Source organism: Lygodium microphyllum, chromosome 29 (genome assembly GCF_053477565.2).
Source record: "Lygodium microphyllum isolate KBCC chromosome 29, Lygodium_microphyllum_v1.1.10, whole genome shotgun sequence".
Taxonomy (NCBI): Eukaryota; Viridiplantae; Streptophyta; class Polypodiopsida; order Schizaeales; family Lygodiaceae; genus Lygodium; species Lygodium microphyllum.
This window is the reverse complement of record NC_141163.1, coordinates 112,988,854-113,060,942: the sequence shown is the minus strand read 5'-3', so window position 1 is coordinate 113,060,942 and position 72,089 is coordinate 112,988,854. Positions and strand designations below refer to the sequence as shown.

Below are 72,089 nucleotides of genomic sequence, written 5' to 3'. Positions count from 1 at the left end.
TCGAGTTCTGACACAAATTAGCGATAGTACTCAGACAAAAAAAACACGGCCGAAACCTGAGTGCGGCATTTTACGAAAGAGTTTGCAAAAGAGAGAGTGAAAGAAAGAGAGAAAGAGAGAAAGAGAAGGAATGAGAGCTTCTCCCTGCCACACCATGCCGCTGTTCATGAAGAAGAGGAGGAAGTGTACGAAGGGCGAAGAGAAGTTGTCGCGAAGAGGAGACAAAGAATCCATCCTCGAGCCTTTACGGTGAGTACATTTCTCCCTCTTTCCTTGTTCTTGTTCTTTCTCCTTTTCTTTTGTTTTTTTTGTTGAGAATGAGGTGCATTGAGGGAGAAGAAGAAAGGAAAATAAAGAAAAAACAAGAGAGACAGAGAGAGAGGGAATAAACATGAAACATAATAAAGAAAAAGAGAAAGAGAGGGAGGGAGGGAGGGAGGGAGGAAGAGAGGAGAATGAATGAGAAAACACAAGGGGGTAGAGAAAAACAAAGAGAGACCGTAGTCATGTAAGAGGACATTTAATGGTTAAAAGCTTGGTGAAAGAAACTCCCTACACCTTGACACGTCACAAGGGCTATTACACTTGAGAAGGAGTAACCAAGTCTTCACCAATGGGAAACTCAACTCAAATCACTTATTTGGACACCTTTAGGAGTGTTTTCAAAGTGCTAGATAGAGGCAAAAGAGATTATGCCGACACTTCTGATATGCTCACTTTCAAAGTACTAAAGGCTCACTTCATACCTTAAGAAGTGAACTTGAGTAGTCAACCTAAAACTATTCTTAAGCTCACTTGCAACCATTTGGTGATAACAACTTGAGTGGAGGTAGCACTAATAGTGATAGTCAAGCCCTTGGACCTCATGCAGGTAGGTCATCAAAAGTGACTACATCTAAGAGATGACAACCCTAAGAAGTCTAGGATCTCACCTTAATTAGCCTACAAAATCACTCACAAGTTGTTGAATCATCAAAAAGACAGTTCACACATTGTGTAGTGTTGTAAAAATTGTGATTGAATGCTTGTTTGCATATGTCAAAATTGAATTGGAAGTTTGAGCACCATCATCACAAAGATACTTGCATTTATATTGAATCACATTGATTGTGGAAAACAAAAGCCTAATTGTGCATGGTGCACCTACATACACTTACAAGTTAGTAAAATTAAAAAATTTTAACAAAGAAACACAATATATATATAAAGAAATAAATAAAAAAAATAAATCACAAAATACATAAAGAAATTTGAGAAATAGAGAGACCAAATATTGACTGACTCTAGAAACCCCTACAATCATAGCTTAGACAAAGAAAATACACTGTGAAAAATAGACCTTATCATCAAAAATATTCTAAAGCTTACACACCATACAACAGAGACCACATCACTAAATGAGCTTTACTAGCCAACAATGACAAATTAGGCAACAAGCTTTTTAACACCTAGCATACAATACATCGAACATATGACAAATTTGGAGAGCAAGAGGTGTCTTCCTCAGAAGCCACCACTTCCTTGCCTAAACTAATCACTTATTAAGACCGTAGTCATGCAAGAGGGGGTAGAGAAAAACAAAGAGAGAGGGAAGGAGAGAGGAGAATGAGTGAGAAAACGTAAGGGGATGGATAGAAACAAAGAGAGGGGCAATAAAGAAAGACAAAGAGAGTAAGAAAGATAGGAAATGAGAGAGGAAGAAGAAGAAAGGAAAAGAAAGAGAGAATGAGAGAGAGAGAGAGAGAATAAACTTTAAATACAACAAAGAAATGGGAAGAGAGAGAGAGAAAGGGAGGGAGAGAGGAGAATGAAAGAGAAAACATAAGGGGGTGGAGAGAAACAAAGAGAGGGGCAACAAGGAAAGGGAGAGAGAAAGAAAGAGAAATGGAAGAGAACAGAAAACGAAGAGCACAAAGAAAGGGGGAGAATCAAAGAAATGGGGAGAAAACCAAGATGACAGTTGACATTACTTCTGTTGAGTTACAAGAGAAAAAATCCATTCTCAAATAATTTAAGAAAGAAAAATAGAATAAACAAAAACAAATTGTTTGTCGTAATGTAGACCAAATAGAAAACGATGAAGGTCATGATGTTCAAGATCGCGAGGTGTATCTTAATCAGCGTGTCCTGTGTCCTTACTCTCAATGCAAGCTAGCAAGCAATTAGATGAAAGCGTCGCTTGTCTATAGAACACATGTGACACTTCGGTAAGTTTCAATTAGGGATCATTGATCAAGTGATCTCAAACTTTGAGCAAACAGTAAGAAAAGTGTATATCAATCATGCATTATATTTAGAAACTAATTGAATATCATATACAAAAACATTGGATGTGACCGTAAAATTCATACAAGGAGGTGATGTTTCATCCCAAGGAGGAGTGCACCTATTGTGGCAAGTTAGAAGAGTTCGTGGGCATGCGATGGATGGAGTGCCTAGTTAGAAGAGTTCGGGGGCATGCGATGGATGGAGTGCCTGAGCCAATCCACCACTTGGAAGGCACTATCCAGTCCATATCATCAATACCAGAGGAGACATGTAGTCTTTTAGACTTTCCTACAATCTTAGAGCTTGAGATGGAGGCAATGATCGATGCATTGATGCCCATGGATACCGAGACATCTAATCTACTTAGAAAGGAAGCATCCATACCATTATATGATAGGTGCCAAGTATCTCGCCTGAAGACACTACTTGCACTCCTAAGTGTGCAAGCAAAATACGGGTGGAGCGATGCGAGTGTGACCGAGTTGTTCAGGTACCTTCTATGTACTCTTTATTGATTCCTTTTCGGCACCATTATAAAAATCAATTGTGCTTTTTCACAGTGTTTTATGATTTCTTTTCAAGTTGCTAAAGTATCATATATTACCACTTGAAAATACCATATTTAAGTCTCGTGATGATGCACGACATGTTTTACGAAAGGCTGGCATGGACTACAACAACATCCATGTATGTATCAACAATTGTGTGATTTTTTGAGGAGAGTACGAGACTATGAAGATATGTCCAAAGTGCGGTGCTCATAGGTATTGACAAGACTTGCAAGGACAACCATCCCTCAAAAAGTTCTTAGACACTTTTCACTTATCCTCTATGTACTTCACATGTTTCATACATCTAGCATGGCAAGTTTGAAATGTGGCATGCACAGAATAGATCCACATATGGAGTCCAACGAATTTCAACGGATTCACGCGCATGAAGCCACATTGACTCTACCTTTCTAGGCTTTGCACGAGAGCTAAGGAATCTTCGACTCGATCTTGCTATGGATAGTGTGAACCCATTCGGTCTTTGCTCAACATCTTATAGTATGTGGCATGTAGTCCTTGTTAACTACAACATCTCACCATGGCTTTCTACGAAGAAAGGACACTTGATCCTTAGCTTGCTTGTTCTTGGCCGCTATAAAGTTAAGAATATGGACGTCTATCTCTGTCCATTAGTCGATGAGCTTAAGATTTTGTAGGAGGAGAAGGTTGCCGTGGAAGATATGAGCAAGCGCGATGGTCAACGGACCGCCAATATACAAGCCATTCTCATGTGGACCATACATGACTTTCCAAGATTCGGGGAGTGCTCAGGTAAGTAGGCTTCTGTTCTCGTTGTTCATATCTATCATAGCTCATTCAAGTTTGTATTCACAGGATAGAGGTGTTGGGACAGGTCTGGTTACCTCAAGTTATCAGGCATGTCCATTGTGTGGGCCATAGTTAAACTCTCGAAGGTCACGAACAAGAAGATGATATATCAAGGACACGCCGCTTTCTTGCCGGAGGGTCATGAACTGAGGAAAGGTTTTCTTGGATGACCTCCAACACGAATGCACGCCCAAAGGTGGTACGATTTGAAAATGTTCCACACGGAGTTGCATCCAAATGGAATGCAACGGTTCTCGATTTTCTATGAGTTTCCATATTGAACCCACTTACAGATCAGCCACTTGTTGGATCCAATGCATATTTTCAAGAATATGGGCAACTTACTATGGAACCACATCACAGGAATGAGAGACAACGCAAGGGCATGAATGGATTTGGAGATAGGCAAGATGAAGGCACTTTGGTCGCAATCGAGTGCTGATGGTCGCTTGCAACTACCTCATGCTCCTTAGCTTTTGTCCACTAAACAAGAGTGCATTGTGAAAAAATTTATCAGGTCTATCCGCACTCCAACAGGTATGATGGATTCTCTCATATCTGCATTTTCTAAAGACGACCAACTAACAAGGCTAGAATCCCATGTTGGCATAAGATATGTCAAGTTTGTACTACGAATGGATTGTAAGTGACCTGTGTATTTTGCTATTTGGAGTGTAGTCGTTATCCATAATATTTCTTCATTTGTGACAATTTGTACTACTACCGATCATGATCGCAAGATGCCTTACTCCAAAAATGCACGGGTCGATTTACAAGTTGTCAAATTTAGTGCAATGGAATTCACAGAAGGATATGAAGACATCCTCTATTGGATCCACAAGGGAGGGAGCAGTGGAGATTGTCTGTCTTTTTGAGAAGTACATGCCCACCAGCATGCTCACAATTCAGAGCCACCTCTTGGTGCATCTTGTAGAGAAGTGGAGTTTGTTAGACCTATCCATATGCGATGGATGTTCTTCTTAGAGCACTTCATGAAACCCCTGAAAGGCTTTGTGCAACAACAAGCTCGGCCAGAAGGTAGCATGGCTAAAGGTTGGTTGGTGTCTGAGGCGTTAGAGCATATTTTATAGTGGCTACCAATGGTGGATTCAGACAATAATATACTATGGTTGTTGAAGGATGATGATAGACTGATCGGAGATGTGGTGGTTGGAAATGGGGTAGAAAAAAGGATGGATGCTGCAATGGAGGAGAAAGTGAATCATTTTTTTTATGTTGCACAATGCCTCCATGGAGACGTGGCTCACTAGGTACGAGCAAGCCAGGAAAGATCGAGATGAAGCGCGATCTGAATTTTGACATAGTTTGCACCACCAACCGATTGGATATCTCGAGGGCATGGAGGAGGTGCCATGGTTTATGTTTATGCGATGGTTGCATAGAGTTTTGATTGTAGCCTCAGGGGTGGAGGTCTCTACTAAGAAGTGGGAATTCTTGAGGGGATGTAGTTCAAAGGTGACCACATGTTTTATAAGCTATCATATCTAGATTTTATATGTGACAAGTAATTAACTGTTTCAATATACATTACAAAATATACAATGCGGCGTGGTTACACGGATGACATTTCTACGTGGAGCATATCGACAAAATGCACTCCATAATAGATTCTGGTGTCATGGCAAAGTTCGAGCAAGAGAGCCGACAATGCCACGGATCCAAACATTGTTATAGAAAACATGGAGTATTTTGGAAACTTGCAAAGTATTATCAGGGTGGATTACCGTAGCTTCTCCATGATCCTATTCGATGTACAGTGGTTCAAAGTGGTACTAGAAGGAGCTAGGGCAACTGTTTGATGAGGTCCATCTGGATTTCTCGAAATAGATTGTGCGACACATTTGTATTGCCAGCCCATTGTGAACATGTGCATGAACTCATATTTTTTAAAATTTTATTATGACATGGTATATGTTACAAATGTTAAATCTCTTGTATGTGATTTTGAACAAATAATTTATATCCAAACCCTTGACAACCTCGATGGTGGTATGTTGTACCTTCACCTTCTTGAAGTGCGAGAGTATATGATGAAAGCAATGTTCCCAGCATAGATGAGCATATTATGTAGATAGAGGGGTCGATATTGCAAGGGGTGAAGGCCGCCCAAAGCTTGGAACATGTAGAGGAGGTAGAATCGGGTAACAATGATGGAAAGACAAGAGCCCAAGAATTCTTTGAGAAACAAAGTGGACTCATCCTTTTGTGGTGACCTTTCTATCAACCTTCTAGTGTATGTATAGTTGTGTTAGGAGATTGACATGGGACCATAGGCTACATCATACTTGGAGCATCCACCTACTCAATTCGTTGATGAATCGCTTATAAGGGTACTCTAGAATATGTGTTTTAAGTAAGATCATTTTTTTAGAGTTATATTACCATGCTTTACTTGAATCTTTATATTGATTATGCTAACATCAATTTTTGTCTATGCAGGTGACCTTTGTGGATATTTGGACAGCATGATGAGTCAAGGGATGAGGGACAAGGAGCTGCAAGAGATCTTCACACGTATGTCTCCAGATTAGATAGCTCAATTGAAAGATATGGGGGACCAAGAGTTGTCTCAGACATCTCAGACACCATCAAGTCGTTCTATTTGATCTACTTTAGCACGTTTTGATTCTTTGGTTTCCAGTAGATGAGGTCAATGCTCCAAACTTGTGCCGGACGGAGGGAGTAGTTCTAGGGATGTTACAGAGACGTGGATGCGGTGAGCCCACGGTCGGATCGAGATACAAGTACTACTCCTCACTCTCATGTCTCCATCTCATCGTTCTGTTGGATTTGCGTCACCTATGGGATTTGTCACACATGTGGGGACGTCTACTCTAGTCACTCCAGCAGTCCTCCGTAGATGGCACCCCTATGGGTATTACTCTGAGAGATACCACCCCCGTAGGTATACCAGATGTACAAGGGTCTCTTGGATATGCCCAAGAGTGTGATCGCAGGTGGGAGAGGACACATCGTAGACATACCCCAAAGGGGTATGGGTGCACCAGCAAGTTTTTTGACACGTCTTGGATCATTGGAAGAACATACCGAAGGGGAGCAAGGACTAAATAGTAGCATCCTTGCATAAGGAGTTTTCGGTACCCACCACAGCAGATAGGCTCTCCACAGGTTGGATGATGAAGTGCATGTGTGTGTACATGTCACACATATGATTGGACACACGCAAGGCACTTAAGAGTGGGGCCTCAAAGCTTGAGTGGCTAGACGCAAATGAATGGTTCCGACTCAGGGAGAAGGCTACAGATTCTCCAGGACGTTGGAGATAGCAGTGTGAGGCAATGAGGGCACAACTCGAGGTAGTACGACTAGAGAAGGAGTGGTTCATCATCTTGGGAGTGGCAACCACAAGACTTATCTGGAAGACTTTGTAAGTTTTTATTTTATTCTTCTCACTTATTTTTTTGCAATATCGCTTGTACTTACAATCATGTTTCTAACCGTTGTATTTTATTTTCTTTGTAACACTCCATTACAAACTGTGATCCCACCGGCTTAGAGACTTGATATGCAAAGAGACACAGTCTCACTACATTAATCAATAGATTGTATGCATGCAACGGCCTAGTAAGTCACTCATCTTTCTTGTCCATAGTTACTAATTTTAATCATTAGGAAAAATATGAACTCACAAATGGACCTTTTAGCCCCCCCTCTCTCCTGCTTAAAACAAGAAAAATAGAAGAGAAGAATAGTAAAATAATCCTCTTCTCTCTCCACTTTTGCAATCTCGTTTTGCCTTTTTTATATTATCTACAAAGATATACTTAGATTCCTTCTCTCTCCTCATTCAAGAAGTCTTTTTCAACCAAATTTTATATTAAAAAAGAAGTTAGTTACAGGAGTGTGGTGCTTTGTTTTCAATGCAAAATGATTAGTAGACTCGAAAAAGTTACTCATAAATATATGTGTATATCACGTGGGTTCAAAATAAGGTATTTTTAAAATACTATTTTTATACATTTTTTACATACAAAAAGGTATAATATAAAGGGATTATTTACAAATTGAATAGAAAAGGGTTATGCTTTATTCAGAAAAAATTCATAGATAAGGATATTTATAAATAGGCCTTCAATGCACGTGATGTAGAGGATATACATATAGTAACTTCCCCGAGTTAGTAGATATGAGGTAATCGATTTTTTAATCGAGAACAAGAAAAATGAAATTTTGAAAGTTCCTTTTAAGATATTTTAGAGATTTTTTACATTCTAGCTCTTGGTTAAAATACAAACCAACTTGTCAAATTTCGTGTTTTTTTGAGATGTTTTTGGTGGTAAAATAGAAATGTCTAAAATATGAAAAGTCTTGGATATCCCTACCCTCTAAGCTATTTTTTCCCATATCTATACTCTCATGGCTCTATTGTGACATCTTCTCTATGTTTATGCAATCTTCATTAACAAAGTGAATTACTTACATCCTCCTTTCCCTTGGCACCTTTGTGTGCCTCTCTATGCATCTCCACTCTACCTCCTATGACAACCAAGCAGGCTCCCCATTTCTATTAATAGTAAAATGAATACAGGAAAGAAGGAGCTACATATTGAGGTAGAGATTTAATATGCCCCATTATTCAAAAGAACCCAGCGTACTAGTGTCAACTCTCAAGTTTTGTACAGTTACAGGCAAATGGGATTGAAACATATGGATTTATGGGTACCCAATTGACCCCATAAACAATAGACCTCCAACTTTCTCAAGAATCACAAATTTGCTGAAGTGTATATGCGAGGGTGGAAATGGGTTACTCGGTTATACTAGACAGCTCAATGATCAGGTGTTCAAAGTATTTACAACTTGCTAAGCAACCATAAAAAATTGCTATGACGTGATCGTTGCACATCAACTTCATATACAACAGCTCATAGGACAAGTGATACAGCTAAATGACACTATAATTCAATAAACAATCAAATTATTTCAATGCAAGACATTATCCATAACATTGGTATCTCATATGAGGAGGCAAAGGCACAATTGGACGACTTGAGAAAGATCAACAACAAGCTAACACAGGAGCGCAAACGAAAAAATAAGCCAATCAATGAGTTAGTTGTGAACAGCGGTCAGTGGAAGTGACGTATCAAAGCATGTAAGGTAGCTCAGAAAAAGAACCTAGGTGAGGGTGAGGTTGGATCATGTATTAGTAGATTGCTGAAGGCAAGTACATTGGAAAACGCTTTGAGCAATCCTAAGTTTAACACTATAAAGGAAAATGTGATTGAGTGCACATTAAAAGATGTGTCAAATGAGTTCTCAGCTATGGATGCACAATGTATTTGTGACAGGGCTAGTATTAGCACAACAACTTACTCAAAGATATTCAAAGGTGTGAAGGTTGAGTTTGGTCGTGTGCTGAAGAAAAATAGAATTGTGCCTCTTCCTCAACGTTCAAAGTTAATAGAGGCTCAACAGCAACTTAACACAAAGGTTTTGGAGCTGATGGGAGATCCCATGCATGTTCAATGCATGGAAACACTAAAGGCTGGGATAAAAAATGCATATGAGGTGAATTTCACCGAACTCAACAATTACTATTTAGATTTGTACAAGGTGCAATCGGCAATGGTAATGTACTACAATATATCTATTTAGGAATGTAATGGTAAATTGCAGTTTGTTATAAAATTAGATGAAAGTGAGGTCATCAAAGAAGTAAAGCTTGAAAGAGTTAGTGTAACTCTGATGAATACAGCTTTACAATTCGACAAGAACAACCTAGGGAACTTTAGTATTCAATCTAAGCGCCATGTGTGGGTGCTTGCTGCATTTGAAGTTCCTAAGGAAACATTTGAGGTGCTGCAACTGTTCTTTATGCACACAAGCATTCCAAGCATCATCAATCATTAGAAAAATGGTGAGATGCTCTCGGTTAAAGGGTATGGTCAATGCTTGGTTGAATGGCATCTTGCAAGAGACTTGAAAACTTTAAAATGCAAGTGTGGAATCTCCAATGGTGCAAATACAAAGAATCCATGCCTATATTGCTTGAGAAAGAGGGTGGAAAGAAAGGACAGAAAGAAGAACTGGCAAAGGGTGACAAGCATTGCACCGACGCGCAATAGAGAAGATCCCACTTGGAAGCCCATCTTCAACATTCCTGTTGGGGGTAAAGGCGCCTCCACCGTGCCGCCCCGTGTATTACTACACTGACAATACCCGCTACTACACACTGCAAGTGGCGGGCGCCCGTCACGTCACTTTATTCTTTATTCTTTTAGTGACAGTTTGAATAAAGGAAGGCCCGGTCACACATTGTGACTGTTGGAGTTCCCATTTCTTGTCTCTCTCTTTCTTGCTCTTGCTCTCCCGCCATAGCTCGTGTGCAAGCTTCGATCATTCTCACCTTTCAACTGGTATCAGAGCTTGGCATTCTCTTGCTTGAGCTCGACTTGGTGCTTCCCGACCTTTGCATCGACTCGCTTCATGCATTGGGTCTCCATCCCGGCAGCCATAGCCGACCTATCGAGCTCTCGACTCTCCCCGGCTTCCCGAGCTCCATCCCGGCCTTCTTGAGCTTCATCAGGGCCTTGCCCTTGAGGTATTGCTTCAGCATTTGCAGGCATTTGAGTGTATTCTCAATTCGAAATAGGGCAGGAACAAAGGGCAGCCACTCTTCTTGAGCTCCATAGCTCATATCTTTCCTCCCCTTTGCATCGGGCCTTCATGGCTTGGTATGTGCCTACCTTGGGCCATCATTGAGCCCTCCCCAACCATCATAACTCCACGTGATTGGCAGCAGCACTCCAGGCCTCAACACGCTGAATATGGTGCCCATTTTTCGGACTTTGACCTCCACGTTTTACAGCTGAATGCTTTGTTGCTCATGGAGCACTCATCATTGGCCTATTTGGAGGGCATTTGAGCCATTTTTGGATGTCATTTTGATGCTTTGGCTTGACATTGAGGTTGGAAGCTAATCATTCTCAGTTTTGAAACTGTTATTCACTGCATAATAGTGCTGGAAACAGGGCAGCACCCCTGACACTGACATTTGTTGCTTATGCCTCATTCCATTGGAGCTATTTGATGCCCGTATGCGGTCTACTTCCTACCCGGATGTATTGGGGATGTATGCATTTGGTTTGACCATGATTTTGGCTTGAATTTGGGGCTGAAATCTACTATTTAGAACAGTAAATACATGCTGGAATAACAGTGGGCTGAAGGTACTTTACATGCTTTGGCACTTACCTACCGATACCGGATGTATGCTTTGAGCTTTGGCATGATGTCTCTGACATTTGGGGACGACTTGGAGCGATTTTGGCTTGAATACAGGGCTGAAATCTATTATTTAGAATAGTAAATACATGCTGAAATAACAGTAGGCTGAAGGTACTTTACATGCTTTGGCACTTACCTACCGATACCGGATGTATGCTTTGAGCTTTGGCATGATGTCTCTGACATTTGGGGACGACTTGGAGCATATGTATGAGATTGTGGGATGCTTTTGAGCTTCACATTAGCTATGTTTTCACTAGCATTTGGACCGACTTGGCATGCTCCTGGACCGCCTATGCCTCATGTCTCTGCTTGACAGTTAGGCTTTTGCATTACATGCTTTGGTTCGTGACATATGCTATTTGGTTCGTGTATGCCATACCGACATTTGGAGCTTGGATTTAGATGTATTTGAGCATTCCCGACTTACTTGATCATTGATCTTGGTTGCTATTTGGATGTCATTGAGTTGACCGAGAGCTTATTTGGGCTTATGTATTGCTTCATGGTTAATATGTCTGGTGCTTCATGTATGTCATGCTCTCTTGGATGCGCTTGATGCATTGACAGGGTCACTTATCACTGGTGCTTTCTCTTGGGTTGTTTGAGCTTCTGAGCTTGCTTTGTAAGCCTTTTGTGCCAGTGGGAGCATTTTACATGCTTGCTTGACCTTTGACTGTTGCATGCTATTGGAGCACTTGCATGTATTTGGAGCAGTTTATATCTTGAGCAGCTACATACGCATTGAGACTTTGGGATCATACTCCAATCTTTATGGATATGCATTGATGTATTCTTGGTTCACAGGATGCTTATGAGCTGAGTCTCATATTTGGATCTTTCTCTTTGAGCAGACACCTATTTGTGTCAGATTTTGGCAGTTACAGGAACACTTTGCCTAGAGTGTCTGGGGGTGTGCCTTTCACTGGCAGATGTTATTTTGACATGCTTCGGTGTTGAGCTCATGTTCTTTTCACTGTCATTGGCCTTGCTTATGTCCGTTTCATGCCGGCTTTGGACCTAGCATTGTTTGCTTGACATTGGATCCTATTTTGGGACAGTTTGCTCTCTAGACTACATACCTGCAATTTATTACAGCAAGCAGTTATTGGTGGATGAGGTGTACTTTTCATGCTGAAATATCCTGATTTGGTGTACCGCACCTAGTACTAAGTGGGCAGCAACTTTTGGCACACTTTGCTCGCCCTTTGGACCCCGTTTTGGTCATTTTTGGGCAGTTTCTACAGTAAAACAGCAAGCAATTTTGGACTGTTTGGGCATTTCCAGCCTGCATAATGGCGTCATCTTCACATGATAGTGCCATCTTTAACATTACAAAGTTGGATGGTACCAACTACTCTTATTGGAAGAGTCAAATTTGGCAGGTCTTGGTACAGAAATCTCAGATTAAGCCACTTCGGTTGAGTGGGGAGCAGCCTGAAACTATGGACAATGACGATTGGCTTGAAGTTGATGAGCTATGCAAGTCCACGATTGTATTGTCTCTCACTGAACAGGTACATTATAATGTATTTGAGGAAGCACAGAGTGCATGGGATCTATGGAATAAGATCGAGAATCTTTATGATAAGAAAAGTCCGGCGAGTCAGATGTATTGGTTGAAGCAGCTTATGGATCTGCGCATGAAGGATAATGCGACTATGTCTGCTCACTTGAGCTAGTTCCATGCTATACTGAAGAACTTGACTTCGTAGGATATCACCTTTGGAGAGAAAGTAACTCCTCTTTTCTTTCTTGGGACTCTGAATGAGTCATGGGATATATTCCGCACTGCTCTTTGTGCTTCTAGTGCTACTCTAAAATTGGCAGATGTTGAGAGTGCTCTTCTTCAGGAAGAGGTGAATCGCAAAAACTTGAATGCCTCTCGTGGTAGTCATGCTTTGATAGTTAGAGGCAGGAATGACAGGTATGACCATGGTAATGGCCGAGGCCGTGACTCGCAGAAGGGTCGGTCTAAATCTCATGGCAAGTCGCGTAGTAAGTCGCGTGGGCGCAATGCAAATGTCACTTGTCATCATTGTGGGAAAAAGGGCCATATTAGACCACAGTGTCATGAGTTACGCAATGAGAAGCGCAAGGATAAGGGGAAAGAGAAAGTGCAAGAGAAGTCCTCTGATCGCAGCATAGTACCTGCGAAGTCCAACGTCAAGATTGAGGAAATTACTGCCACGCAGACTGAGGAGTCCGATGGTGGTGATGAGTTTATACTTGCAGCTAGTTCTTCTGATGCTTCACACTTGACTGAGACACCTAGTATGTATGCACGGTACTGGTTATTGGATTCAGGTGCGTCCTTCCATGTGACGCCTTACCGTGAGTGGTTTCACTCTTACCGTACTGTATCTGGATCAGTCAGACTTGGAGATGACAGGTCTCTTGATATTGTGGGCTGTGGTGATATTCAGTTGCAGTTTTCCACTGGCAGTTCATTTTTGCTTAGGGATGTACGTCATGTACCTGCGCTTACGCGCAGTCTTATGTCTGCAGGACAGCTGGATGATGCAGGATTTCATGTATGTTTTGGGGATTCTGCCTGGAAGATTACTCGTGGCAAACTTGTGCTTGCTAGAGGCGCCAAGGCTAGCAGCCTCTATCCTCTTGTTATATCTGGGTCCTCAGTTGACCATGTTTTGGCAGTGGGTTCTATCCCACATGTATCACTTTGGCATGCTCGTTTAGGGCACATGTCTTTGAAGGGAATGAAAATGTTATTTGCAGTATCTTCCGCCTTTGGATTATGCATGTTTTGACTCATGTGATCATTGTCTTTATGGTAAGCAGAATAGGTCTACGCATAAGAAATCAAGTAGGTCACGCATGAGTGAGCCCTTGGCATTGGTGCATTCCGATGTTTGTGGGCCTATGCCTTGCATGTCTATGGGTGGCGCGAAGTACTTCGTTACCTTCATTGATGATTTTTCTAGGAAAGTGTGGGCTTATCCCATAAAGCAGAAGTCTGACGTCTTGGCAGTTTTTCAGAGATGGCTTGCTCTTGTTGAGAACCAGACTGGGTATAGGCTGAAATGCCTTAGGACAGATAATGGGGGAGAATATGTCTCGTATGCTTTTGAGCAGTTTTGTGATGACAGGGGTATTAAGCGTCAGTTGACCGCCCCTTACACCCCACCCCAGAATGGTTTGGCTGAGCGCATGAACAGAACTATTCAGGAGCGTGTGCGCTCTATGCTTAGCCATGCAGGCCTACCCCAGAGTTTTTGCGCTGAGGCAGTTAGTACGGCAATGCATGTCATAAACTAATCGCCTTCCAATGGATTGGATTTCCAGGTTGCAGAGGAAGTTTGGGCTGGTAAGCCACCCTCTTATGCGCATCTCCATGTCTTTGGATGTGAGGCATTCTGCCATGTCCCCAAGGACAAGAGGAGTAAATTGGATCCAAAGAGCATTAAATGCATATTCCTTGGCTATGGTGAGTCAGGAGAGATGGGCTATCGCCTATGGGATCCGCAGGCGTGGAAAATAGTACGCAGCCATGATGTCGCCTTCCATGAAGACAAGATGCACAGGCAGCCTGAGAAGGTGGTTGAGATCCGCAGAGTGATCTTTCAGGAGGAGCCTAGAGCTCCAGTACAGCCAGTAGTACAGCCTGCAGCAGTTCCTCCACCGGGCCAGGGTGTTGGACAGACAATTAGACAAGCAGCAGAGCCTGCGATGAGACGGTCTGCTAGAGACAGACGTCCACCTGACAGATTTCAGCCCTCTATGCATTATGTTTTGGTTACATATGCAAGAGAGCCTTTCACTTATGATGAGGCTATGCGCAGGGGTGACAGTCACTCCTGGGAGAGGGCTATGCAGTCTGAGATAGACTCCCTACATAAGAATGAGACTTGGGATTTGGTTGCCTTGCCTAAGGGCAAGAAAGCTTTGCCATGCAAGTGGGTGTACAAGCTGAAAAGTACCCCTAGACACCCCAAGCCGGCATACAAGGCTAGATTGGTAGCAAAGGGTTTTAAGCAGGAACATGGTGTGGACTTTGATGAGGTCTTCTCTCCTGTGGTTAAGATGACCACCCTGCGCTTAGTCTTGGCTTTGGTTGCACAGCTTGACTTAGATCTATATCAGATGGATGTCAAGATGGCTTTTCTACATGGGGACTTGCATGATGAGATCTATATGGATCAGCCTAAGGGCTTTGCAGAACCTGGCAGGAAGCACCTAGTGTGCAAGTTGAAGAAGAGCTTGTATGGCTTGAAGCACGCACCTAGGGAATGGTATCATAAGTTTGATGCCTTTATGCAGTCACAAGGCTACAGCAGGAGTGCTATGGATCCGTGTCTTTACACGAAGAAATCCCGTGATGGCAGTTTGCTTATCTTGGTACTCTATGTTGATGATATGCTGATAGCAGGGAAAGCTCATGATGAGCTAGATGCTCTTAAATCTCAGCTGAAGAAGAGCTTTGAGATGAAGGATTTGGGACATGCCTCACATATACTTGGGATGCGCATTAAGCGCGATCGGCATCAAGGGCTTTTGTATCTCTCACAGCGGGAGTACATTCATAAAGTCCTTGAGCGCTTCCGCATGCAGGACGTAAAGCCTATTGGCTGTCCATTACCTTCTTATGTGAAGGTATCACAGGCCGATTGTCCGCAAATAGATGAGCAGAGGGCCAAGATGACCAAGATCCCTTATGCTTCAGCCGTGGGCAGTTTGATGTATGCCATGATAGTCACTCATCCAGATATTGCGCATGTAGTTGGTGTTGTGGCACTCTATATGGCTACACCCGGCAGCAGACATTGGGATGCCATGAAGGGTATCATGAGGTACCTGAAGGGCACAGCAGATATGTGTATTTGCTATGGCAGCTAGGATACAGGGGTCATGAGGTACACTGACTCCGATTATGCACGACATGCAGATAGTAGGAAGTCCACTTCTGGCTATGTATTCACCTATGCTGGAGGGGCTGTCTCTTGGATGTCCAGGGTTCCGAAGTGTACGGCTTTGTCTACCACTGAGGCCGAGTATGTTGCAGCCCACTGAGGCTTACAAGGAGGCCATATGGCTAGGCCGTCTAGTTGCTGACCTTGGGATTGATGCTATACCTATACTACATTCGGATTCTATGAGTGCCATTCAGTTGGCTAAGAATCCGGTCTTCCATGCAAAGACAAAACACATTGAGGTGAGGTATCACTTCATACGTGGTGTTGTGGAGGACAAGTCTGTTGACCTTATCAAGATCTCCACTGACGCGAATCCTGCAGATCTACTCACGAAAAGCCTCACTACTGAGCCCTGTGCCTTCCTCAGGAGATTGATGGGCATTGGATGAGATGTTGCCTTTCCTCATCCCTTGTACCTATGTACATTTGTACTTTCTTTTCTTTTTCTTTTCTCTCTCACTAGGGTAGATTCGCCTTTAAGTGGGAGGTTGTTGGGGGTAAAGGCGCCTCTGCCGTGCCACCCCGTGTATTACTACACTGACAGTACCCGCCACTGCACACTGCAGGTGGCGGGCGCCCGTCACATCACTTTATTCTTTATTCTTTTAGTGACAGTTTGAATAAAGGAAGGCCCGATCACACATTGTGACTGTTGGAGTTCCCATTTCTTGTCTCTCTCTTTCTTGCTCTTGCTCTCCCGCCATAGCTCACGTGCAAGCTTCGATCATTCTCACCTTTCAATTCCATTGGATCATATTCACATTTGTCATTGTATGCTTTTGTCAGAATCATGGAGAATCTTGTATATGAATACATTTACTTTGCTTATAGGTGCAACCAGAAAAAGAATCCATTGCAACGTGTAGGAATGTGGAGCGAGTGCTATCAGAAATTGGGCTACACAAGCATCAAGTGACGATTGAAAAAGATGAGAAGAGATCATGAAAATCTACTAGCTTTCCAAAAAAACCTTGCTTTGGAGGAGCAAAGGCTAGGAAGTTTCCCTCAGCACCCATCAATGAGGAAGGGAATGTCATGGTTTGTAGGCCGCAAGACCGATGGGTGGAAAAAGATACATTTTGCAGTTCTTGATCAAAGTAATGGAGAAAAAAACAAGATTTGCCAAAGCTAAGTTTTGGATAAGTCTTAACAAATTGTCTCCCTTACTTCGCAAGATGGTGTTTAATAATGAAGATAAGTAAGAATTTATCAATGTTGTGCATAGCTTCTACGAAAACATTGTGGAAGCATGGGGCAAAAGCTCTATCACACATTACATGGTGCATACTAAGTTAATATTTTAAAATTGTATGAATTGATAAGCTTCCGCTCAGAGCCCCATATCGTGTTCAGCCCCTCTTGGAGCATCTACTAGCTTAGATGCACCCCCTTCTCAACCTAACCCACATTCCTCAAGCCGCCCTCATAAGGGTCCTCCTCAGCATCCCCACAAGAAACGCAAATGGAAGCCAAGTACAATGGCCTTGAGAGAAATTAGGAGGTATCAACACTCTTTTGATCTCATCATTCTGAAGGCAAGCTTCTCGAGACTTATTCGCGAGATTGTGCAAGACCTCTACCCCACAAAAAGCAGGAGCTGGTTTTTGGCACAAGGTTAGAATAGACCTGATCGCTTCACAAAAGAATGTCTTCATACTCTACAGTGTGCTGCAAATTCCTTTTTAAGTGACTTGATGATTGATGCTCAACATTGTGCAATACATGCAAAGCACATCACTGTAACTCCCAAGGACTTCCAACTTGTAAGAAATCTTCAAGCAATGAAGGATGCATTCATTCCAATGGAATGAATACAGTTTGTAATGTTATCTTTTTTGGCATTGTGTTATCCTCGTGCATTAGACATATGACTATGTCCCAATGCAAAACTCTTGTATGCGCCCTTAAAATATGAATTAATATTTTACACTTGTCCTTTGCTCTCAACTTTAATTGTGCATATTCACTATATTTTCAATTCTTACTTATAGTTTTTGTTAGCACTATCAATTTTAATAGGAAAAACATGTAAAATTTTGCCATTTATTATTGCAGACTTTACTCCTAATGCCTCTATATAGTCTATGTGGTGCTTTCTCCATTTTCACATCCCCAACCTTTGTCTCTTCTCCATCTTGCCCTCCTCGAGCTTGCATGGCATGCACCAAGCAAGCATGTCGCCGTTTCGGCACCGGGAAGACCTCACACCAAGGCCCGCCACTTAGAGCACAAGGTAGAGCCTTCTCTAGTGCAGCAACAGGTGCTCCCTATAGAGCACAAGGACCACCACAGAAGAAGAGGAGATGGAAACCGAACATTGTCGCCCTTCTAGAGATAAGGAGAATCCAACATAGATACAAGCTTCTCATCCCGAAAAGTTCTTTTCATAAGGTTGTTTGGGAAGTCATGCAAGACTTAGAGATGAAAGGGATGGGAAGATTTTGGGCGCGAGTGCGGGATGGCCCACCAGCAGGAAGGTGGACTGCTACAGCTATGGAGGCCCTACAAATAGTTGCAGAGGGGTTTCTCATCGACTTGTTTGATGATACATAGCTTGCGGCCATCTATGCAAAGTGTGTCACAATCACAAATAAAGACATGAACTTTATCATTCGGCTTCGACACGGCAAGGGCACTCCATCATAGGTTACTAGATTAATGATGCAAGGTTTTCTAATGAGTGTTATAGCACCATAGCATCTTGGAAGGCCAAAAAATTTTATATACTTTGTCACATTGAAATATTTATTTATATATAGATAATATCTCATGCAATGTGTACTAAATTTAAATAATTGAGTAAAGTTGTTTTGTTTTGTTTCTTGAAACGCGCGACTATTAATTTTTGTTTAACATATGAACGCATCGAAAGTAGTAATACATACGGATATGAGTTACGTTATTGCTTATGCTGCACAATGGCAAGTGCAGTACTACACATTGAATTATGTTAATGTATGCGAATGCGTCATTCATGTACCACACATTATCGTCACACTTACACAATCGCAAGTACACTACTACGCATTGAATTATGTTAACATATGCGAATGTGTCATTCACGTACCACACATTATCGTCACACTTATATGAATCATATATCTATTTAATAAATATTTATTTATAAGAACAAAGTAAAATATCTTATATTCATCAAGAAAAATACATGCGATGGTAGATACAAAAAGTCGATAGCCAACAAGAACTCTCAATTATTCCTTGGCTTTTTCATCAGTGGAGAGGAGGGGCTAGCTACCGATGAAAATATAAGTTCTTTCTTTGCTTCAAAAATGATGTGCTTCCCCTTCAGCTCTTTCTCCAGGAGAAGCGGATCTAACACTTTAGCAAGGTCACCTAATGTAGCAAGCACACACATTGCTCCACCATGCATTTGGTCAAACAAGTAAAGAAGCTTTGACTGCTTTATTAACACCACCTTCTCCAAGCTAGATGTCACATGTATCGCTCGAAAAGGTCCAAACTTGGTCAAAGCTTAAATTTTCATGATTATTTCTTACCCTCCTGGTGAGCACTTTCTTATGGAAGATCACAAGTCTACAACAAGGTTGCCAATGTACTCCTTCAGAGCTGAATCCTTCCGTCGATCCGCATGTCAAGCTCCTCCTTGCCTTGGTGTAAACTTCTCTATATACAATATGTCCTGAATGACAAAGTCAAATCAAACAATATATTTAGCGACTAATCTAGAGTTATCAAAAAGCAATGAAACTTAACGGTAGGGTGTGTTGGGTTCCCCAAAGTCCACCGGTGAAATCTTGGCAAAAAATGATGCCTACAGCTGCCATGTCCGAAGTTTGGCGTCTGGATGGCCAGACTACAAACTTCGGATCAGGGCACCACTAGATGCCAGACTTCGAACAGGGCAGCTGCAAGCATCATTTTTTGCCAAGATTTCACCGGTGGACTCCAGGGGACCCAACGCACCCTACCATCAAGTTTCATTGCATAAAAATATATGGTAGTTAGAAATCTCATCTTCTCCAAATCCTCTTATATCTCCATTTCATTGTGTGTCAGCGAGTCATCTCTTTGGGCAGAGAGATCTACAAACTCCTTGGTAGGAAGCTCGGGCCTTGGTCTAAACAAATCATGCTGTAGTGCTTCAAATTCAGCATCCGGCAAAATGTAATCTTCTTCAACCAAGGTAACATGCTCCTATGCTACTATGATGGCACTCATTGTATCTAAGCTTGTGTCATCATATCTTCCAATCTCTGCCATCATCGGATGCACATCCATGTAATCATAATCGATCAGGTCTTCCATCAAATCCCTAACTAGGATGGAAAACAACTCTTTTTCCTTCATTTCCAAGTATTACAATACATCTGATAGAAGCAAGTATTGTATACCATCTACTTCATTGGGCATCAAGGAGGCAAGGTTGGGCTTGTCAACTTGTGGATGTTCTGAAGAAGATGGCACCATGAGAGCCAGCCCTTGCTTTGCCACCACCCGATGTTCCTCTTCAACATTTATGAGCTTTCAATTCATTCTTCTCCCGTATATGTGATAGCAACAACCTATGGAGCTGTATCTTCATCGTTCTCCTCCTCTAGGGGTGTATCCAATGCAAAGAGGTAAATTGCAATGTGCAATCACACTCCATGAGATCCAAAGGTGATGTACCTGGTACACTGCCCATGGAAACAGTGCATACTCTATGCGAAGGATCCACATGGGGGCCAGACACCTATTCGTCACTTTTTGATGATTCTTCCCTGCCTGAAATACCATGAGCTAATCCAGAGGCACCCAAGTCATGTCAGATCCCTCGATGGAGTATGTGCAGGTAGCAATGGTACTCACAAAGTCTTCCAAAACCTGAAGGGGGGGATCCAGCGATGAGAGCACACTTTCAAGGCTGAAATTCTTAGAGAAAACCTGGAATATCTCGTCTCTCTGGTTGGCAAAGATAGTCTCGTGGATCCACTCATCAAAGTGTGCACGAGCATCCATCATAGCAAGTAGGACGGATGTGGTGGATATAAAGAGATGAAGAGAGAAAGTGTGAAATGAAACAATGAAACAAGAACTAAACTAGTTCTACCTTAAAAACCTTAAGTTTTGAACCATTAAGGGCTATTCACATACGATATTTAGTTATGGCTTTACTTACATCTTTGTAAAGTTTACATGCATATGTAAATGTGTTGATGTGGAAAGTGTATAACACATGGATAATTTTATATAAGTACCATAATTTTTATATATTGCAAGTTTGCAAGCGACAATATTCTATTGTCCAAAAAAATCCAAAAATTTGTAGGTGTTGGATATTACAACTTGTGGTGTTGGTATTTTTTGGGAGACTCTACAATTTCTAAAATATATGGAGCCACACACTTTCCATTAGTAACAGTATCCTCAGCTTGGCTTCAAATTTTCCTGCCATCTAGTTTAAAATAGAAGCTAATATGTGGATTCTACATTAACATTGTAATTTCTTGGCACATTATACTCAAGGGCCAATCATCCTCCATTTGCAACACTTGGGGCTCACGGCCCTCACAAATGACAATAACATCCATAGTTGCACTTTCACGCATGTCTTGATCAAGGCACAACCATTTACCCTTGAGCATCCTCCATCTACGATACTTGAACACTAGGTATATAAAGTCTGTCGTGTGACAAAGTACTTGTAATTGGAAAGGAAAGTTAGCCGATTCATCCCAAAGTAAGATAATAGTCAACTAAGAGAGAAAAATTTGACCTGAAAGCCATGTCCCTTGTTGTGACTCGACACTCCACTGTGTCAGGACTGTGGGTTATTTTTTCTGTCCAAGTTTTGCCTAGAATTCTTGTTACATAATCCTCTAATGCACTTTTTATGACGTACGTGCTTTTGGTACGTCTCAAACCCTTACATTCCTTAAACATGTGTGCAAAAATTACAATTGTTACGAACAAGCTTAGATGTACATTCTTTGAGTCAGTGCCTTCATAGAATTCAATATGTTTGCTAAAAATTTTGTGCTACACATGTGCAGAATGTCGCTACTACACAATGGTCATTCTATGCTATTGAGATTCGGTATGTGCATAGACTCAAGGGTTCCATATTCTCGACTCCCCTTGGGCAATATGTACTTGGATTCATAGAAAAAAACAAGGTCCTTTGTGAGCTGCTTAGCTATACATCCCTCAAAGAGCAATCTACCAATTTCGAGGTGGTAACACTTAAAAGAACCAATGAAACTCTCAACATTTTGCCACTCACATCAATCGGAAGGGTATACTTGTGTAAATACAAGACAAGTTATTACATAGGTATCATGAAATTTCTCATTCTCAATGAGTTGCAAATACTTATTGTTTGCAATGTTTCGTTGAAAGAGCATAGTGAGCACAATATGTATTTGTTTTTGCATGAATACATGTTATACAAACACCTCTGTTACAAGGTGAGAATTAACATTCCTTTGTCTCAGAGCTAAAATTTTACCCTTCTAGTGCTTTGATACATCTGCAATTGTAGATGCTTTCACCGTGAAAGGTCCCTTCATACTGGACGCATATGTATCCAAGGCGAGCAATGATACGTATCAGTGATCCAATTCCCTTCTTCATCTTTTTTGTTACGTACTTCTATCAAGAGAATGTTTGTTCTTCTCTCAGGCATTATAACCGATGCATTAGATGTAAAGAAGCATGTATTAACCCCTAAATAATAAGCATTTTAAGCATGTCTAGTAATCACCAATATGCCATACAAATCAACATGGCATTAAGAGATGTTTACACTTTTGTAAATAGACATAAACATCGATATCGAAACGCATATGGATATATACATCGACACAAAATATAGATTCAATTTCAAGGTATCACTTTGATCATATCATTTACATGAAATAAAATGAAAAGAATAGCACAAGAATACTCAAACAATTTTGCCAAAATAAATTTTATTATAATGAAGAGGAGTCTAATTTTACTCAATACATTGTATAAAATGTGGGTATTATAGAGTAGTTGTTACAAGGATAGCAGCCACATGGCATGCAAATCTTAATAGGCACATTGGATTGACACCTGAGATATTCTAAGACTCAACACATTGTGTGTTATATGGATGATATGATACAAGAGTTTCATGGATCATTGTCAATTGGCATGGAGATCCAAATAGACACATATGACTAATGAAGCAGAGGATTTTTGAACCATCGACTTCTAGCAGATCCATATCATCCAGCATAAAGGAATCACTCACCACATCAAAATAGTCGATCAAGAATCATATGCTTCACCTAAACCTTGTACAATACCTACATATACAAAAAAACACCTGCATGAATCCATTTTAACAAAAATACTTGCATGAATCCCATTTAGCAAAAAATATCTAGATAACTACATGAATAGAAGCAATACAAAACAAGGTCAATTTACCTATAAGTTGATCTACTGTTTAATATAAGATTGAATCCTTGCTAATCAAAACCCATTACAAATGATGGACATAAGGAAACATCAATCCCATCAAACATAAAAGTCACTAATTACATGAATAAATTTTGGCACCACAAAATATGGCAGATTTACTTGTAAATTGACCTATAGAATCTCTGCTCTATCTTGTGTTAAGTGTTACAACAACAATTGATCCTTAAGTCAGAACTAGCATCAAACCCTATTGTAAAGATAGTAGAAAAGGGATAATGCAGAGAGGAAGAAAAAGAGTGTGTGTGAGTATGCGGGAGAGAGAAATAAATGAGCACTTATCCAGTCTTGCCCAAATTGATATCTGCAAAAGACAATAGCAAGAGTAAGTATTTACATGAAGGTATACTAAAAAAACAATAGAAAAGAGGAAACACAGAGAGAGAAAGAGAAAGGGAGACAGATATTAGCACTTATGCAATATCACCCAAAATGATCTCTGCAATAAAACAACAACAAGGGTTAGAACTAACATTATGTTGTATTGAAAAGATATTAGCAAAAAAAAAAAACCAAACAGAGAGAGGGATTAACACCTTTGCCTCTTGCTCCAAATAAACTCTACAAGAAAACAACAATTAGAACCAACATCAAATTCTATTGAAAACACAACATAAAAGAGAAACAACACATAGAGAGAGGGGGGAAAGAAAGGAGAGAGAGAGAGAGAGAGAGAGAGAGAGAGAGAGAGAGAGAGAGAGAGAGAGAGAGATATATATGAGCACCTCTGTCTCCTACCCCAAACAACCTCTGCAATAAAACAACAATAACTGTAAGAAACAACATCAAACCCTATTGAAAAAATAGCAAACAAGAGAAAATGCAAAGAGAGATGGGCACTTATGTTTTGCCCAAAATCTGGAGCTGCATGGAGAAGAAAGTGCAAAGGTAAGCAAAACGCTCAAACCCCTAATTACTCTTAGTAGGGAGCTTCAATGGAGACAAAAATTCTTAAGTATAGAGAAGAGAGGGAAAGTGGTCTGTTGCTCAACTTTTTGGTCAAACTGATTTCGTGAGAGGGAAAAAATTTGAAATTAAAAATTCTCCAAAAAAAGGGGGAAAGTACGATGTGAGAGAAACTCAAATTTTGTGTAATATTCATTCTCCCTTTTTTTAAATCCCCCATTACCCATTTTTTTAATAGAAAATCCAAGATTTGGAGAGAGAAGATTCACCCTCCATGGATGTCAATAACTAGCCTTTCTATTGGACAATCCAAAAGACCCACATCTTAAACTATATTATTTTTAAGGGCCCATTTGTGAGTCCATTTTTTTCCTAATGTAAAATGCATTATTATATGGTGGACTTATGTGTAGTTATTTCTTTTTTTTACAAAGTTCATTTGATGCTCCTTTGCAGTGAGACAAGCTTTCAGATGGTAAGGATCTATAGCTTGTGCTTGGATTCGTGGAGCACACATCCTCTTCTTTTTTGGTCATGTGATTTATGTAGGCATTTTCTATGCACTGTGTTATTATCATCCTTTGTATCTTGCCATGATTCCATGAGCGCTTTCATTAAGCGATCTTATATTTATTTTATGTATAAGTCTAGTTGTGGATTCAAGTATACTTTTCCCTCATTTTAATGACCATTGTATATCTTAATTGTGAGGTGCCCGCCCATCGGCTTTCCAGGCACTCTTTTAGCAGTCTATCGAGAAACAAATCTAAGCGTTGCTGCTCAACACTCCCAGGGAATGTTCTGAGTTTTGTCGCCTAGGTTTCCTGAATCCGCCTCGCAACAGAACGTTCACGACCGAACCCACTAGGATCGACCTAAAATTCGGGTTCCTAGTTGTCAAGGTCTCCTATTAGCATTCTAGCATCAGGTTTTGGATATCCTACTTTACACAGAGATACCCAATCCGAAGTAGACCCATGCCGCACTTGGTTCAAAGAGAATGGGAAACGAGAGGGATGCGCTGTTCAACCTCTCTCCCCATAGGGCATAGTCCCATTCCGGTCCCCTAAAACGGCACGAATTGGTTTCTATCCTGTCAATAACTAAAGGTCGAATGACGATAAAAACTTGTGAGAAGCCTCCCAGCTAACCGGGACCACCCTGCCATAGGACGGACCCGTCGAGGGTTCCGCCCACCTACTTCCCTTAATAGCTTTAGTTTTCTAATTAGGTCCTACCACATTTATGTGTGACACTTAAAATCAGCTTCATTAATTAAGAATTTTAGGGAACATGGTTCGTTCGCATAGCTTATAGCACAGTCATGAAAACAGAGCAAAGCAATCTATTGACAAATAAATTCAAACAAGTTCATTAACTTATATTCAAGTTAATCTTTGTCTCCCGCCCATACAGGAGAAATTATGTATCGCTTCTGTCCAACAGAAGTATCCCTTTTGCCCTGCAGAAGTAACTGGTCCAATTCACATGGCACCACAAACTCAATCCTTTATCTAGAATAGGATCTCCCAACATGCCCAGATGTTGGGGGCCACGGAGGTCTTCAACTCCATTCTAGACCTAGCAAGGGGTGTCCAGAGGTCCAACTGACCCGCAAGCTATCTAGGAGCGAAACATCATTCCCGTGGTTGGCCTTTTCACCACTCGACCTTCGGCCCATGAATCGAGCAGTGCCCTCTCGGGTTAATACGCAGCGCAATCATAGAGGTGATCCACCCGTGCAATATATCCTTCCTTAATTAAATCCTTTAAGAATCAAGCACAAACAAGGCATTCAACCTAATATCATTTTCCAAGAAAACATTCCTTTATTCCCATGGCAACTTGTCATCACAGACCCTTGCCATGCATTTACCATAAATCATAAGCACTTGGAATAATCATCCAAACAACAACTAACAACTAGTTGAATATAAAAGCATTTAGGATGTTGTACGATCAATCAACAAAACCAATTGCATTCTTGCCTACCAATGCAAGAATAGATGATATAACATTTCCATCGTATATTTGCTCTTCCCCTTGGGATCTAAGAGCAATACTATGCAAACATGATCTTAACACTCCCTTCCTTAGGCTAGGGCATATGTTAAGGGTTCAAAAAATATTCATGATGTAAGTTCTATAGGTCACTTACCTTGATTGATAACCCAACCCTGGATTTGGATTGGCAAAAGTCATCGTTATCCGGCGGAACTCAAGACATCCTAGTTTTAACCCTTATGATCAATTTCTTGTACTAGCTCTTAATCAAGTCATGAGACAACTAGAAAATTATCCTCATATATCAAACATGTTATAGGCATAACGTGTGAGTACTTAATAAGATAAGTGCGAGATGATCTCAAGTAACTAGACTACAATAGGCCTTGCATTGAGCTAGAATCTAGTTTTTCTTAATATTTGGGCTCTTAGGCTAAGTACTTTTGAATTATCTAAACTTTAAACTAGTACTTTCTATTCATGATTCTCAATGTCAAATTCTTTTAGTAATTATGCTATTTGCAACCCTTGACTATACTTTAATCTAGCACTTGTATGCACAATCTTTTAATGTTGTTCTTTTGACGACTATGCCATTCATAACGCTTGACTAATTTTTCCTTGTAATTGCTCTACTAGCAAATAAGTCATATATAACTAGGTGCAATTATCTTCCCTTGATATATGCACTTCACAAACTCCCTCTTTCGAGTAGGTGAGATGAAATTTATCGTTTTTCATGACCTATACTCGTGCATCGTAGTATGGGGCCTAACGTATCTCATACAAGAATCAAAGCAAGCATCTATCAATTTGAAAATACATTACTTACGACTGGAACTGCAGTTGGATTGACAGTGATGCCTTTGCCCAAAGCCTTGTTGCTGGTTTGCAAGATTGTTATCCGCACCCGACATTCTTCACTTGGAGGCCATCAACCACAGGTAGACTCAAGAGATTAAGAAGCTAGAATAGATTCAAGATGGGAGAGCGTAAGAGAAGATGGTTAAGTCGAGGATCGAGATAGAGGGAATTGATCTAATTCTCTTCATTGTAGCCTCTCGAGGTGACTCTTCTCTCTCTCTCTTTCAAGCTCTCTTTCAAGCTATTCTCTCTCTCTCTCTCTCAAGCTCTCTTTCAAGCTCTTCCTCACAATCTCTTGGAGGGGTATCCTTCTCTCTACCTCTCTCTTGCAGCCTCTCGGGGTCTCCTTATGCTTTTCTATACTCTCTCTCTCTCTCTCTCTCTCTCTCTCTCTCTCTCTCTCTCTCTCTCTCTCTCTCTCTCTCTCTCTCTCTCTCTCTCTTGCAGCCTTTCAGGGTCTCCTTATGCTTTCTTATGCCTCTCCAATGCCTCATATTTATAGTGAATTAGAGAAGAGGGCTTATGGTTGAGAAGTGGAGCTCTTTGTGGAGAGGGATCTTGGAAAGATCAGTGATCTGATGCTCAGATCATAAAGACACTTGGATAGAAAGCTCTTAGTCCACTCCTTCTTCTTTTCTTTGTTCAAAGTGATGTCCACTGCCTGTGTACTGCAATCGCGGCGCGCGCGATTTTGCAAATCCTCTCTTTATTCTTTTCTTTTTATAAAATCTCCAAACTAACTAAAATATCACTTGTCTTTTCTTTTAAATGACATCCAGTTTTAAAAATCTCCATATCTTTTTTTTTAAAGGATAATATCTAAAATATCTAAAATATACTACTTTTGCCCAAAATCTATTATTTTTGGACCATCCAAACTATACACATTAACCTAGTGATTAATATAACTCATAAGTCTCATTCACGTTGTAATTTACGTGAAGGGTGGCTATGGTCCTTGCCAATCTGAGAAAAATATCGAATTTACGACTCTTGATTTTTCTAAATAAAATATTTTAAATTAAATAAAAATTATTAATAATTAATGTTAGTTAGTTTTTACCTTAGTTAGTCTTTAGTTAGTAATCTTACTAACTTATTAATTGACTAACTAACTTTTAAACTAACCAACTTTTATTATGTGGAAATATTACATTAATGTAACCCTTTTGTATAGCCCAAATACAACACAGTGCGACATGTGGCAGGGTTACTGCCCTACCATTAAAAAATTTCTATGTAATCATCATTATTAGTGTCGCAAATTTATGCACGTGTCACTATTTGAGTCGCAAATCGTCACTATCAACTTCTCTATTTGTCACTAGCAATGCAAATAGTAACGGTTCTAAAGCGTCACTAATACTGACATGTTTAGCAATGACGGGGGCAATTTTTTTAGTGAACATTTTTGTCGCTTTGAACATCGGTATGAGGCCTATATCTTGTAGTGATGATTCTTCCCTCTTTGTTCCTTCATTTTACATTTTTCCTTGCTAATGCTCCACCTCTCTGCCCTCTTTGCATTCTTGATTTATCTAAACACTCCATCACCCTAGATGTGAGATGTGGGTGACTATAGCCAAAGGTATCCCACCAATGCTATCCTAGAATGCCATTTGTGAAAATATTCTTCCTTGCTTAATGTGCAATCATACCAAATTATCTTCCACTCTCACACATGGACATGCCTTTGTCATGGGCTACAATTGCTTTTTCCATGTCCTGCTCAATCCATCAAAGCACATGTCCCTTTATCCATATTTGGGAGTAGGAAACCATGGAAATTTGATTTGGAGACTATGGAGAATTGGGAAAATTTCTAGTATTGGTTTGGGATCAAGTAGCCATGGATTCCCAAGAGATAAACTATTGGAGGCAATGTCAATAGTTTATCCACAATTTTGGAATCACAAAAAATAAGGCATCCATGTTCTTCAAGCAAATTCCAAGAAAAGAGTCCATGTCCTTAAATATTGATTTGGAAAAGTTATATAAGTACATGAGTGAAAAGAAACCATCCTAATAGAAGATGGGAATGCACTTTAAGAGCAATCTCAATGCTTTAGAGATACTATGTGGCATCAGTTCAATGAGCTTACAAACCCTACAAAATCAAGTGCTATTGCCCGATTCTAAAACAAGATGATGAGCACAAGCCAAGTTCTCCAACATCACATGTTTGAATATTTTTGGCTCATGCAATGATTTTATGATACATGGAGGATGACATAATATTTAGCATCATGGGTTTTTTAAAGAGTAGGGTACACAACAATTAAGCACAAACTTAGATATCTGCATGGGATTATATGTTCCTTAGTACTCAATAGAGAATTGTCCATATGATCAAGCTTTAGCATATTGGATATTAACTAATGCTTGATGAAATCATATGAATATCAATACAATGTCAACCATACCAACATCTTAAACAAACCAGCTAGATGGAAATAATGAAGTACCCTAGTGCCAATGGTGGATGGCAAGCTTGAGACATTTAGGCATTTTTTGTTGTATTTAATAAACTTGAATCGAAATGCTCTTCAATAGAAAATCTAGGTCAATGTTGCACTATATTTTATGAATCTATTATCTATAGATACTTGTTTACAAGAAGGTTGAGATTTGATAATTTTGTATTTCGTGATTTACCTCGCTTTAGTCGTATTGTTTTCGTCCCATTAACATGGTTGGACTATCACTCATTCTATGCTTTTGCTATCTTATTATCAAGAAAATTCTACCATTATTAGTATAAAATCTACAATTTTAAAGCTCTACTCTCTCTCTCTATCTCTCTCTCTACTTCCCTCTCTATCTATCTCTCTCTCTCATTCTATTTCAATAGCACATTGGCTTGGCAAAACATGAACCTCATGCCTTATAACACTAAGGCTATTATATAGCCTTAGAGGTGGTATTTCCACCCCTCCTCTCCCTTATTAAAATCAATGAATGCTCTCTTTCTTGCATTTTCATTGTCAAGTCTCTCCTTTAATAAAACTTCAAATAGAGGAAGACAAAGATGGAACAAGCATAGATTAGGAGCTCAATGTCAACTTCTCCTCCATTATTCTCCAACCATTCCTCCAACAGTCTACCCACACTAAAAAATGGTATCCTCAAATATAGATACCCCAAACTTAAGGACACTTTACATACAACAATATGATAAGGCTTAGACTATGCCTTAGACTTTGGCTTATTTCTCAACACTCCCCCTCAAGCTCAGAATGAGCTTGCAAAGGTAATACTCCAAGTGCACTCTTGAAGTATTCAAACTTATGTTTACCTAATGCTTTGGTAAAGATATCAGCAACTTGGTCATTTGTTTTCACATGGACCAATTCAATCTCTCCATCAATGAATTTTTCTCTAATGAAATGATAGTGCACTTCTATGTGTTTTGTTCTTGCATGGTAGACTAGGTTCTTTGCCAACATAATGCTACTAACATTGTCACAATACATAATGACTCCACCATCAATCTCTATCCCCATGTCATATAGGATCAATCTCAGCCATGTCTGCTCACATGCTGCCAATGCAATGCCTCTATACTCTGCTTCAGTGCTTGATAGAGCAACTGTAGGTTGCTTCTTACTACTCCAACTTACCATGGCTGATCCAAACAAGAATGCATAGCCACTAGTAGATCTTCTATCCATAGAGCTACCTGCCCAGTCTGCATCTGAGTATCCAAACAATGTAGGCTTGATTCCTTTTTCATAAAACAGGCCAAATCCAGCTGTCTTCTTCACATATCTAAGAACTCTTCTCACTACATCCAAATGTGATTTGCATGGTTTCTGCATAAGCTGACTTATCAATCCAACAGCGTAACTCAAGTCTAGTCTTGTAATGGTCAAGTAGATAAGACTACCAACCATCTTTCTGAACATAGTAACATCCTCAACATAAGATCCATCATCCGTCAACTTAGCATTTTGATCCAATGGTGTATCAACCGGTTTGCATCCTGTCATGCCATATTTTTCCAACATCTCCAATGCATATTGCCTTTGTATCAGCCATATACCATGAGGTGTGTCAATAACCTCAATACCCAAGAAGTATCTCAACAAACCAAGGTCCTTTATATCAAACTCTTTATGTGATGCATGCTTGACTTCAATAATCTCCTTCTCAAGTGTACCTCTAATAATGAGATCATCAACATAGATGACCACAACAACCATACCATCTTCCGTATGCCTCACATAAAGTGAATAATCAGCTTTGCTCTACTGAAATCCCATACTGCATAAGAATTTGTTGATTCTATCACACCATGCTCTTGGTGCTTGCTTCAGTCCATATAAAGCCTTCTTCAACCTGCATACATAATGTGGGTATTTTGGATCCACATAGCCCTCTGGTTGATCCATGTACACTTTCTCTTCTAAGTTGCCATTCAAAAATGCATTTTTCACATCCATTTGATAAAGCCTTCAACCATAGATAGAAGCCAAAGCAATTACCGATCTCACTGTCGTCATTTTAGTTACTGGACTGAATGTTTCTTCATAGTACAAACCATAAGTTTGTGCATATCCTTTTGCAACTGGGCCTTGCTTTATACCTTTCAAGAGAACCATCCGACTTACATTTGACCCTATAAACCCATTTACATCCAATGGATTTCTTGCCATAAGGTAGTTTCACCAAATCCCAAGTCTTGTTTTTCCTTAGTGCATCCATCTCTTCATCCATTGCTTGTCTCCACTCTTTGCTCTCTACTGCTTCTTCAAAGCAAGTAGGCTCCACACGTTGTACATAAGAAACCATGTATGCTTAATGCATCTTCATGAACCCATTATAAGTCAATCTATCAACTGGATACCTTACCCTTTCTGACCTTCTCAATTGAGGTACACTACCGTGTGTCTCATCTGATCTAGCATGTGGTGGCACATACTTTCCTCCACTTCTAGTGCCAGGTGTTTTAACATGCGAAATGCCATACTCATCATCTATAGATTCATCTTTAGAACTTTCAGTCATTGGTCTCTTACCTTTTGCAACTTCTGCACTCCTTTGTGCATTTCTCAATCTACCACTCCATGGACTGTAGCTGCCACTGCTTTCCACATTCTCTTGAGGTCATGAAGCATCTTCCACATGCTAATTTTCAGCCTTGCTCTTTGCTGAAATTTTCCTTCCATAGCCATTATCATCATTACTTTCATAGGAATCAACATCCACTGCAATTTTGGGCTTGTACCATGATTCATATTCACTGAATTTGACATCTCTGCTTATGTATACTTCCTTACTCACCGGATCATAGCATTTGTATCCCTTCTTTTCATCAGGATATCCAAGGAAAATGCATTTTATAGCCTTAGGTTCCATCTTCTTTCTCAAATCATCTGAAACATGAACATAACAGACACATCCAAAGACTCTAAGATATGCAACAGTGGGTTTCATGCCATACATTCTCTCATATGGTGACATATTATGAATCAAGGCTGTAGGTGTTCTATTCATAATGTCAATTGCAGTATGCACTGCTTCTGCCCAATATGAAAATGGCATGTTCATTTGATTCATCATTGCCCTTGCAACCTCTGCAATAATCCGATTCTTCCTTTCAACCACACCATTTTTGCTGAGGTGTATACCGGCATATCAATTGCCTTTTGATACCATGATCTCTCAAGAAGTCACAAAACTCATATGACATGTACTCTCCACCATTATCTGACCTGAAACATTTTATGTAGCATCCAAACTGCTTTTTAGCCCATAGATTTAAATTCCAAGAACTTTTCAAATGCTTCACTTTTATGCTGCATAAAGTACACCCAAGTCATCCTACTAAAATCATCAATGAAGGTGATATAGAATCTACATTTTTCGCTCATGGAAAAATTCTGACACGGGCCCCAAATATCTGAGTGTATTATTTCCAAAGGATAGCTACTTATTCTCCCCCTCTTTGGAAATGGCAGTCTGGACTGCTTGCCAAATTGACAAGTCTCACATACATGATCAAAATTCACATATCCTAAATGCGGTAAGCCACGGACTATTTGTTTTGATTGCATTTGCTTCAATCTTTGCAAATTAACACGACCAATCCGTCTATGCCATAATTCCACATCCTTATCTTGCCCATGTCCTCTCTCAACATACATAGAGTTTTGAATCACTGGAGTACTTGCATCCAAAGCAAACAATCCCCCTTTCTTTCTACCATGAGCAATCACCTTGCCAGTTCTCCCATTATGGAACTCTTCAATAAAACATCCAAACTTATTGAATCTCACCTGCAATCCTTGATCTCAACCGATGCTAGGTTCTTAGTTATTGTGGGCACATAAAGTACATCACCGAGCTTGTTCTCAATCCCATCTTTAGTAACAAGTGGCACACTAACAATATGAGTAATTTTGTGTAAAGTATCATCATCAATGGCAACATATTCATCATTCTGCATTTGCTCCTTGCTATCAAACCACTCAACATGATGAGTCATGTGGTTTGTAGCTCCTGAATCCAAAAACCAGTCATTGTCACAAAGAGGATGAGTCATGCTCCCAAGCACATGCTCCATAGCAAATAGGTGACCTCTAGGCAATCCACCTCTAGGTCCATAACCTGTACCACTATAAGTGCCTACATAGTGGCCATATTGGGTCCTTCCACGACCCCTAGACATAGCATTTTGTTTCTAATAACAATCCCTCTCAAAGTGACCAAACTGCCCACAATAATGACAAGTGACATCTCTTTGTGAAGAAGGACTAGACCATCCTCTACCTCTAGGGAAAGATCTCCCCTTGCCTCTATGCATGAAGTCACCACGACCAAAGTTGCCTCTTCCACGAGAAAAACCATAATTACTACGACCAAGTGAAGAGCCTCTAGCTCTAGATGAGTTGCCACGACCTCTCTAGTGATAGAAAACACTATCTCCACCTGCATTTTTACCATTGCTAGATGCATTCAATCCCAACTTGATTTCTTCTGTAAGTAGCAATCCAATAAGCTCCTCAAAATCAGGCATAGAGCCTCCCCTAATGGAAATAGAGGTATCCAAAGATTTGAAAGCTAGTCCAAGCCCATTTAGTGTCACTGACACTAAATCATCATCATCATCAGGTGCATTAATGGATGCAAGGTCTTCTGAAATTTTCTTGATTTCTACCACATAGTCACTGATACTGTGATTGCCTCTCCATGCACCATGTAATCTCTGCTTAAGTTGTATCTTACGAGCCTCTGTACATGTTCCATACATTTTTTCTATGATTTCCCATGCCTACTTACAAGTACTTGCCTTTTTTATATGAGGAATCAGTGTTTCTGAAATACATATGGAGATCAATAGCAAAACCTTCATGTTCTTCCCAGTCCAATCCTTGTACGCTTTCTTTTGCTCTTCAGTTGGATGTTCGAGAACTTCTGGACATTCATCATCACCTGTTATGAGGTCCCATAGACCTCTACCCATCAAAAAATTCTCCATCCTGTAAGACCAAACACTATAGTTGTCTTTGGTCAATTTGTCTCCCACGATCTGAGTGATCTGCGCCGTGTCAGATAGTATGACTGCTGCAAATTCAGAAGAAAACAACAATACAATCTGTCCAAAAATGGTATTCAGCAATATGACTGTCATATATGTGTCCAAAAATTGTCATATACATCCATCCATGATGCCAACATGTCGTACATTCAGTTCCCAGCAAGAACCATCCAAATTGGATTCCACACAATGTCTGTATGACCCAAAATGCATCAAAACATGGGTCTAAAGTTGACCACTTTTCCTGCAATTTTTAAATTTCTTTTGGCTCAAGTCTGGTGAGCAAGAGGATTTGATTCGAGGGGCTGCATAATTAAAACGTACATCCTCACAGCAAATAGCTCCTTTGGGAATCCTTTCTGCAACTTAGTCTTAAACAAATGCAGGCCTGCTTCCTCAAAGGATCTTCAAAACAATGCTTTAGATCTTGTCACACTGCTGTCTTCCTTGTCAACAACAAAACTGTTTTGAGCTACATTCTCCTTTACCACAAAAAAGCCTCCTGCCTTAAGTCCCACCTTTGCTCTCTTGAAAAAAGGCTACAAAATCTTGATCTGTCAAAGGCCCTATGGAGTCTCTCCTCTCCCCTGCTCTCACCACCAGGGCAGCTCCAGGAACTATCCTCAAACTGCTACTGGCATGTGCTTTGGTCCTCAACCTGCTGCGACTTTTCTTACTGGGTTGGTGCATCGGCGACTTGGATCCACTTTACATTTCCAAAGCACCAGACAACTGAAGGGTATCCGGGCATCGTCTATTACTATTCTCGAGAAAACAATTGCAAATGATGAATATGACTGTCAATTCCGTGGCACCGTTGGGTTTTCTTCCTCCTGAGTAATGCGCACGCGATCTTTATCCTTCAGAGGGTAGATTCTCTCTTGATGCGGCTTCTAAAAGCTTCCCATGTACTCACCTAGACCCGCCATTGTCATGGCCTATGAAACGCCTGCCACGTGCCTAGAGGAACAGCCTGTGGCTGCTCCTGGCAAGAGCTCCAAAGTCTCAGCATGGATGTTTATGGCAATGGTGAAGACTCTCTTGAAGTAAAAGCTGTGGCTAAAAAACTTGGTCTAAGTATCAACTTTCATCAAGGAAGAGATCATGTAGACATGTCTCTTCATAGCTATAAGGTTTTCATCAATCCGAGCACCAATGATGTTGTGTGCACAACTACTGCAGAAGCACTTGCAATGGGGAAAATAGTGGTCTGTGCAGACCATCCTTCAAACAAGTTTTTCTGTTCATTTCCCAACTGTTTAATGTATAGAACGTCACATGAGTTTGTTGAGAAAGTGAACCAGGCCATGGCTGCAGATCCAGTACCTCTTTCTGCAGAGTAACTCTATCTTTTATCCTGGGAGGCAACAACAACAGATAGGTTCATCTAGTATGTTGAGCTAGATCAAGTTCTAGAGAAGGATATACCAGTGTTGATGTGCTTCAGAAGAAGACAATGACATTGTCAATGTCATTGCCAAATCTGTCAGAACTTGTCAATAACGGGCTTGCCTTTGCTCATTTCTGTTCATCTGGTAATGAGGCTGCATGGCTGATATCAGGTGCCTTGCCTGGAACAATGAACTATACTTCACAACATAGCAAAGAGATGCATCTTCCACCTCTAGCTGTGGAGAGCCCAGTGTATGGCTGGTAGCAATTTTCTGCACTTTCTTCATTGCCTCCTTGCATTGAAAGATCTTGTAGAATATGAGATGGCTCTGATACCATAATAAAACTTCAAATAGAGGAAGACAAAGATGGAACAAGCACAGATTAGGAGCTCAATGTCAACTTCTCCTCCATTATTCTCCAACCATTCCTCCAACAGTCTACCCACACTAAAAAATGGTATCCTCAAAGATAGATATCCCAAACTTAAGGACACTTTACATACAACAATATGATAAGGCTTAGACTATGACTTAGGCTTTGGCTTATTTCTCAACATCCTTCTCATCTTCATCAAATGTTGAGGCTCCTCTTGCAACTCAGATAGGTGTTCAATAGCATGGCTTTCATTTTTGGATCTCGAGTGGAGGGAAAATGACATCAACAAAAGCATGTTCATTTGCATGGTGGCACTATGATACTACTAGTAGTGGGAGTCAAAGGTAAGCTTTAAATTTTTAAAATATTTACCTTTAGGTTAATCCCCCATCTAAGTCCCATTCATACACATAAGTGGGGATATTACATTACTTCTTGCTCATTTGGCTTGAAACCTTGGATCTTTTTATTAGGAAACCTCTTTTGTATAATCTTAAGCATTTCCTTCAACAATATTGGATTTTTTTGTTTGAGGATCAAAAAAAATTGTTATAATTTGTGTATATTATAGAATGAAAATAGCTCATAGTCTCCTTCACATACCTCTTCTCCAACATGCATCCACGTCACTCAACAAACTTATGTTTTATTTTTCTAAGGAGATGGTGGTATACTAAAGAGCTATCCACACACCCCCAAAATAGCCCTTAGGCATCCTTTGCTTCCTCACTCTCCCTACTCCTATAGTGTTCACAACTATTGTCGCTCTCATGGGACAACCTCACAAATGAGGGTTATCATGCATATGGATATTGCTAAGCAAATGGAATAGGAATCGGAGAGATTAGAGAAAATGGAAGTAATGTGAACTAGAAGAATGTAGAAGGACTTGAAAATGGTCGTTGTGTGATAAAAGGGCTTATCATCAAAGTCCATGTAGTTGTCTATTACTAAAATGGTCATGGGCTAGTCATATGCTCAATCATATCCTCTATGATGGGTAATATAGACCTTTGACATGTACTACTTACAATTTGTTATTACTCTTTGAACTTAGGGTCAAGATTTTTTGAGTGTAATACACTACTTCTTTTATCACCGATATATCAATATAGACTTTTCTTTATCAAAGTCTCTTGCTATGCATGTGCTCTAGCCACCAAGATGAAAATTGAGGTATAGGAATCTCAAGTAACACAATCGTTATCAAACTATGAGCTTGTAGATCACCCCAAAAAGTGCCAAAAAGGTTGGGAATCATCACATGCATGAACAAGGATCAAAGTCTAAAAGATAAGATGAGATAATTTTAAGCCCAATACTATGGTTGGAGTCGCCCGGGGGGGATAGCCATTTTTGGCCACCAATAGGTCCCCCCCCCCCCCCTCACACACCAAAAAAATCAAAAATAAGCAATCTTTATTTTTAAATGTCTCCCTCCAACGATTTGGGGGGGGGGGGGGGGGGGGGCATTTGTTCAAAGAGTAGAGAGAGAGAGAAAGGGAAAGACTCCATATCCATGAGCCTTCAGGCTCTCAAGCTTATTCCTTCATTTCCACACACTCTACTGAAAAGCACACACACACACTACAAGATAAAGTGACCTAGTGTAAATGTAGACTAGACTGACTAGAATTAACTACTAACCCGACTTATTTAATGTAGTCACATGTAGATAGCTGTACACACTAGCTGTCATAGATGTCGGTCATAGATGAAGACACACTGACAGTGAGCTTGATTTCTAACACTCCCCCTCAAGCTCAAAAACAAAACTCAAATCATCTGCATCACTCCAAGTAGCTGTCTAAAGTGAATGAACTTATCTTTACCAAGTGATTTGGTAAAGATGTCTGCTACCTGGCCTTCAGTCTTCACATGCTCCAAGTCAATCTGATCTGCTAAAACCATTTCCTTGATGAAATGGTAGTGAACCTCAATGTGTTTTGATATTGCATGATAAACAGGATTGCTTGCTAACATAACACTGCTCAAATTGTCACAGTACAGCTTGACTTTGCTGTCCAAGTGTACTCCCAAGTCATTTAGTAACTTCTGTAACCACTTAGCTTCACAGGACGCTAAGACTGCACCACGATACTCTGCTTCTGTACTGGACAATGCAACTGTAGGCTATTTCTTACTCTGCCAACTGATCATGCTACTACCCAATCCAAATGCATAGCCACTGGTTGACCTCCTGTCATACGTGCAACCAACCCAGTCAGCATTAGTGTACCCCATCAAGTCAAGGGTTTTCCCATATGCATAAAACAGCCCATGATCTGTGGTACCCTTTACATATCTCAGAATTCTTTTGACTGCATCCAAGTGTGGTTTGCGAGGCTTCTGCATGAACTGACTGATCAGCCCCACAGCATAACTCAAGTCAGGTCTAGTGATCGTGAGATAGATCAAGCTGTCTACCATTTGTCTGTACATAGTAACATTCTCAATCTCTGTCCCAACATCAATTTGCAGCTTGACATTCTGCTCCAAAGGCGTATCCATAGGCTTGCAATCAGCCATACCATATTTCTGTAACATGTCATGAGCATACTGCTTCTGTAGCAGCCATATGCCTTGAGGTGTAGAGACAACCTCAATCCCCAAAAAATATTTCAGCTCTCCAAGATCCTTGACCTTAAACTCAGCCTGTAAACATGTCTTTATTTCTGCAATCCCATTTTCATCATCTCTTGTAATGATTAAGTCATCAACATAGACAACTAGAAAAACATACCCACTATCTGTCTTCTTCGCAAACAGACTATGATCAGCATCTCCCAATCGGAAACCATGTTGCTGTAAGTAACTGCTAATGCGAGCATTCCATGCTCTGGGTGCCTGTTTTAACCCATATAATGCCTTTTTCAGCCGACATACATGTGCTGGAAATTCTGGATATACATAGCCTTCAGGCTGTTCCATGTAAACCTCTTCCTGTAATTCTCCATTGAGAAATGCATTCTTTACATCCATCTACCATAGTTTCCAGCCTCTAGCTGCTGCCAAAGCAATCACAGTTCTAACTATAGCCATCTTTGCTACAGGGCTGAAAGTCTCCTCATAATCAAGACCATACTGCTACGCATATCCTTTTGCAACCAGCTTGGCCTTATATCTTTCCAATGATCCATCTGATTTACATTTTACCTTATACACCCACTTGCATCCAATAGGTGTTTTGCCCTCAGGCAACTGTACCAAATCCCATGTACAATTTTCAGCCAAAGCTGAATATTCCTCATCCGTAGCAGCACGCCAATTCTCATCTGAAACTGCCTCATCAAACTTACTTGGTTCTCTAAAACCTGTTACTTTCATCATATAAGCATAATGACGGGCTGAATATCCAGTGTAAGTATACCTGTCAACAGGTCGTCTGACCCTCTCTGATCTCCTGAGCTGTGGCTCACTGTGGGCTTGCCTCTCATGAGGCAGCACATAACGGCTCTGTCTAGCACCTGGCGTCATAATAGACGGAATCCCCAATTCACTATCTAAGCTGTCACTGCTAGATGAATCATAACCTGCAGTGAGTGAACCTGTTACATCTTCAAAAACCTTTTCTTTTCCCTTATCTGTTCTCCCCCTCACTAACATATCCGTGTCAGTGGATGCAGTAGTGCGACTCCGTAATCGTCCTGTCCAAGGACTCACTGTAGATGATACATCACCTGTCTGACCAATCATGGAAGTACTCTCTGTAGGAGTATTTTCAACATGACTCATACTGGGTGAGCCATCAGTAGGCACTGCAACAGGATTCCCATACCAAGATGCTAACTCATCAAATACCACATCTCTGCTTATGAGTGTCTCATGTGTAGAAGGTACATAACACTTATAAGCTTTCCGTTCCTGTGCATATCCAATAAACACACTTTTCACTGCCTTAGGATCCAATTTCTTCCTCTTCTCATACGGTATATGCACATATGCAATGCTGCCAAATACCTTCAAGTGTGAAATATCAGGTTTATGACCATACAGCCATTCATACGGAGTGACATCATGAATTCCTTCTGTAGGGGTTCGATTCAGCACATATACAGCAGTCACCACTGCTTCAACCCAATAACCATTTGGCAGACATTTTTCATTCAGCATAGCTCTAGTTGACTCCATCAAAACTCTGTTTTTCCTCTCTGCAACACCGTTTTGCTGCGGTGTATAACTGCATGTGAGCTGTCTTCTGATCCCATGTTTAGCAAGATACCTGTCAAAGTAGTTTGAAACATATTCACCTCCTCCATCTGATCTCAAACATGATATGTAACAGCCCAATTCATTTTCGGCATGTTTCTTGAAGTCTTTGAATGCATCAAACACATCATCCTTATGTTTCAAGATATAAAGCCAAGTGTACTACTAAAATCATCAATAAATGAGACATAATATCGTGCACCGCCAAAAGAAGCATTATGTGAAGGACCCTAGACATCAGAATGTACCAACTGTAAAGGCCTAGTGCTATTTTTTACATCTCTCATGAAAGGAAACCGTGCCTGCTTCCCAAACTGACATGTAGGGCATACATGACCAAAATCGTTATACTTGAATTTAGGTAATCCAAGTACTACTTCTTTCTGCTGCATAGATTTCAGCTTTTGTACTTTGACATGTCCGATTCTCTTGTGCCAGATCTCTACATCTCTGATGGCACTCTCATCATGAGCAAACATAGCTGCTTTAAGTTCAGGAATGGTCGCTTCCAAAGTAAACATCCTGCCATCCCTTCTGCCCTTGGGAATTAGCTTGCAGCCATTTCCATACTCCTCAATGAAACATCCATCCTTGTTAAACCTCACTTGCAGATTCTGTTCTTCCATTTGACCCACAGACAACAAATTCTTTGTTATGGTCGGTACATGTAAGACATCATGCAAGCCTTTCTTCTTGCCATCAGGCATCCTCAATGGAACAATCCCTTTATGCTGCTTTATGTCATGTTGGGTATCATCCCCAGTACATACATGACCATGTGTACCTGCAACCATCTCATCAAACCACTCTCCATGCGGGGTCATGTGGTTTGACGCTCCAGAGTCAATGTACCACCTGTCATCTTTGTTCTGCCTTGACACGGTCTTGGACACATGCTGCATGGCAAAGAGTCTATCAACCTGATCATCTTGACCACCACTAGAGGATGCATAATGCCCATGTTGTTTCCCTTTTGTCTTCATGTCATTCTGCTTCTTGTAACAATCCTTTGCAATATGCCCATACCGGCCACAATAATGACATTCCTTGTCCCTGTTGGACTGATCAGACGACTGTCATGAACCAGAACCACCACCTCTACCTCGGGGTGATCTCCCCCTGCCTCTAAACTCGCCAGATCCACACTGGCCTTGTGTATTTGCACCATGCCAATTACTCTGCTGCTGCTGCTGTCCATAAGTATTACGAGTGTCACCACGACCTCGAAATGAACCACGACCTCTAGATACTCTGCCACACTGGCTAGAGTACAACACAGTGTCTCTACTCTGAGATGCACTAGAACCTATATTCAAACCAAGTTTAACTTCCTCATGCAGCAACAAAGCAACTAGCTCTTCCCAGCTAGGGGGCTCTTCTCTGACAAAAATGGAAGTGTCAAAAGCTTTGTACTCTTTGCCTAAGCCATTCAAAGCAACAGCAATCATATCATCTTCTAATACACTTGAGCCAATAGTAGCAAGTTGATCAACTATGGTCTTAATCTCCGTGATATACGTCTGGATGCTCTTGCCATTCCTAGACATATTGTTGAATTGCTGTTTCAACTGGATCTTTCTTGCATGTGTCATGGTTCCATAATTTTTCATCAGTATGTCCCAAGCATCCTTCGGAGTCTCACATCCAGTGATTTGAATTACCATAGCATCAGATATACATAAGGAAAACCAATGCAGCACCTTGCATGCTCTTTCATTCCATAGCTTGTAGGCTCTTTTCTATTCATTTGTTGGATTGTGTGCAGGCAACTCAGGAGCAACTTCATCTCCTGTACATAAATCCCAATAACCTCTACCAACCAGAAAGTTTTTCATTCTGAATTTCCATAATGTAAAGTTCTTATTATCCAACTTCTCTCCAACTATCTGAGTGATATTGTCAGTCCCATGTGCATTAGCCATGATGCAATAGACTGTCTATCTATCTCCTTGCAGTCCAATAAGTATGACTGACTAAGTTCAGTCCGTAATAGTTTATGACAGTTTTCTGCACTAAATTGCAGAAAAAAATACTAGGGTATTTCAGCCCACTGACACCTCAAAACACTCCACAAACAAGTGGTCTCAAATATAGATATAACTGTCAATACATAAGCTATGTGTTTGCTTTAGCTTAAGCTTCTGTAACCTCACTGCCAGGGTACATACATGCAGTCTGAAAACTGTAAGCTGTGAGTAACCAGCAGCAATTTCAAGTCCAAAACTGAGTGTGTCAACAAATTCAGTTTCAGGTTGCAGTCAACCAGAATTCACCATACCAAGCTCCAAGCAGCTCCAAAATGTCTTTTGACCATGTCATACATTTACTTTGTAGTGGCAAGTTCAATACATGAGCTGTTTGTAATTAACCATGACAGTGTAACTGCATTTACTTCAGCTTCAAAATTCAGTTTTCAATGATGCTCATTGCTTGCTTCAATTCTCCATGCATTCAGCATGTATAGGCCAGTTCATATAGATGATGGAACCCCCAAGATGACATGTATTGCTTCAATCATGCACAGTACTTGTCATTGACTGTGTATGAAAGTTTTCAGCCTGTCATTGATTTTCGGATTTGAGTATTCTACCATTGACTGTGTATGACAGTTTTCAGCCTGTCATTGATTTTCAGATCTGAGTATTCTGTCATTGACTGTGTATGACAGTTTTCAGCCTGTCATTGATTTTCAGATCTGAGTATTCTGAGCAAGAGATCTCAGCTCCAAGACATTTGATCCAATGTATACATGCTTTGACACATTCTTGTGCTCCAAAGATGCCTTCTGAGTGTAGTACAAGGCTCCTGTGTGTCAGTAATGACTGAATGCATGCTGTTCATTCATGTTTACAGCAGTTCAGAAATGATTACAGGTCTGTGTCTGTCACTCCAGCTCATAACAGAGCTCCCACACAAGCATTTACTCCTTGCACACTTCAAATACCTTCAATAGTGAGCATACATGCTCTATGAACCTTGTCCAGGTGCCCCAATGAAGATTGACAGGTTGCTGTCCACTCAGATCAACAAGCGCAGATTTTCAGATACAGGGGGCGCAGATTTTCAGATACAGGGGGCGCAGATTTTCAGGCACAGGTTGCTGTCCACTCAGATCAGCAGGTGCAGATTTTCAGATACAAGTTGCTGTCCATTCAGATCAGCAGGCCGCAGATTTTCAGATACAGGTTGCTGTTTTTTAGGAGACAGTCCACGATTTTCAGACACAGGTTGCAGTCCACGATTTCAGGACACAGATTTCAGGAGGCAGTCCACGATTTTCAGACACAGGTTTCTGGAGGCAGTCCACAATTTTCAGACTCAGGAGGCAGTCCACGATTTTCAGAAGGCAATCCACGCTGATTCCTTCATTTGACTATGGCTTCATTTGCAAGTGTCCAGCTTCTTCCTCATTCCTTACTTCCATCTCCTTTGCACTGCAAGTTGTCATGCCCATTCTCCCACAGCCTCATGGATGAAGCTCTGATACCATGTTCAAAGAGTAGAGAGAGAGAGAAAGGAAAAGACTCCATATCCATGAGCCTTCAAACTCTCAAGCTCATTCCTTCATTTCCACACGCTCTACTGAAAAGCACGCACACACACTACAAGATAAAGTGACCTAGTGTAAATGTAGACTAGACTGACTAACTCTAGTCAGGTCACTGACTAACTACTAACCCGATTTATTTAATGTAGTCACATGTAGACAGATGTACACACTAGCTATCATAGATGTCGGTCATAGATGAAGACACACTGACGGTGAGCTTGATTTCTAACAGCATTATGGTGCCACCCTCCCCTCCTCTCCATACACAACTCCTTCCCCACAATGTTTATGAGTTAGAGAAACTATGTAAACTAGACAAAATAATCAACTAAGTTAGTTATCAAAATTCAAAAGTCTACAATTTTAGGTAAAGGAACTTGTAAAGCTTATTATTTATGCTAGAATAAAATTTTAATATATAAACCAACTAAGAAAACTAGAGGTTATTAGTATATAGTATTATTGTCATACACTGAAGAAAAAACCCAAAGCAAAAGATTGACCTCTCAAGAGAATTTAGTAAGCAAGCTTGAGCTAAACCTAGGAAATTGTGTCATCTTAGAGTGCTTTCATGTATCCAAACTTAGTAGGGAATAGTTTCTTTTTGACAAATGAACAATGAAGGAGACACTTGTCCCCACGTCATCATAAATAGTGAAGGAAAACTCCTAGAATCTCAATCTTATGAATCACAACTAGAAGTTGTGAAAGATCTGCCCATGTGACAAGAATTTATATATGTAATAGCTCTATTAGATACAATTGTGAGGTGAAACCCAAGAGCTTAAGAGATGTAACAAGTACCTTAGGACAAAATAAGAGCATCTAAGTATCAGACTACACAAATAGGATTACAAAAAGTATAGGGTACTAGCAGTTGTAAAAGGATCATACAATTCTTATGACCAAGCCAGAATATCCCTTGAGAACCACTCTTCATTGTTGGATAAGGTTGGATGAAAAGAGCTAGAATAAAATTACTAATATTAGGCATCAAGACCCTACAAAACCCCTAACTTATGTTTTAAAGACCAACTTTTGATGTCCTACTTAGGAGAAATAATAGAACGTAGGAGTACAGAAAGATGTGAATTTAAATCCCTACCATAAGGATCAGTGAATAGTCCTATTTTAAAATACAAGATCAAAAATTAAATGCAACACCTCACTAAGGAAAAGGACCAAATTTTTTAGGGAAAAAATCAAAGCAATCCAAGTTTGTGTGTTATTGTTTTATTTGTGCTATGAAATATGTCAAAAATGAATGATGACCTTTATCATTGGCGGCCAATTTTACTAGAGAAAAAGTAGCATTTTTTAAATAAATGTTGATTGTGCTTTTTATAGCCCACTTACTACTTCCTCCCCATGCTAACCTAACAAGTTGTATAGAATACAACTTATGGAGGTTACATTTGGCAAAAAGACTTTGACCATTTCAACTTTTTATATTTCATTGGAGCCACACATACTCAACCCCATGGTGCATAGAGATGGTGAGATAATGATCCTGAATTAGTGGATTTATCACCCTATCACTAGATTTGTCCAAATCTAGTGGCATGGTCATAGCTTACTAATCTCCTATTAATAACTATGAGATTGAAGATCTTCCAACCTATTGACTGAGTAGTTAGGACTTGGTACAATGAGTGATGCTCCTATCAACTTTATTATTTTAGTGCAAGTGATCCATGGTTGATACTATGTACCCAAAAGTTATTCCTATGTGACAGATATATGTAAAACTTTGAACCCTAGGAAGCTATTTTATACATAATTTTTGTATAAGCGTATGGAAAGGAAATGAATATAAAACTATTGTATTTTTTATAAAGACCTTGCCAAATTGAGTAAAACAAATCCTTTTGATTTACGTTAAATCCTTGATGCAATATTTTCAATAGAATGAATGTGTCAAGTACAATGAGCTTTAAACATAAAGTCTATCAACATCATCTAGGATAAGTCTGGGAAATGTGCAAGCATGTTGGCATGTATGGTCTTGTTATTATAAACAATAATGTGATTATCTTCATAAGATTCTCAAGTTGGAAACATTGCAATTTAGTTAACCTATATAGGCAAGCTACTAATCACAAGTAACCAAAAACTTACATTGATTATTTGCAACCTAATTGATAGGATTCTAAATATCTTCCTGATACCCCCATCTACTACTCATTTGACTGAAGAAAAGGAAAGAAATTTCTTCTCAAGCAAGTCAAGGTACCTTAATTTAATAGCGAAGGAATGAAGGTGGAAACCAATGCTAAAATCTAGGTCGAGAAAATGAAAGACTACTTCTCTATTGTAGAAACTAATATGGCTAATCAAGCAATGATTGCATACCTCTAGCTTACATGAGAAGCATACCTATGGTGGAAGTAATGGTGCAAGATAATCAAGGATGCAGTTCAAGGTTGGCATCTATCACTTGCCTATCAAATGTTGAAGATGAATGAGTTTTTCAATTTGAAATAACTTTAATATTCTCATGATAGGGTCAATTTTGTACTCAAAATGAGTTGAACTCCATTCATTGACTCTTAAATCATAGCATCTAGAGAAGATTTAGACAAGATCTAGTGACCTCAAATGTGTTTAGTTGCTTGAAGTTTGATCCTTAGTCAGTTTCTCAACCTCATGGAAAGAAAGGACCATTGGAATCATCATATATCTATGTGTTAAAGAGCACAACCATTGGTAGCCACCCTTTTGAAGAAAAATAGCAAGTTCAACCAAAATAACAATACAAGTAACAACAATAATAGCAACAATAGAAACAAGGAGATTGGGCCGTACTACTTCAAATGCAATCAACTTATCCATTCTTGAGGTCATTGTGCCAACAATGGAGTAAACATGAATGCCAATAACACTCCCCAAGATAGTAACAAAAATAACAACAACAATAAAAACGAGGATGGGTTGTACTACTTCAAATGTAATCAACCTAGCCATTTTTTAGCTCAATGTCCCATCAAGGGAGTAAACACCAATGCCAACACCCCTTGTAATCCTCTAAGAGGGGAAGACTTCAAGAACCAAGGACATAAGCATGGAGCATGGCATGGAGCCAGCTGGGCAAGGAAAAGGATGCAAAGTTGAAGCTCATGCATGTGATGTTATGATTGATGAAATAGATCCTTCTCTATAGAATGAAGTCAAAAGAAAATATATCCATGTAGCTATTAAAAAAATATGTGGGATGTCAATTCTCTATCATCCAAACCCCAACAGATCACCAAGTTATTTCTTTCCAAATATTTATTACTTATGGAGCCACCCACTCATTTGTATCTCCTAAGTGTGCAAGAAATCTAAAGTTAAATCCAAAACCTACTAGGAAACTTTTTAGTAGAGTTAGAAAATGGAAGGGAAACATTATCAACAACTGAATTAGTCAATAATATTCAATTTCAATTAAAAATGAAATCACTAAAGCTATAACATGCCACCTAAAACTAGCTTTCAAGGCACAATGTTTATGGTCCATTAAGAGTCAGTCCTAAGTGATGCCACCCAACACTCCTTGGAATGACATGGGTTTGATCGCTTAAGTTCTCTTGATCCACACCATGGCAAAGTGTTCCATCTAAACCCAGTAGGTTCGTGAATCTAGATTCTTAAATCAAGTGAGGTCACCTAAAGATTCAATAGCATCAGTCTACAAGTGTCTACTTTGCATAAGATCACCCAAGCCAAAGTGGACTCGTGTTGCAGTTGGTTCAAAGAGAGTGAGAAATGAGAGGGAGTGTAATATATCAACCCCTCTCCCCATAAGGCATAGTCTCCCTCTGGTCCCCTAAAACAACCTGGAGTCGAGTTCCTATTTTATTTAACATAACCTCCTTATTAGCATAAGTCTTAAAAGAAGCTTCTAAATAACTAGGACCGCCCTGTCATGGGGTAGACATGTCGAGGGTCACATCCTCTCTCTTTCCTCGATAGAATTTCAAAATAACTTAATTACCTACCATAGTACATTTGAACACCTAAAATCAGCTTCCCTAATTAGCATTTTATAGTACATGGTTTGTTCATGTAACTTACGGCACAATACAAAAACAAGATCAAACAACTATTTGACAAACATCTCTTTTATTATTTTGAAGGATTCTTATTATAGCTTCCCTTCCACCAATATAGAAGTATCATCAATCTAAAGGTTTTTCATACTCCAAGATTCTACTCTGTCAACTAGTATTAGGGACCCTAGAGAGACCATTCTAGGTCATGTAGGGGTTAGGCACTTTTTGGGAGCTCTCACTCGACCGCCAAGACCCACGGACCTCTTATTGCTTCAAGCGTTCCAAGCCGAGCACTAATGTCTACCTCTCACATAGCCGACGCATCATCCATATCTATGGGTGTAGTGATCTTACCTCCATGCCGTTCGAGTTACATTCTCTCTCATGCACTTTGGTAGCTCCACGATCCAAGTGCAAGCTTCAAGCAAGATCCATCCTCAAGCTCCAAGCTCCAAGCTCCATTGCCGCGATCAAGACAAGAGAAGAGAAGAGAAGAGAAGAAGAGAGGAGAAGATGGAGAGCTTCTCCTCCCCAGTCCCTCACCCTCACACACTCACTCCCTCACACTCTCACACTCCCTCTCTCAAGCACAAGCTCAAGCAAGCAAGAACAAGAAGAAGAAGAAGAAGAAGAGAAGAGCCACTTTTGGCCACACACAAGAATGAGCTTCTCATTCACTTTTCAACTTTATATACAAAACCCTAAATCCCTTTTGGGAAGTCATCCCCTTATCCCCCTTTTTACATGGCCGGTCGTGGCCTAGGCCCTTTTTTCCATTGTTCTCCTATCTTCCTAGCTTCTTTTCCATCGCCCGTCTACATTTACAAATTGCACGAGTGAGATCCGTGCACTCTTAAAATAAATCATGGTGTGCCTTGCACTTTTTAACAAAAGTATAGACTCGCGCTTTTTCTCTTGCACCTTTTTCCTTGATTTAGGACTTTTCTGCACTACTTGTGTTTCCAAATTCTTATTGGTGTGCCTTCCTCTTTTGTTTTACTCCTGCCTTTGCCTTGTCTTTTGCTTTAGATTTTTCGGTTTTTCCACCTTATTCATTTGAGGGTTAACATTACCCCCTCCTAGATGAGTGCCGGTCCCGTGGCACTCACCGTCGTAGGTAGCAGGCTTTGGCATGCACCGAAGATGTGGAACACCTGTGGTTGCCGTGGAGGTATGTTGGTGGTGGTGCGGAGGAAGGTCATTGGGGGCATGTTGTTGGCCTAGGTGGCTAGTGGTAGGGTTGTTGGAGTTGGTGATAGGGATGTTCTTTGTTGGGAATTGCATTGATGGGGCTGGCACATGTATTGGTTTTTGGGGATTCTGTACATGATGATTCTTGGCAGGCTTGCAGGATGATAAAGCATAAGAATTCAAAGGTGAGTGTCGATGAAGAGCAAATGACACTTTCGTTGGAGTCTTCAAGACCTGCAATTGAAAACCTCTCATATGTGGTCTCTCCCTCAGGGTAGTGCTAGACTTATTTATCGTGCACAAGACGTAGTTCAATTAGTTTGGGAGACAGGTCAAACTCTAAGCAAGCTGAGAGTATTGTCCTACACTAGAGGACCCAAACTATGTATATATTTCAGTGCAGATATTATGTGAGTGCTCGTGCATACTTACGTAGTCAGAAGACCGTGGGATGGTTCCTCGTAACAACATGATGATGAAGCAAAGGTGTCCGTGTTGAGGAGAAGTACACATGAAGGTGTATGAGATATCATTTGCATTGTGACAACATGATGTAGCATAATCAAATACATTGACATTGAACTTTTGATAGTTGGTAGCTACTGGGCTTGCTCAATGAGTACAATGTACTTTTCATGGCCATTCGTGCGGTGCTCATCACAATTGATTGCAATGGTACTAAGGTGGAGTGCAAAAAGGAATCGTGCAAATGGGTCAGGGTGACATATCTAACCATAGGCGAGACAAGCTCTCTAGGTATGTCCTACCCTTGATGTGCCCTGTCCAATTGTGGGGGATGTGTAGAGGGCTAGGGAACTAGGGACAGAGCCAGCCAACCAAGGTCACTGGGCGTACCTAATTTGAGGACCCCTAGGTGTCGTGCTGTGATTGTAAGTGCTCTCTTTTTTTTCTCTCTCTCTCTCTTTTCTTTTTCTTTCTCTTTTTCTTCTCATTTCTTTCTTTTCTTTTTCTTTTTTTAAAGGGAATAACCTGAGTACAACCATTGCAATACGTCAAGGCTATCAGCCTTTCAATGGGTTAGAAAATTTCAAAATTTGAAGGCTCTAAAAATGGATATTACAGCGATGATTGTGCCCTAGCCTTGTTGCTAGAGAAACCGTTGTTTAGATGGGGAGATTCACTAGAGATTTTGTAAAACCTCTTTGTAATGTTCGATGTTGGTACAATTGAGGTAACAGTTGCCATGAGTGCCAAGTGTAGAGTTTGACCCAAAAGGAAAGATTTATTTGCCACTGATCACGCTGTGGGCCATGCGATGTGGACGATTGCAAGGGTGATTTTCACTTCCGATAGTGAGGCTTCCGTCATGGCTCTTGTGAGATTAGTGGTTTTGCGGTGACTTGGGCATTGAACACTTTTGTACAAAGACCTATGTCATCCTGCATCCACTTGACACTTCATGAGAGTATATGTAAATCACATGCGTCAATTATGATGGACAGCTGCAACACAAAAATATATTACTTTATCTAAATCCTATGATGTTGATTGCGATGCACCTCATTTGATCTTGTTAAAGACATGCCATGCATTAGTAGTAAGGAAGGTTTGTATAGTTGGGGGAGGCTTTCCCCTTTAACCACTTAAAGACAAAAAGTCGTGGCAAGATGGCGTTTGGCGAGCAACTCATACAACATAGGGCCTACTCGATTTGTATGAGGTGGGGTGAATTTTGGTGGTCAGGCGATTGGGGGTGTGCTGGTGGTGGGCTCCTGGCAGGCTGGGGAGGGAAGACGTCGGCCATGACCCAAAAGGTATAGTCCATGGCCACCTCGATCTCAAGAATTCCTCAAAACAATTCATCAAATTCCTTCTTGAATAGAGCTTCCTTCTCCTCCTTTGAGCACCTAGTGCCCGAGCTTCTGGGGAGGGCCCACACGGCCAAGGTTGCCACTCCCTAGGCATTCCCCTGAGCTCTTATTTTCTTGGCCTGGGAAGTTTTTGGCTTGCGTCCGAGGCGGTGTCTCTTGGGGCCTCGTTTCTTTGCATATCTCTTAAGGGTAGGCACATAGCATTCTAGCAAAGGAGCTTGTGCCGCATGCTCCCTCCGACGGCAAATAGCGTCCTTGCAAGCTAGTTGCACTAGGTGCTCCATGATGGCTACTGTAGAGGAACCTGCAAAATGTGAACCAAGGTTAGGGTTTGAAGCAGGGTAGAATTATTTGTATGGAAGGGATTAAACAGTGGATTATCAAGTGTATATGAGGAGGAGTGTGGTGAGGTGAGTCATGCAGTGTTTGTTGTAGAGGGGTGACCCCTATAATGATAGTTGTCTTGCTTTAACTGCGGGGCATATTCCAGCTATAACAGATCTTGGCTTATGCCAAGTTGCATGGACTAGTTGTGATGGAGTGGAGCAAGGCTCGTCCCCAGAAGAATAGACTGGAAAGGAAAAAAGTGTATAAAAGGGAACGACAGACCATCTATGTCATCAGAGATGTTGGTTAGGGCTTCCTATGGCGGTAATGAGGGTTGCATGGACTCCACTTGGAGGCAGGAATGGTCACACAACTTCTAGACGTGTGGTGAGAGGAGGACCTTAGGAGCTCAGCCTGTCAAACCTAAATCTTCTCCTTATGCTTGACTACCATTGCTTGTGTATCTTGATATTATTTGTACAGGGTCACAAAACTCATTGTTTATTTATGTACATATTTATGAATCCATGTCACTTCACGAGGATAAAAACCAATTGTAGAAGTACTCATGGCAGCTTACTCAATAACAATAGATACTTTGCAACATCGAGTAGCATGGTACCTTGTCCAAGTCTACTGGGGCAACATGTAACTCCTCCTTAGTGAGAACCTTATACGCCAGAGAGTTCTCTTGGCTCGTTTGGGCTAAGTCCATACCCCCAATGGCAATCAATACTCAAAAGGAAGTCGGCGCCACATAGGTTGGGTCTCTTTGAGAACACCATTTAGCCAATCGATCTTCTGAGACTGTCATAATCTGGGCTCCTAGTTCGGCCATTGCAATGCGGTTTTCAAACCAATATTTTTTAAATTGACTTTGACCCTCTGGTTTTCGCCTTAATTGCTCTATCTCTAAGAGATTTGGTTGGTAGAGCAATCATTAAATGTGACAGTTAAGCGTAGTTCGTCGGCTTCCTCGTTAGAGGTGAGTCGCATGCACTCATGCAGGAGCCTATCATAGTGCTCATCAAGATGTTCTTGCTCATCCCACGATAGGAAAAATGGCAAGTATTCCCCAAGCTTCTTCTTGGGAAATGCACCCATGTCTGCAAGGACGTAGACATGTGTGAATACTTTGAGTTTAGCATCCAACTCAGTTAAGCATTCTATGACACTTCTATGTTCACAACGAGGGCTTGCTCGGTTGCTATCTCATGCAAGGTTCTAGAAGTTTCCCTAGGCTTTAGTATAGCTGGGGACTCATGCCTAAATGAGCAAGATTGGTCAATGATAGGATTGTTTATGCTCTCAGTGTTTCCATGTTTCTCCTGAGGCCTTGCTACTATTGTATCATGGTTCTCCTTGGATGTGGCTAGTATATTCTTGTCACCCTATTGTGATAGTGTTGTATCCACTCTTGATTGGTCAATGCAAGTTCTATTGTCGGTGGATTGAGTGTTGCAAGCAACTATTGATGGTAATGGTTGCTTTGATTTTTTAGAGCATATGGATGTGTCTGAGGTTTTGCCGCTACTACGAGAGATGGCAATGGGTTCATTCATGGGTGGACTCGATGCTTTATTCCTTAGCTCTTCTGCACTCTTGGTCTCAATCTTCTTGGGATCTACAACCACTTGCAATTGTCATTGTTTTCGTTCTTTTCTCTTCTTTTTCTTAGGCAATGGAGGTGTATCCCTTGAAGACTCAGGACCTTGAACTAGGTTAGTCGTCGTTGATGTGCTTGGTTGGGCCTCAGCATTCTCTTTCTCTAGTGTGTCCTCATGCGACATAGCTGCGGTCTGTTGAACAGCCTCGCTAGGTTGTGAGGGTACAACTACCTGTCTTTTTGGAGAGCATAGCTCTTCAACTAATTCCCCTCTATTTAGCTCCTCAAGCCTAGGCTTTAAGTGCTTTGGAAGTGCTAGAGTTGTCAAGGATGTTGGTTGCGACACCTCCTCCACGGGTGAATAGCTAAGGACACGTTCCACAAGGGGCATTGTCACGGCCGAGGGCTATGACTGTTGTGATCCCTGATTGGGAGTAGTAGCAGCTAGTTCAGTGGAGTAGCTACTATTGGTGGATTGCGGTATCAAGTCCTTAGGCCGATCAGAAGTGGTCATGTCTTTTGTTGCCCATTGAGCATTCACTTGTGTAGATTGAGCATTAGTTGATCTAGTCACATTAGGTTGCACATGCACATCCTTAGGCCGAGAGCTACGAGGGGTGTCATGTCCCACCTCTTGGACATTTGGAAGCTTAGATGGAGATAGAGATTGGGATTGAGCAGCTACACTTGACGACTGATGTTTTGCTTCCTATGTCCATTTAGGAAAAAAGGATGTAGGAGATTTGGGACTCTTAGGTGGACTTGGCACTAGCTGAATGATTTGCTCGTGGTTGTTAGATGATTGTGCCATTTTCTTTGTTGAGCAATCAGTCTTCTTACAAGCAGTGTTGCGCTTGTGATGCTCATTTTTCTCTTGGGAAGTCAAAAGCTCCTTGAGTACTAGTGGTCTTTGTGCACGCTCAATGGTTACATCTGACATCTACTTATTAAGCATGCTAGGCTGAGGCTCTTCCTTTCGAACACTCATGTTTGGTTTCTTGCCACGAGACCTGGAGTTTCTCTTAGATTTTCTCCTGTACTTCTTTGCTTTTGATGAAATCTGGCCTTCAGCTGATAGAGGTGCTTTAGCAGGGGATTTTGGTATCCAAATCCATCGATTACCTGCATAATACCCTTGAGCGCATAGCAACGCTTTGGATATCCATCATGGTGTTGTGCTGGCTCTCCATTGATACCTTCTTCTATAAGGCTTGGGCTTCTTTTGTGGTCTTCTATGATATTTTTAAGTCCAAAGTCTATCCTTGGCATTGGCTCCTGGCCTCCTTGTTTCAAGCATGGCCTCACTCACTGGTTCTTGTTGTTCAAAATGTGCTTGTATCAACTCTTTCAATAGGTCCTTGCTCTCATTACAAGGCTTGCATGTTATGTCAGCACCTTCCTTGCCTTTCCCTCGAGGTTTGATGAGGTCACCCTTGCTAAAGGTTGTGATTATCCTCACACCTGGTAGTGTCAGGTGTATCCTCTGTGCTACATAGTCGGCCTCACACTTTGTTGCCCTTTTGAAGGGTCTTCCTAGGAGGTTTTCTTTTCCACAATTAGCACCATTTGGAGGAACATGGAAGAGGATAGGCACGCTTTCCGTTTCAATAGTTACAAGGATTTTGCACTTCTCTATAAGTGCTTGTGAGTGTCCCCCATAAGGACTAAGAGTTGCATTAGTTAGTGTGAACTCTGGTTGGCCTAGTAGGGTCCATGTATCATAGGTCATGATATTAAAATTAGCTCCTTCATCAATGAGGGCATCAACAGTGTGCTCTCTTTTCGCGATGAGTTTGACCCTAAGATAAGCAAGCGGTACTATGTCTTCATCTTCCAAGTCTTGGCTTATAAATTTAAGCCTTCTGACAAATGCCCTTGAGTCCCCAACTGCATGACCAGATGTGGATTCTCCACTGATGTCTCGGATCGTCTGTGCAGTGCTATTCAAGGTGCATCTATCGTCAGGACTATCATATCTAGTCATCCTCGTAGTTGTAGCTTGATGTTGTTGATTTCCGCTTTGGCTAGATGCAATCTGAATGCAACACATACATGTTTTTGCAATGTGGCTTTTTTGCCCTTGTTGGCTAGATTGGCCCTTTGAGGTTCTAGGGTCTCTATTTGTCTTTGTTTGGGTATGGGCTTCCAGTTGCTCCTTTGCAAGTGAGAATCCATGCTTGTGTAGAGACATTACTATGCTCGGGTCTCCAACCTACTTGGGGGGTGCAGAGGGGGCAGACTCCCCCTCTATGGGGGTCTGGGGGGGAGGGGGGGCAGTCCCCCTGGCCCGCAGGGCCATTACGGTAAATGCCATGCGCAATTTAAGGGACCATTTATAGCCAATTTTTGAACTACTTTTTCTAGATTTCAACCCAGTGATAGATCTACGATGTGGTTTCAGCTCTACATGGTCTCTTGGTCACTTTCAGGGTCTGTAGATTAAAATTTGAAAAAATCCAAATTCGTCCCAACAAGTCCGAATTGCAGGGGCCAAATCCCCGATTTGGCCCGTCCGAATGGCTGAGGGCCGAATGAAAAAGGGCCGAATGCAACTGGTTCGAATGTCAAATTCAGCCAGTCTGAGTGTGGTTGTCCAAGGGCCGAGTAGCCGAGTGGGCCGAGGGCCAAGTCGGGTGGGCCGAGTCAACTAGGCCAAGGGCCGAATGGTGAATTTGGCCGGGCCAAATGTTAACTTGTCCGAGTGGGGTTAGGCCGAGTCGGCAGGGCCGAGGGCTGCATTTCAAAATTGGTTTGAATGCTTCACTCGGGCAGGCCGAGTGAAAGGCGTTCGAGTGTAATTGGTCAAGGGCCAAATGGCCGAGTGGTCCGAGAGCCAAATAGCTAGGCAGTTCGAGGCTAAGTGGCCGAGCGGTCGGAGGGCCAATTCTAGGATTCAACCCAGAATCACTATCACTCGGATGGGCCGAGTGCGATGCGATTTTTCCCAAACTTCAAAGAATTCGTCGCACCAAGCAATTGAGGCCTTTCTACTTTTTGACCACCTCCAGATCCAAGCTACTCATGTAGGGGAAGGTGTGGAATTACCTAGGCTGGGCAAATAACTCCTGGATGACTAGATCGAAGCAGGTCCACACGATGAAGCTCTCTCCCTCTCTAGCTCTCCTGAAACCCTGCAATGCAAAACGTGGCCTTTCTTGCCACTCTTGGCCCCTTATTACCCTGGCCATGCCTATACTCACCTTAGTCTTCTTCCCTTACTAATATTTAACCCAAATTTTTATTTTTTGTCCTTCTTTTCCCTATTTCAGCTTGTTATACAACAACAAAAAACCCTACTGTGTGCTCCAATGTTTTGCTCCTATCCTTCCTAAATGCAAGAAAAAATCATAAGGAAAATACCTACACTACTCTATATGCTTTCCCAAGTCCAAAAACCAAAAACCTACTTACTAAGGAGATCGAATATCTCTTCAAACTCCCTCGCTTCCTACCTATCTATCTCAAGCACTAGTTCGGAAAAAACCCTACTACGATGCTCGATTTGAAGTGCGCAAGCGCTCAAGGCTTGAATCCGTGGTCTCGGCAATGGAACCAAAATGTGGGAGCTCTAGCTTGACTGCCAAGATCCACGGACCGCTTATTGCTTCAAGTGTTCCAAGTCGAGCACTAATGGCTACCTCTCACATAGCTGACGTGCCATCCATATCTACAGGTATTGTGAGCTTACCTCCATGCCGTTCGAGTTAACTTCTCTCCCGCACACTTCGGTAGCTCCACAATCCCAAGTGCAAGCTTCAAGCAATCTCCATCCTCAAGCTCCATGCCCCAAGCTCCATTGCCGCAAGCAAGATAAGAGGAGAGAAGAGAAGAGAAGAGAAGAGAAGAAGAGAGGAGAAGATGGAGAGCTTCTCCTCCCCGATCCCTCACCCTCACACACTCACTCCCTCACACTCTCACACTCCCGCTCTCAAGCACAAGCTCAAGCAAGAAAGAAGAAGAAGAAGAAGAAGATGATGATGATGATGATATCCACTTTTGGCCACACACAAGAATGAGCTTCTCATTCACTTTTCAACTTTATATACAAAACCCTAAATCCCTTTTGGGCGGGGTCATCCCCTTATCCCCTTTTTTACATGGCTGATCGTGGCCTGGGCCCTTTTCCCATTGTCCTCCTATCTTCCTAGCTTCTTTTCCACTGCCCGTCTACATTTACAAATTGCATGAGTGAGAGCCCGACACTCTTAGAATAAATCATGGTGCACCTTGCGCTTTTTTACAAAATTATAGACTTGTGCTTTTTCTCGTGCACCTTTTTCCTTGATTTAGGACTTTTCTGCACTTCTTGTTTCCAAATTCTTGTTGGCGCGCCTTCGTCTTCTGTTTCACTTTTGCCTTTGCTTTGTCTTCTACTTTAGATTTTCTCGCTTTTTCACCTTATTCATTTGATGGTTAACACACTTCTTAGGAGGTATGAACTTTACTAGCTAGATCCTACCTAGCATGCTTAGCTCCTCCTACCTAACTAGCTCCCCACCACTAAGAAACCTCCTCCAATTGGGCTAGTCTGAGCTTCTCCATGCCATGTTTCTAACCCCCTTGGGATAAGGTCCGTGCAACTAATCTTGGGGGAGGCCTAATGCATCCTTCCTTTTATTTAACCTAATTATGATTAGATTCAATTAGAATCCTAGCTCAAAATCACAAGCAATTCTTTCTTGATACCTTTGTATAGATAATGGCATGCATAACCAAAATTTGATTATCATTTATTCAAAAGTGTGTTTACCCTAGAAGAAAATTTTTAAACAGTCTTGGGTTGCTCTTCCCCTTGGGATTTTCTTGAGGTTTTTGGCCATGAACTAGCTCTGAAATACTTACTGCTATGGGTTGCTCCTCCCCTTGGGGTTTTCCTGAGGTTTTTGGCCATGAATTGGCTCTAAAATGCTTACCGCTATGGGTAAGTCATTAATCCCTTTAGGATATCTACCCAAGTTTGAGCTTTAACTAATATTGGCTATCCTAGGATAGATAGTCCCTTCTATCATTGTAGTAGATTTACATGATCAATGCCAAATAGCAATCTGCCTGAAATATTCCATTGTAGCATACAACTTCCTAAACAAATAAATAACCATAGACTATGCATAATTTTCAAAACTTCCTCATAGACATGTAGCATTCATCATCATAAGCGATTATAGGAATACACTATCCTATTGCAAATCACAAGTTTCTTGAACAAAGGAATAACCATAGATGGTATGTAATTTTCAAGACTTTCACTTAGACATAGAACATACATCATAATCAACTATAGGATCGCTCTGTCCTAAATGTTACAGACCATAGCTTTGCTAAATGAAGGAACATGGGCAAACAACATCAAATTTTTAGGATTACCACATAGATACATAGCATACATCCTGATTGCAGGAACACACTATCCTAAATAGTATAGATCACATGTTTCGTGAATGAAGAATAGTAGCATACATCATCAGATTTCTAGGAAACAAAGTTAGAGTTTGAGGTTGAGCCATGAACAACTCTAATAGTGGGCCATCCTAAAGAATTTGCATTTCTATGAAGGATAGATCTGAAAAGATGTATACTTATTAGACTATCTATAAGATAAATCCTATAAAGAACCTAATTGATGCACATTCCTTGTTTTTTTCACCTAAGAATGCATATTGGCTACTAATTTTGGCATGCATTCGTTAAGATAACATCAGATGCTAACTATCCTTGCAAACAATAGAATGGATTTAATTTGTCAACTTATATAGACTAAGGGAAAAACTAGGTTTGCATTGAGGGGACTTGAATATTATCTCCACTCATGTTTGCTACCATGAGTCCCATAGCTCCCATGGCTCCTACGGCTCCTACAACCAAGTCATCATCATCATGCCGATGATGATGATGATCATCATCATCATCATCATCATCATGATCATGATCATGATGATCATGATGATGATGATGAGGAGGAGGAGGAGGACGACAACGACGACGACGACGATGATGACGACGACAACAATGATGATGTGGCCAACATGGAGGGTATGTGGAGTGGTGGTGGCTTCTGTCAAGGGTGGCACCATGTAATTTTTTGTTTTTAAATGTTTTTTTTCCTTTTAACCCCCATACTAACGTGTGTTTTTATGCATAGGCCAAAAATGAAGGAATAAGGATCTCGAGTATTGTTTATGCATGGGGCAAAACTTTGGGATACTCGTTCACGTGTTTTCATGAGAAGACTAATCCCAAGTTAGTATCTCACACCTTATCAAAAAAAGAAAAAAACCTAATATTTAAATTCATGATGAACTTGAGATATTACAAAAGCCAATTTTAGGGTTATGCCATTAAGAGTTTATGATTGTCTGTTTTAGGGATGGACTAAGGAAAGACAAGAAAACCTAGAATTAAGCTACATAGAGCAAGTTGAATCCTTAAAGGAATGAGGAAAGGACTACTTATTAATCTAATCAAACTTAGCAAAACATACTAATAATGAAGAAGAGCCTTCATGGTGGCTGAGTGATTATGCAAATATCTTTCTTTAAAAATTAACTAAATTACCCATTGAGCATGAAGTATATCATGAGATCAAGTTCATATCCAGAGCAGAACTAGTCACAAAGAGATTGTTCAAAATGTCTAGCCCTAAAGCAATCAAACCAAAGAAGCAATTAAAGCAACTATTGGATCAGGGATACATATCACCTAGAAATGCACCTTGTGGTACTCTTATTCTATTCCACAAGAAAAAGGATGGAACCCTCAGGCTTTGTATCAATTACCTGGGATTAAATCAAGTCATTATCAAGAATAAGTATCCCATTCTATGAATCAACGTGTTGTTGTATAGATTGCAAGGAGCTATGATTTTTTCAAATATTGACTAAAGTACTAAGTATTACCAAATTCAGAACAGGGAAGAGAACATCCCAAAAACAACCTTCAACACTAGGTATGGCCATTATGAATTCATTGTAATGTCCTTTAGGTTGCCTGTCAGGGCTTAGATTCCATTGTTTATTTAGTAATTTTATACCTTATACTTGTATGCATGTAGGTTTTTAGGATCAGCATATGTAAAGTGACTTTATATTTCATATGGTGTTCATTCAAGCGTTTGTCCTATGATTCAAAAATTTGTAACCTTTCAAATTTTGCATGATCAAGAATGAGAAATTGTTCAGGACAATGCCAGAATATGGTCACTGATTGTCTAGTTTTATCTATTTGTGTTGGTTTCTTGAATATTAATTATGTCTACTTCAAGTTATATCAATCAATAATGGTTGTGATGATAATAAGTTGCGTGATATTTTTTGGGATAGCAGTTTTGTAAAATGATTATAATATGTATTCCATGTATGCATATCATTCCTGAATATTAAATGCCTAAAAAGGGTTGTGAATTGATTTAGGAAGTTATTTGGAGAAATAGGGTAATTTTAGAGGCAATCTGGCATTTTTTGTGTTCCTGTTGTGGTCTTGAGAGGCCATAACACTTTGGTGATCATGTTACTTCCATGGGCAAAATCTTCATGATTTAGGCATCAGGCATGGAGTCAATTTTCACAAAATTAGGCTACAGGAGTGCAAGATGCTGATGGCATTGAAGATGTGCATGGTGCCTTTTATGGGTATCATATATGTCAAAAAATTATCGATATTTGTCAAAACCCATTTTAACAAGGAGCAAATAATGAGAATTAAAGGAAGCCTTGGCGAGGCAACAAGAGTAGGAGGCATTGCTGAATAATAAATGTTTACCGTATTTACTGCAGCACAAAGGAGCGGGAAAATGGAAAAAGGAAATAGCCAAAAAAGGCGCAGGATAAAAGAAGGAAAAGGCGCCTTGACCGGTAACCAAACCCTGAAAATTTTAAATGTTCATGCACGACCCCCAGAAAGACTCAGTGTCGCCCCGAGAAAGCAAAAGAGTAAAAAGCGCACCATTAATTGTAGAAGCGCTCCTGAATCCTTGTAAAAGAGTGCCAGGCTCGCTCTTGTGCAAATTGTATGCATTAGTTGGGAATAAGATAAATTAGAATGGTGGGAAATGAGAAATGGGCTTAGGCCAATGGCCAGCCATGTAAAAAAGGGGATGACCGCCCAAAGAAGGGAGGGCATGTATATGAAGTTCAAAAGTGAATGAGAAGCTCATTCTTGTGTGTGGCAAAAAGTGGCTCTCTTCTTCTTCTCTTCTTCTCTTCTTCTTGCTTGTGTGTGCTCTTGAGAGAGGGAGTGTGAGAGTGTGAGGAGGTGAGTGTGTGGGAGTGAGCGATCAAGAGGGTGAAGCTCTTCACCATCTCCTCTTCTCTTCTTCTCTTCTCTTTTCTCGCGCGCGTGGCTATGGAGGATGGAGCTCATGGGAGAGGGATTGAGGTTTCTTGAGCTTGCCACAAGGATCGTGGAGCTACTGATGTGCAAGAGAGAGAAGGGTACTCAATCGAGCATCAAGGTAAGCTCACTACACTCGTAAGGTAGGCACGGCACATCGGCTATGTGAGAGGTAGCCATGGCCGCTCGGCTTGAAACGCTTGATCAATAAGTGGTCTGTAGGTCTCGGGGTAGAGCTTGTGGCTCCCCTTCATTTTGGTTCCATTGCCGGGACCGACGGAATCGAGCCTTTAGCGCCTCGCGCATCAAATCGAGGATAGGAGTAGGGCCTTTGCCCGAAACAGTGCTTGAGATAGATAGGAGATTTAGGAGGTTTAATCATTGGAACAAGTATTTTGAGTTTTTTTATGAGTGCTTGAGTAGGTAAATACAACCCATGCTTGGTTTTGCGATTTTTTGTTAGCATTAGGTAGGATAAGATTAAGATTCGAAATTGAAATGGTAGGGTTTTTGCTGCTGTAAATCTGGTTGCAATAAGAAAAAGAAGGTAAAAATCGTGTTTTTTAAGGGGGAAATCTCAACGGGGAAAGGCTCTAAGGTTAGAGAGTGGTTGGCCAATGCTATGTAAGGCTGGGGTAAGGGGAGACGATCTCATTTGCATTCTGACTTAGTTGAGAGAGAGTAAGAGAGAGTGAGAGAGCTACATGCATAGGAGAGGAGCGGACGCCCTTTGATCACACTTCTGGGGTGCTACAAGTATACAAATCTCTTCCCCGGCATGCCCTTGTGTGTATTTAAGAGCCTAGAATAGCTAATCATCAGCATAACACTAGATTCGTCACCATTTTCCTTGTCAGAAGTGCGCCGACCCCGACGTGTTTGGACGTCCAAACCCCGAAATTGGGCAGTTGGCTACCCTAAACCTAGGGTTCGGTGTTCGAACTTCGGGCATTCGGCCATGTGCCATTCAGGCTTTGGGCTTCGGCCGCCTGAACGAAGGCCTTCGGGCTTCGGAGTTCAGCCTTCGGGCCTTCTAGCCATTCGGACCTTATCATTCGGGCTTCGGCGGTTCGGCCCCTCCGATTCGGGATTTGGCCATTCGGTGTTCGGACGGCCGAATCGGCCCGAACCTAGCCATTTGGCCCAACTCGAGTTTGGCCCTCGGACTTGGCCATTCGGGTTTTACCTCGAACTTGGCCGGCCGAACGAGACATTTGGACTTTGACGGTTCGGACGCTGATTCTGGGATTCGAACCCTGCCATTTGGGCCAATTTTGATCGAATGCATTTTTTGATAGTATTTTAATAATTTAAGCCCAAACCCACATTGTCGACACTAGTGCGACCCTATGGGTGTGAGAAAATCATAGAAAACTTGGCCGTGTGGCTAGGAAACCTAGCAGAGTGTGTTGTCGCAGCCTAGCCGCAATAGCAGACCAGACATCAGACCCCCACATACCTGAGAGACACATCAGAGACCTAGATTTTAACCACACAGCCATGTGCTGACCTCATACCCAGAGGCCAAGAGCTGAAGGTAGCATTGACATTGCACTTGAGTGCCGTAATCCCGCACACACAGTAGGCCACATTGGTTGTGCACACTGAAAGAGCAGAGAGCCTGATTTCACACCAAACACATAGACACCACGCTAAGTGTACATAATTTGAGGATTGGTTGTAATAACAAGGAATACACTCAAACATAATCATTCAAGGAACCCACCAATAGGAGTGAACCCCAAGACTTAGCAGACAAACAGGGTTAGGACCTAGGAGGACTTTAAGTGGACGCAAGGATCCAGAAGACGATAATATAGAGGATCGGGTGCTGCCAGAACTACTCGAATTGATCGACGACCTTGTGGAATTGGAGGCAAAAGCAATGTCAGGATCAAGAGGCGACCGAGAAGAGGACCAGATAGACCTAGGAGAATTCCCAGTCTCAGTACAGGAACTAGTCCATGACTATGATTTACTTATTAGGACCGTGATCCAAGGCAAACCTATAGAAGAAGTGGTAGCAAGCCTCGAAGAAGAGAGAAGAGCAATCAGGAGAGCGCTAGAAGGCATAATTGCCTACAACCACGAACAAAGGGCTAGAAAGCTACAACAAGACGTAGATATGTACGAGGCTAGGAGGGTGCTAGACCTAGCTGGGGCAGCCAAATCTAGACCGAATGAAGAGAGGGAATGGGTAGTAGAGGCTGACATGACATTGAGCAAACTTGTAGCCAAGCGACTCATGGACAATACGTCCGTTGAGCAGAGTGCTATAGCCCTAGCCACCGCACTACTCTCGGGATTGGGAGTCACGCAAGGGGCCAAAGGGCAGGCTAGAATCCCTATCGTAGCAAAAGAACTAGCAAAGTATGAGCCTAGCAGTGACCCATACAGCTTCATGGAGCAGTTCAAGCAAGTATGCGAAGCAAACGGTCTTACTGAACTTGCGCAACGCTCTCAAGCTTTTGGCCTGTGCTTAGGCGATAAAAGGAGAATCTGGTATTCTAGCCTCGATGACGCAGAACATACAAACTTTGCTCACCTTAAGGACCTCTTCATGAAGAGATTCTCGGAGGCAGGGTATTCTGACAACCTCATCGTCCGGTTGATGAATATCAGTCAAAGGGAGAAGGAAGACGTCAGGGACTACGTCACTCATGTGCGTAGCCTCTTCAAAAGGATCCCTGCCAATGAATGACCTAGTGAGAGGGCAATGTCTACAGTATTCATGAATGGAATTCGGAGCGAGGAGCTCTACAAGGCTTTGGCCAGTAACTCTACCTTGCAACGAGACGTGCTAGCTAGAGTTTTTGAAGAGGCAATACATGTAGATGATTAGCTTAGGAACGAAGCATGAGGACTACCAACTGAGAAAGTGCAAATCAGAGGGATCCAGAGAGATCAACTATTTTGGGAGAAAAAGCAACTGCTAGTGTGCAGGAAAAGGGAAAGAGTATGGACCAAGGCCAGGAGATGGTGGAGATGAGAATGGAGATTGCATGACTGCACGAACTGATAAGGAAGCCTACACGATCACATGTACAGTGTATATACTGTGGTGGCACTCACCTCCCAGTTGAATGCCAAGATCCCAGATCCAGGCCATGCTCAAATTGTGGTAGATTTGGACATGATGCATTGCATTGCAGGATGCTGAGGAGATTCCCATACGCACAGTAGTACAATCCTCCGTACTTAGGTAATAGACCACCCAATTTCTTTGGGAGGGAAGCCCAATTGGCACTCCCTGCACCAAATGACTCAAGACCTGCCATACCTAGGCTGGAGATGAAGCCAACAAGTATACCAAGACCACCAAGGCCTTTTGTAACCCACCCACTGAGCGATGCTCCAGTTCACTATGTGGAAGAGCCTAGTGAAGAGGAGACATATGTCAACCCATACATATCCTATGACGAGGAGGGAAACCCAGTCCTGATGGACTATCGGCCGGTGCCGATGAAGGCATTAGGTAGAGGAAGAGGCAAAGGCTTTGGAGAGACGCCAAGATCCGATCACATGCTGGACCTGCGGCCATCTAGGCCACATTTCATCACGTTGCCTAGAGAAGGAACGGGCTAACAAGGACAAAGCTGATCTCTGATGCACAGAATGTGGGATCACTCACCTGTTTCTTGATTGTCCTAGGCGGAAACCATCAATTAGCTTTGCCAATGTACCATCAGTACCTTTGGGGCTATTTGGAGTGGAAACCTTTGATAGTGAGGACACACCTATCCCACTACAGGTTATGACGCGAGCTCAAACAAGGCAGGCAGGTATCTCTTTGCGTGGACCAAGTAACCTTAACACAGCCTCAACAGGAAAGAAAGGCCGAAGGAGAAGGAAAAAGAGAACAGACGCGAAGATAACCCTTAAGACCGAGGAAGCCACGACGTTAGTGACAGGAAAGAAAGTCACAGATGCAGAGGTAGAGACCTCAGCCCCAAAGATAGCTGAGCTAGGGAGTGCCAAGATAGGGGAATATCCCCATCCCAAACGGCAACTCAAAGCTATAGCCAAAGTCAAGGAGTGGGTCAAGGATGCCCAGGAGCACCTCAAGGATGCTGAACCCATACTAGAAGATCCAATGGATGATTTTTCCAGCATGAGCACACTAGTCTCACCCACAAAACCACAAACTAAAAGTATATCCGTGCCACAGGGGGCAACTCGGCAGCAAGGCCAAAGGGGGACTTACCAGGGCAGACAGAATGCATGGTCCAAGAGTACTAGCCTTAGGGAAAGACAAGAGCCCAGCAATCTCCTTGCAACCTTGCTATCCACCCCAGTAACTCTAAGCATAGAAGACCTGCTTAGGCAGAATCCTTCTTTATGGCAGGAGTTAAAAGATTTGGTGGAGGGACACACAGGACTTATGGGTGCCGATCAGCAAGATCATGATGCATTTACACAAATCCCAAGTCTAACTCTACACTCAACTCCTAACTCATTGCACATCAATGCTTTCTGGGAAGGCACTGAAATGCATGCAGTCCTACCTGTTCTAGCCTTAGGATATATGACGCGGAAAGGAATTGTAGACACAGGCGCCGATGTTAGCGTACTAAGCCATGCAGTTTTAGAGGCATGGGGAAACCCTCCTGTAGAGACTGCCAAGTTCAATGTCACCTTAGCGAATGGGATGAAGGTAAGGCCATTCGGAGTCTTAAAGAACTGACCAGTAAGGATTACAAGTGTGCAGTTTTCCGTGAACTTCACTGTCATGAAGGGAGTGGACTACGACGTACTACTAGGCCGACCTTGGATGAGAAATGCTCGAGTCATTGAAGATTGGGGGAATGGTTTGATCTTCCTAGGGAGCAGAACTGAAGCAGTAAGGGTAGAGATGGACACTTGGAAAACGACCCCCGATGACCTAAATGCCATCTTAGCCATGCTAAAAGACGATACTCAAACGACCAAACCCTATGGATCACTCACTAAACATATTCCCTGCCCTGAGGATGAGCAGGATTGGATGCACGTCTTGGCAACCATTAACCTACCATTCTCAGATGAGGAAGAACTATATTGGTAGGCTACTAAAGCCACAACCATGCCAATAGAGGAGCCAATTGTGCCACTCTGCATGATGGCAGGAAGCTCACTCAACCCAAGGAAACCTATCTCGTTCCATATCCCGAGCAATAAGCTAGAGCTTCAGGAAATCGTAGAGTATCTGACAGACACACTGAAGGGCAACTTGGCTGCCAACCTAAAGCCTCTACATGATCTATTGACTAAGCCAAAATGGAAATGGACCAAAGTCCACGATCTGAATTTGTTATACAACTGGGATTTAGTTACTGATGACAAGGAGACTGAAGAGGAAAGCTTAGGTGATGATGAAGGGTCTGAAGAGCAAGACTCTGATGGCGAGGAATATGAGGGCTGCCGCTCTACAGGAGATGAAAGTGAGGAAGAGATAGATACAGTAGAGTATGACACAGAAGGGAGAACGATAGAACAAATCAAGGCAGACTCGAGACCCAGGAAGGAAAAGACGAATTGGAGTGAAAAAGGAGTCATGCAGATGGAGTGCGATAGATCCTGGCTAGAACACATAGGAGCCGTGGATTATGAGCAAGCCAAAGTAGCACAACCATGGGTAATCCTAGTGCTCAAGACGGATGCACCTATTGAACTACGACCTCCTGGGGAAACTCCTTCCTCGAGCGAGGGACGCGATTTTAACTCGGAGTCAGAAGTTAGCACTGAGAGTGATCCCGAGATACCCCAACCCTCTAAGGTCAAACATACAAAAGGGGACTTGCCAGTCCACCTAAGGCGTAGGAGATTAAAGGAGGAGGCCAGGATGCGAGCGAAGGACTTAGAAGCAGAGAGGCAAAAGAAACCACAGGATCTATCCAAATGGTTTACAAAATTTAAAAAGGGTAAAAGAGTAGTGATTCTGCTAGTTGCGAAGAGGCAGGGCCAAACTAGTGAACCGATCAAAGGACCCGCCAAAGTAAAGGAAGTCAACTTGGCTAGGGAAGGCAAAAAGCCAAGACCTGTGTTCATTGCAGACGATTGGACCGAGGATGAGGAGGCCAAACTTGTTGCAGTCTTGCAAGAGTATATTGATGTATTTTCCTAGACATTGGAAGAACTTAAAGGGGTCGACCCTAGGTTATGACTCATAATATCCCAATGGTCCCTGATGCAGTGCCAGCAAAGCAACAACCTTACCCCATGAATCCCAAACACGCCCATGTAGTAAAAGAGGAGATTGATAAGCTCGTGAAAGCGGGATTCATATATGAGATTGAGCACACGGACTGGGTATCACCAATTGTGATCGTGATGAAGAAGAATGGAAAAATCCGAGTGTGCATTAATTACAAGAAAGTTAATGCCGCTACAAAGAGGGATAACTACCCTTTACCATACACCGAGCACATGCTTGAGAGGGTAGCAGGTAAAGAGGCCTACAGTTTTCTGGACGACTTCTCGGGCTACAATCAAGCGCAACTGCACCCCGATGACAGGCACAAGACTGTCTTCGCCACGGAATGGGGTGTATTCGCCTACATTGTCATGCCCTTTGGGCTAATGAATGCGCCTTCGACTTTCCAATGCTTAATATGCACTATCTTCAAAGATATGCTTAGGCGCAAACTAGAGGCCACCCATGCTCTGATTTGTGAAAAAGCACGAAGAAAAATGTGGTTTGACAAGCATGTCAAACAACGCGACTTTGATCAGGGGAATCTCGTTCTACTATACTCTGTGAAGGGTCACAAACAGAAAATAAAATTCTGTGGACTAGGACCTTTTCAAGTACGTGCAATCAGTCGAACGGGCAACGTTGAATTAGAGATGCTCGAAGGCGAAGGAATCGGTTTTTTCAATGGCAGCTGCATAAAAAAATATTATCCTCCTTCCCACCCATTGCATGAGCCACCTATGTTGGAAGCCCTTGTCAACGTTTGTGTGGCTACTATTACACAGATAACAAATCAAGATGAAGAAGCAGTGGCACCCGCCTACTTACGAATCACTGTCACTGCGGAAAATACCTATTCTTTTGATGCTTTGATTGACAAAGGTGCCGATTACAATATCTTGACACATGATCATTGGACACGCATTGGTCAACCTAAACAGCAGCCCACCAACGCCAAAGTCACCCCATTTGGGGGCAATGCTTACACGCTCTTAGGGAAGTGCAAAGTGGTCATTTATATCAGGTCTAAACATATACCAGCTTTCTTTTACGTGTTTCCTAACACAAAAGGGGCCGATAATATGTCACTATTAGGTCGTACTTTTAAGAAGCAAACGAATTGTAATGTGGATTATAATCTAGATCGCATCCATCTTACTATAGGCAATGTGCGCATAGTGATGACTTTTAGCAAGGGCTATTCTGACCCTTCCAACATTGTGAAGCCACCGGTAGAAATCACTACGACCACACTTATGCTCAAGTCTACACAGAAGGACACCAAGGTCTCATGCCAAGCTCTAGACCCTAGACCCAAACCCACCAAGAGTGCTCACAAGGCCAAGGAGTCTAAGCTTATATGGGTGCCAAAGTGGCAAAGACCACTTCCAGGTAGACCACCCAAACGTGCTTCTAAACGCCAAAACAATCAGTCATCATCACGGCCTAAGAGGCAATTTGGATGCTATCAACGTAGGCACACAGCCACGCCATGATGGATCCCCAAAGATCTCTTGCGAGCGCAAGGCTATTATGAAGGCAACCCTTGGATTTGGGTGCCTAAGAATGGCAAGTCTAAAGGCTCGTCTCCAAGCAACCTCACCCCAGTGAGGGAGGCTTGCAAACATAGCGCCCGAGCCGTAGTTAGCAAACCACTGCCAGATGTGACTAATAAGTCCTAGCTAATTTATCGACCAAAGCAATCGCTAAAAGCCGCAAGCTTACCTCACTCAAAAGCATTGAATACTTCCGTGACTGTGCACTTAGAACCCAGCACGACTTCCATGCCACCAGATCTTCCTACAGCACTTCAAAGTGCTTTGGAGTGCAAAGCCACACCCGTGACACAAGTAATGGAGTCATTGCTATCCAGCTCAATTGCACCATCACCACCAGCAGGTCTTAGGCCTTCCTATGCGGTACGATCTTTCCTTTCCTTGGCTAAAGACCTTACTGAAACTTCAGGAGATGACTTTGTGACCTGCATCAAGGTGTTAGACCACACTTTCACCACATTTGCTAGGAGTTATGAGCGGTTGGACCTAGGTCTTCTTGATGAACCACTTGCTTTCGATGTTTGCGCATTACCATGCACTTGGGAGAGATACGAGTTTATGACCATCGAATTCCCCAAGATCGCTGCTGAACTAATAGAAAATGAAGAAATCTCAAAGGAGCAAGCTGTTCTCAGGTGACTAATCACCTCATACCGTAAGCCTCCTCATTCTGCTCCCGAACAAGAATTACATGAGCTCACACAACTTGCAAGCTCAACTTCCTCGTTCTTACAGTAGTGGCTCACTTTGAGGACCCAATGGGAAAAGAAAGGCTGTTGTATCATGACAAATGCTGAACAAAGGAGGGCAATCAAGACCATTGAGTACGATCCTACTTATGTGGCACCTCTTTCATTTAGATTTTTGGCCATTACCCGAAACCAACACTTAGATGACCAGGTTCTAGCCCATCCTTACATTGGCCAATTCCTTACGGAAGAAGAACTGCACATTGCAAGCCGCCTTAATACCGGAGATATTTTTCACAATGTCTTGACCTATATCTCCCAAGTTTCTATACAACCCTGTGAACTCGATCGTCACGCTCAACTTTAGTACAACCCTGCATTTTATGAGTGGTTGTTGGCTAGAACACCCCATCACAATCACCTTTGATATCCTCACCACTTCGTTCAATCCTATGAAGGATTTTCATCTTTCCAAGGGGGAGGAATAAGGCTAAGAAGGCATAAATAATTGTTGAAAGGTTGAACTCAGTGATCAAAATACTAATAATAATAAATAAAAATTAGTTAGCAAAATTTTTCAAGTTCTTTGCATTCTTGTTTTGCGCATTTTTCATGCTTAGCTTCATTTAGCCATGTTTTTCATTTCCACTTGTGATTAATGAAAAGTATTTTTGCTAGGTAGGAACCCAAGATGGCTCATCAAGATCGCGCTCATAAGCTTCCCTTCACGGAATAAGAAAAGCAAAAATATATGCTGAATCTGGAAATTCAAGCTTACGGACGGCTAAATTTCCGAACTGTCCACAACCTATCCAGGGTCGTGGAAAAGGAAAAAGCAGCTAAGCAGGTCATAGAAAAGTGCAATATGACCAAGTATGTGGAGAAGGCGGAGCAAAATGTGGATCATGAAAGGTGTGTTGAGTTCTTACAAAATTTCGACTCTGCCTCCAAGAGTGCCACGGTGACTGTGGAAAGGGGGGATGCTGCCAGACAAGTCAAGGTATCCTTAAGCAAGGAACTAGTAGAAAAACCACTAGGCCTAGAATCAAGGGCCGTAAAGAGACCAAAAAGGGATGTCTTCGCCATGCTAAAAATGGACAGGGGCCAGGTGCAGTCCAATGACAGAGTCAATATCCAAGACATCCCTGATGACGAAATCCGCATGCGTGCTAAAGTCATGCACACCCTCTTCTCCAACCATCGATACACTGCCTATATGGGCAGAATAAATGTGCATGTGCTCGAAAGCCTCGTGGCCAATGCACCAAAAGAGATTAGCTAGAATGATTATGTAAGACACACAATCGAGAAGGCTGTTGTAGCACTTGATCTGGGAAGCCAACCTGCTGGAGGTGAATCCCCAGCAGCAAAAGACAGGAAGAAGGCCACCTCCAAAGCATCATTCATTGGATATGGAGGTGTACTAACCGCCCTCATTGAAGGAGTAGTAAAGGAGGCAGGAGCAGCAGAGGAGGAGCAGGAGAGACCGCCACCCTCACCACACCATGAAGAATCCTCTGGCTCTGACGAGGAAACAGAAACTGATGAGAGTAGTGATGAATAAGAAAATCAAGAAGAACAGCATCAGCAGGCAGCAAAGAGAGCAGCGCTCTAAGCATTTCCAACAGCAAAGGGAAGAAGAAAGGAGGAAGAAAGAGAAAGAAGAACTGCAAAAAGCACAAAGAGGGTCAAGAGCCCAGGAAACAGAGAGGAAAAGGAAAGAAAAAGAGGATGCACAGAGAGTGGAAGAGGAGTCTAGAAAGGTAGAAGAGGAGAGGAAAAGAAGGGATGAGGAGGAGGAAGAAGCCTTGAGGAAGAAGGAACAAGAAGATGTAGAACTTGCAATTCGCCTATTTGTGGAACAACATCAACGACAAAGAAAGCAAACCCCGCCCCAGGAGGATGAGAACTCGGACATGAGCTTGAATGTTCCAGATCCCATCCCGTCGTCGTTGTAGAGGGCAAGGGCAAGGGGGCCATCACGCCTGTCCCTACTAGTTTTGTGCCAACTAGCCCTGCTGCTTCCGTAATAACCATCCCCACCCCAGGAACTTCGCCAAAGGTCGATGAGAGCAATATGGTTACGTGGTTGCATTTCCTGGTGGAAAGGGAGCTAGCAAGAGAAGCTTGCATAGCTACCCCAGTGTCAGGAGTGAAGAGGGCAACCATGGCTGATGTGGAGCCAAGTCTA

The 72,089-nt window shown here is 41.6% G+C and overlaps 1 pseudogene; it reads left to right on the top strand.

Moving 5' to 3' along the window:
• Window positions 1-35,647: 35,647 nt before the first annotated feature.
• LOC148011043 (digalactosyldiacylglycerol synthase 1, chloroplastic pseudogene) lies at window positions 35,648-35,980 on the top strand (annotated as a pseudogene).
• Window positions 35,981-72,089: the final 36,109 nt, after the last annotated feature.